General features: G+C 46.6%; 1 protein-coding gene across 1 annotated transcript; it reads left to right on the forward strand.

Annotated features, from left to right (window-relative positions):
- Window positions 1–12,773: 12,773 nt before the first annotated feature.
- Window positions 12,774–53,995, forward strand: LOC136573466 (vomeronasal type-2 receptor 26-like). The gene is made up of 3 exons (XM_066574757.1): window positions 12,774–13,730; window positions 13,853–13,976; window positions 53,091–53,995. The coding sequence occupies exons 1-3, from the start codon at window positions 12,774–12,776 to the stop codon at window positions 53,993–53,995; spliced, it is 1,986 nt and encodes a 661-aa protein (XP_066430854.1).
- The last annotated feature ends 18,094 nt before the right edge of the window (window positions 53,996–72,089 follow it).

Here is a 72,089-nt window from a genome sequence, read left to right on the forward strand (position 1 = left end):
GAAGAGGAAAGGGGTTCGAGAGTGATGCTATACCACAGGACCCTGGCGGACAAACTGATGGTAAAATTCCCATCCGACAGCGCTAGTGGCAGAAGGCGCAGTTCCGAGGGCCAGATAGCAGGGGAGGCGCAGAGATCAGGCAGCATGTACAGCGCAGGCAGGGGAACATTCTCCAAGGCCTTTGCCAGCTTTATGGCTCCCCAGCAAGACTGTGTCACCGCTCCCCAGTCAAGGCTGAGTTGGCGGGAGCACTGTAAAAGGATGGTGAGGGAGTACGTAGCCGATCGCACGACCGTCCTCGGTGACGCCTCTACCCCCTACAACTACTGGGTGTCAAAGCTGGACACGTGGCCTGAACTCGCGCTGTATGCCCTGGAGGTGCTTGCTTGTCCTGTGGCTAGCGTCTTGTCAGAGAGGGTGTTTAGTGCGGCTGGGGGAATCATCACGGATAAGCATACCGGCCTGTCAACCGACAGTGCCGACAGGCTTACACTCATCAAGATGAACAAAGCCTTCATTTCCCCAGACTTCTCTTCTTCACCAGCGGACAGCAGCGATACCTAAGCAATACATAGGCTGCACCCGCGGATGGAAGCATCGTTCGCTATCACCATCAAAAACAGGGACATTTTTGCTTCATCAATCTGTGTATAATATTCCTCCTCCTGCTCCTCCTCCTGAAACCTCACGTAATCACGCCGAACGGGCAATTTTTCTTAGGCCCACAAGGCTCAGTCATATAATATTTTTAAACAATTTTTATACGTTTCAATGCTCATTAAAGCGTTGAAACTTGCACCTGAACCAATTTTTATTTTAACTGGGCTGCCTCCCGGCCTAGTTACCAATTAAGCCACATTAACCAAAGCGATTAATGGGTTTCACCTGCCCTCTTGGTTGGGCATGGGCAATTTTTCTGAGGTACATTAGTACTGTTGGTACACCAATTTTTTGGGGCCCTCGCTTACAGTGTAATCCAATTAATTTTTTGCCCACCTGCATTACAGCTGACGTTACATCAGCTGTGCTGGGCACTGCAATGGGATACATTTATGTACCGTCGGTGGGTTCCAGGGAGCCACCCATGCTGTCGGTCCACACGGAGTTGTAACTGCATGTGTCCACTTCTAAAAAAACCCAGTCTGACTGGGGCATGCAGTGTGGGCCGAAGCCCACCTGCATTAAACATGACATTACCTCAGCTGTGATGGGCAATGCTAGGGGATATATTTATGTGCCGCCCGTGGCTTCCTGGCACCCACCCATGCTGTCGGTCCACAGGGACTTCACAATAGGGAGTTGTACCTGCCTGTGTCTATGAATTAAAAAGCCCGGTCAGGTTGGGGCATGCAGTGCGGGCCGAAGCCCACCTGCATTTAATCTGACGTTAGCTCTGCTGTCCAGGGCACTGCAATGGGATACATTTATGTACAGCCGGTGGGTTCCAGGGAGCCACCCATGCTGTGGGTGCACACAGAATTCCCATTGCGGAGTTGGGGATTCCCAGTTGTACCTGCCTGTGACTATTTATAAAAAAACGCGGTCTGTCTGGGGCATGCAGACACCTTGACAGAATGAATAGTGTGTGGCACATAGGTTCCCCATTGCTATGCCCACCTGTGCAGCTCCTGATGGCGGTGGCACAGGATTATATTTCTCATTGCTTCTGTACAGCATTGTGGGCTATCGCCCCGCCCCTTTTAAAGAGGGTCGCTGCCTAGCCGTGCCAACCCTCTGCAGTGTGTGCCTGCGGTTCCTCCTCATGGCAGACGCACATATAAATAGACATGAGTGTGGCGTGGCATGAGGGCAGCTGAATGCTGCGCAGGGACAATTTGGTGTGCGCTGTGGACACTGGGTCGTGCAGGGGGGGGGGATTGGGCAGCATGTAACCCAGGAGAAGTGGCAGCGGAGTGTCATGCAGGCAGTGATTGTGCTTTGTTGGAGGTAGTGTGGTGCTTAGCTAAGGTATGCATTGCTAATGAGGGCTTTTCAGAAGTTAAAATTGTTGGGAGGGGGGGCCCACTCTTGTCGCTATTGTGGCTTAATAGTGGGACCTGGGAACTTGAGATGCAGCCCAACATGTAGCCCCTTGCCTGCCCTATCCGTTGCTGTGTCGTTCCCATCACTTTCTTGAATTGCCCAGATTTTCACAAATGGAAACCTTAGCGAGCATCGGCGATATACAAAAATGCTCGGGTCGCCCATTGACTTCAATGGGGTTCGTTATTCGAAACGAACCCTCGAGCATCGCGAAATTTTCATCCCGAGTAACGAGCACCCGAGCATTTCGGTGCTCGCTCATCTCTAGTCTTTTATCAGGAAACCATAAATCTTCACGTAGGGCTTTCCCATGGGATTCTGCTGCTAAGGATTGTAGTAGGGTGTCTTTAAGAGTGGACACAAGTTCCATCCAATAGTTTAATTGTGTGGCCAGGTAAAAGTCGTGGACACATGGCAAGCCAATCCCCCCCTCTTCTTTCCTCCTCATCATGAGACTGTATGCCTAACATGGTTTACTCTGTCTCCAAACGTACCCCGAAAAAGCTGATCACAGTGATTTAAAGAAGGTCCGAGGGAGGGCAATCGGAAGCATTCTAAGTTTATATAAAATTTTGGACAAGACATAAGATTTTAGCACATTTTTTCTGCCGAACCATGAGATAAACGGCATATCGTATGTATGCAGGAGGTGTTTCACTTGAGTTAGTAGTGGGATGAAATTATATTTTTATAGTTCTTCAGTTTCTTTAGTGATTGCAATCCCTAGATACTCCACTGACATGTTGGACCATTTGAAGGGTGAACTGGAGCTTAGCACTTTATATTTATTCGAGGGGAGGGATATATTTAAAATAATGGATTTGGAGAAGTTTATTTTAAAATTAGAGATAGTGCCAAAGGTTTTCAGTAGTGTTAATAGGTTTGGAATGCTCGTTTCGGGATCTGAAATGATGAACATGACGTCATCTGTGAATGCGGCCGTATGTAGGGCTTTGGTTCCTATTTTAAAGGGGTTGTCCCGCGAAACAAAGTTGGGGTATACACTTCTGTATGGCCATATTAATGCACTTTGTAATGTACATTGTGCATTAATTATGAGCCATACAGAAGTTATTCACTTACCTGTTCCGTTGCTGGCGTCCCCGTCTCCATGGTGCCGTCTAATTTTCAGCGTCTAATCGCCCGATTAGACGCGCTTGCGCAGTCCGGTCTTCTTTCTGCTGAATGCGGCTCCTCGTAGCTCCGCCCCGTCACGTGTCCCGATTCCAGCCAATCAGGAGGCTGGAATCGGCAATGGACCGCACAGAAGACCTGCGGTCCACCGAGGGTGAAGATCCCGGCGGCCATCTTCGCAAGGTAAGTAAGAAGTCACCGGAGCGCGGGGATTCAGGTAAGCACTATCCGTTTTTTTTTTTTAAACCCCTGCATCGGGTTTGTCTCGCGCCGAACGGGGGGGCTATTGAAAAAAAAAAAAAAAACGTTTCGGCACGGGACAACTCCTTTAAGACCTTTTATATTAGGGTTTAATCTTACTCCCTGATGGAGGGGCTCCATGGATAGGATGAAGAGGGTCGGGGATAGGGGGCAACCCTGACGGGTACCATTTCTAATGTTAAATGGTGGGGATAGTAAGTTATTTATTTTAAGTCTGGCATAGGGTTCTTGGTATAGGGAAAAAATCGCTGAGATAAAGGCCGTAAAAAAATGAAACTGAAGCAGAGCTTTTTCTATATAGGTCCAGTCCACCCTGCCAAACGCCTTCTCGGCGTCAGTGCTTACCAAGACCAGGGGTATTTTATGGGTTTGTGCATATTTAGTAGCATGTAGTAGTCTATAGGAATTGTTTCTGCCTTCTCTGTCTTTAACAAAGCCCATTTGTTCGCTGTTTATTATAGAGGGGACTAAATTCTCTAACCTTTTTGCTAGCAGCTTTGCCCAAATTTTGATGTCCACATTAATCAGGGATATTGGCCTGTAACTGCTGCAGAGTTCGGGGTCCTTTTTTTCTTTATGTATGAGCGTAATATGCGCTTCTTGCGCTTGTTTAGTTAGTGGGTTCCCGGACATGAGTGCTTCAAACAGGTCTCTTAGTTTCGGTACTAAAATTTCTTTTGAAGGATTTATAGTATGTACTTGGGAGACCATCCGGTCCTAGGCTTTTTCTAGCAGGGCTTTGTGTCACTATATCCTCTACTTCTTGTAGAGATATGGGGCCAAGAAGAGATTTGGCCGCATTCTCGTCTAGTTTTGGTAGTTGTATGGTGCTTAAGAAATTGTCTATGTATTTCTCTTTGTTCTTTTGGTTTTTGAGAGGGTCATTTTCTTTGAGATTGTATAGGTTGGCGTAGAAACGTTGGAAGTTTTCTGCAATCTCCTGAGACGAGGAAGACAGTTTCCCTGTGTGGTCTCTAATTGTTGCAATATTATTTCTGGATTTTGCTTTTTTGATTAGGGACGTAAGGAATTTGCTCCCTCTATTGCCGTGAGAATATGCGATATGCTTAAGATAGAGATGTCTCTTGTTATGTTTGGTCTCCAGGAGGTTTTTAAGCGCATGTCTTTGCTTTATTAATTCCTCTTGATTATCTACAGCTTGTGATAATTTTGCGGCTTGTTCTAGTTTCGCTATTCTAATCAAGAGGTTATCAATTTCAGCTTGAGATATTTTTTCTATCCTAGTCCCCAGTGCAATAAATAAGCCTCTCATATACGCCTTATGCGCTTCCCAGATCACTGGGAATTTCAGGTCTTTTGAGTTGTTTAATGAGAAATATTCTACTAGGTGTTTAGATAGTTGTGCTTTCTCTGTGTCTGAGTCTAATAAGGAGATATTGAGCTTCCAGTTCCACTCCCTCGGACCATCTCCTTTGAATTTATTATCTGCATGGATAGGGGAGTGATCGGGTATTGTGATCGTCTCAATTTTTGTCTTTTTTCGACCCTTGTTAGTATGTCTTGGGACACCAGTATATAATCCAGCCTGTGGTAGGAGGAATGTAGTTGAGAGAAAATGGTGTAATCTTTTGATGCGGGATTTGCGGATCGCCATGTGTCCATGACTTCCAGTTCTTGTAAGGTTTTGTTTAGTTTTTTGATTTGTTTCTGTGGGATCCAGGACCTGCCTGTCGAGGAGTCTAGTACAGGGTTCAGAGTGATGTTTAAATCCCCTCCTAGAATAATGGGGCCCTCCGCAAATTCTTTTAGTACACTCAATTGGTCTATCAGCCAGCTGACCTGGTTGGAGTTGGGGGTATATAAATTTGCTATTGTTATTTTGACGTTGTTAATAGAGCCTTTTATAAACAATACTCTGCCAAGCTCATCCGAGTATTTGGCTTTAAGGTTAAATGTTAGGGATTTGTGGAAGAGGATGGATACTCCCTTGGAGGCAGATGTCGGATGAGGGTTATGATAGCATTGGGTGAATTGCTTACTCGGTAAGCTTGGGCAGTTAGTTAGTTTAAAATGAGTTTCTTGTAGTAGAAGTATTCTAGTTTTGTATTTTTTGATTAATTGAGAAATACTATACCTTTTTTGAGGTGTGTTGAGACCCCGGACGTTGAAAGACGAGAATCTTATCCCTTCCATATTCTTATTGCTGACACCACGTGTAGCTTTTCGTCTAGGTGGTTATCAGGCTGGGTAGAGGCGCCACCGGCGGAAGCAAACTTCTGGAAAAAGAAAATTGAACGGTCGACAGTGTTAGTGGTTTTTGACTATCTTTGTCGACCGGTGTTAGGCCCTGGTTGGCTGTGAGGACGGCAAGAGCTGGGTGGGTGGGTAGGGGTGGTGTTAGATGGGTTAGGGCAAGAGTGATATATAGTTATGCGTGATGAGAGAGAAGAAGGGGGAGGACAGTGGAGAATAGGAGAAAAAACAATAGACCCTGTTTATGAACAGTATAATTACTGAAAACTAGGTCTAGGGATGTTCCTCTTTTCAGAGGTACAGGCGGGTTGCCTCAAAAGGAGGAAAACCACCTGTGTGTGGGAGACTAACCGTCCTGGTTATTTAAGTAAACTAAAGCTGTATCTTAAGATAAGTTTTAACGGTTATTTGCCTAATCGGAGGGGCACGGTCAGGCTCCAACTTTTGAAGGAGGGAAATAACGTTACAGACATCCCAGTGTCTTAGAGATGTGAGAGTCTCTTTTCCGGATAAGTCCTTGGGAGTAAAATAGTGAACCGTAGGTATTCTTGAGGAGGTCCTGTTCGGATATCCTTGAAAGGCTGAGGTCATTTAGAAAGTTGGACTCTAGGGGAACTGAGTCTATGTATGAAAAGGTCATGATAAGTGACCTGCGAGTCAAGTCTCTTCCATAGTGATGTCTTCTCTATTTTTCTTCTTTTGCTTGCCCTTTAGGGATTTAGCGTAGTTTGCTGTGCGCCAGCTCTCAGGTGTCGGCAGAAATGGGAGGATCGGGAACTCTGGCATGGAGAGCCAGTTGGGAAGTTCAATAAGTTCCAGACCTAAATGTTGCCAGCACCCCTGAAGATCTTCAGGTGTTCGTATGTTCAGCCTTTTGCCCTTATGCGAGATCCCTAGGCCAAACGGGTAGAGCCAGGCGTATCTGATGTTTCTTGCTTTAAGAGCCTCTAGCAAAGGCCTGAGCATCCTGCGCTTAACCAGGGTGGAACGTGAGAGGTCCTGGAATAATTGTAGCGCTGCTCCATCATATATTATGCTTCTGGAGTTTCGGGCGGCGTTTAAAAAGGCTGCTGTGTCCGGAAAAGCTAGGAGTCTGCATATAATGTCTCGGGGGGGGGGGGGGGGGGTCATAAGATGCAGGCTGTGGTCTCAGGGCCCTGTGAATTCTCTCTATGACGATAGAGGTTGCTCTGTAATCTGTAAAGACCTCCAAGGCAATTTTTTCCAGAGTGTCGTGTGCCCATGATTCTGGTAGGCCCTTTATCCGGATATTATTCCGTCTGCTTCTATTTTCCATATCCTCTTGTATGAGGAGCATTTTATGCAGCTGGAGGTGCTGTTCTTTCACTACTGAGGCTAGTTCACTGGAGTGGGTGGTGATGTTAGCTGCTGAGTTTTCTAAGTCCTCTACTCTCCTCCCCATATGCCTCACCTCCTCCTTGATCTCTGTTAGCTCTGCTACGACTGGCTTCATCGTTTTGGTAAGTAACTCCTTCATGAAGCCCTTAGACAGAGGCTCATCTTCCTCTCCGTCCGAGGAGCTGTCTCCTTCCCGCTCTGTGGTCCGTGCTGCAGCTGCTGCCAGCGCCATCTTACTGGCTGCGTACGGGGAGCAAGCGCTCCTATCTTTTAGGAATCGCTGGAGATCGGACTGACCTCAGGCTGGTCGATGGGTCCCTAGCTGTTTGCCACCTCTTTCCTTTGTTATTTTCCCCGTTTTGGCTATAAATCGCTGCTGTCTGGAGCCAGATACCGTGCCTCAGTGATGGAGCGCTTCTCTCATGCAGCCATCACAGTCCGCGGCCAGGCTCCACTCCCATTTTCCCTTTTTTTCTGGTGATAGAGAATGCTTTTTTTCTCCTGTTGCAGCGAAAAGAATCATTAGGTTCCGCTGCTTTCCACCGGTTGAGAAGAAAAGTCTGGGGAAATCCAGCCTTTGTTCATCTTTATGAGTGTAAGCATGTCGGCACTGGCAGCTGATAGGTGGGTACGCTTATCCGTGATGACTCCCCCAGCTGCACTAAACACCCACTCTGACAAGACGCTAGCGGCAGGGCAGGCCAGCACCTCCATGGCATACAGCGCATGTTTGTGCCACGTATCCAGCTTTGACACCCAATAGTTGTATTGAGCAGAGGCATCACGGAGGACGACGGTACATTTGGCTACGTACTCCCTCACCATCTTTTTACAGTGCTCCCTCCGACTCAGCCTTGACTGAGGAGTGGTGACACAGTCTTGCTGGGGAGCCATAAAGCTGGCAAAGGCCTTGGAGAGTGTTCCCCTGCCTGCGCTGGACATGCCTGATCCCCGCTCCTTCCCTGCTACTTGGCTCTCGGAACTGCATCTTCTGCCACTAGCACTGTCAGATGGGAATTTTAGCATCACTTTTTTCATGAGGGCCCTGTGCTATTGCCCTGGGGAAAAAAGGTTCTCCTTATACCGTAGGTCGATAAGGGTGTACACCCAGTAATCCATGTTGAGCAGAATGCGTCTAACGCACGGGTCACGAGAAAGGCAGCCTAACATGAAGTCAGCCATGTGTGCCAGGGTACAAGCATGCAACACATCGCTGTCCTCACTAGGAAGATGACTTTCAGGATCCTCCTCCTCTACAGCCCATACACGCTGAAAAGATGAGAGGCAAGCAGCATGGGTACCCTCTGCAGTGTGCCCAGCTGTCTCTTCCCCCTCCTCCTCCTCCAAAAAAACACGCTGAGATATAGACATGAGGGTGGTCCGGCGGTCAAGCGACATACTGTCATTCCCCGTCTCCTGTTCCAACCGCAAAGCGTTGGCCTTTATGCTTTACAGCGAACTTCTCAGCAGGCAAAGCAGGCGGATGGTAACACTAATGATTGCCACATGTGTGTGAGGCTGCCGAGCTGCAGAGTCACCACCAGGTTATGGCCATTGTCACACACGACCATGCCCCTTTGGAGGCTCAGCGGCGAAAGCCAGAGGTCGGTCTGCTCTGTCAGACCCTGCAACAGCTCGGGGGCCTCAGCTGATTAATTTCAGCACGGCTTGCTGACGCTTGCCCACCACTGTGCTGCCGAGCCTCGCGCTACCGACTGCTGCCGACGTGCTCACACCTCTTAATTGAGAGGTAGAGGTGGAGGAGTAGGGGAGGGTTTAGAGGAGGTAGCATAAAACGCCACAGATACCAGCACCGATGCTATTCTGGGTGTGGGTAGTCCCAGGCTCTGACTCAGTCCCAGCCTCCACCAAATTCACCCAGTCAGGGTGATATAGTGGCCCTTCCCACCAGTACTTGTCCACGTGTCCGTGGTTAAGTGGACCTTCCCAGTAACCGCATTGGTGAGGGCATGATTTATGTTGCGGGAGACGTGCTGGTGTAGGGCTGGGATGGCACACCGGGAAAAATAGTGGCGACTGGGGACCGAGTAGCATGGGACCGCTGCCACCATCATGTTTTTGAAAGCCTCCATTTACACAAGCCTGTACGGCAACATCTCCAGCCTGATTAATTTGGCAATGTGCGCGTTTAAAGCTTGTCTGTGCGGGCGGGTGGTGGCGTATTTGCGCTTTCGCTCCAACACTTGTGTTAGCGACAGCTGAACGCTGCGCTGAGAGACATTGCTGGATGGAATGGAGGACAGTGGAGATGAGGGTGTGGGTGCAGGCTGGGAGGCACTCTTGCCTGTTTCCTGGGAGGGGATTGGATCTGTGTGGCAGGTTGGGCACAGGGGAAGAGGCAGTGGTGTGACCCGGAGGCGGTGAATGGCCTTCGTACCACCTTGTGGGGTGCTTGGCCATCAAATATGCCTGCATATGCTGGTGGTGGTGAGGCTGGTAGTGGTGGCTCCCCGGCTGATCTTGATGCGACACTGGTTGCACACCACTGATCGTTGGTCGTCCGCGCTCTCACTAAAAAACATCCACACCTTTGAACACCTAGCCCTCTGCACAGTGGCTTGCCGCTAGGTGGTGCTTTGGGAAACAGTTGGGGGATTTTTTGTTCTGTCCCTGCTTCTCCCCCTGGCCACCCCACTGCCTCTTCCAACCTGTCCTGCTGCTGCACTTGCCTCCCCCTCTGAAGTACTGTCCTTAGTAGGCTTAGGAAACCAGGTGGGGTCAGTCACCTCATCGTCCAACTGCTCTTCCTCCGAATCCTCTGTGCGCTCCTCCCTCGAACTTACTACCTCACTGACTGACAACTGTGTCTCATTATCCTCACGCAGAAAAAGCTCTTGAGACAGTTGTCGGAAGTCCCCAGCCTCATCACCCAGACTCCGGGAACTTTCCTAAGGTTGGCCATCGGTCACGACAAACTCCTCTGGTGAGAGAGGAACCAGTTTTTCCCTCTCTTGGCAGGGACCTGAGAACAGTTCCTGGGAGTCTGCCTGCTCAGAATATATCATTTTCATGGAGTGAGGAGGCTGAGAGGAAGGAGGAGCAGCAGCCAAAGGATTCAGAGTTGCAGTCCCTAGGCCGGGAGTAGTATACTGCGTAGAAGACTGGGTGGTCGAAACATTGCTGGATGCATTTTCTGCCATCCATGACAGGACCTGCTCACACTGCTCATTTTGTAATAAAGGTCTACCACGCGGACCCATAAATTGTGATATGAAGCTGGGGACCCAAGAAACTTGCCTCTCTCCGGATCCCACAGCAGCTGGCTGTGATTCACCACAACCAGGAACTCGGTCTGTGCCCACACCCTCACTTGGACGTCCGCGTCCACGTCCTCTTCCGCGACCCTTACCCCTACTCCTCATCATGGTGAATTAAGAATAGAGCAGGGCCCAAATAAATTACCCCATTGCGCTGATACCTAGGGGTAATTTACCGCTTGCAGAGACTTGTAGATAATAGGGGCTGTGTGGAGTGGGAGAAGACTCTAAAGCCAGTGGATTGTGCTGGTTGCTGTGGCTAAGCCCGACCAAGGAAAGGGTATTGTGATACTATCTGCACAGCGGCAGAGCTGAAATACTTTGCAGTGGCCCAGGAAATATTACAGTACTGTTTAGCGGTGAGACCACTTTCTAATGCACTGCAGACACAGAACGGTATAAATGAAGTCATTTGCAGTAGGCTAGGAGATATTAGAGTGCAGTTTCACGGTGAGAGCTGGTTGTGCGGCACTGCAGCCTGAGAACACTATTACTGAAAGGCTGGGAACAGGCCTAGATGCGTAATACAAAAATGGATGCACTACAACTCCCAGCAAGCCACAACTGTAATGCACATAGTTAGATGTAGCCCTAAGAAGGAGCTTTGGGGTTATTGCCCGAAGGATGAGGACTGTATAGTGTATAAAACTTTCCCTATAGAAGTGGCTGTGCCCCAACACTCTGCGTCTAATGCACTGCAGACACAGAACGGTATAAATGAAGTCGTTCACAGTAAGCTAGGAAATATCAGAGTGCAGTTTCACAGTGAGAGCTGGTTGTACGACAATGCAACCTGACAAAACTATTACAGAAAGGCTGGGATCAGGCCTAGATGCGTAATACAAAAATAGATGAACTACAATTCCCAGCAAGCCACAACTGTAATGCACACGGTCAGATGTAGCTCTAAGAAGGACCGTTGGGGTTCTTGAAGACTGGATCCTACACTAACACTTTCCCTATATCAGCAGCAGCACTTTCCCTAACCTCTGCCAGCATGCGTCTGAAGCGAGCCGCGAGCAGGACCACTTTAAGTCTTTGGCGATCACCTGATCGGCCCAGCCACTCACTACTGTGGGGTGGGATAGGGCTGGCACGTCACAGCAGGAAGTGGTAATGCCTTCCCCGCATGTCTATTGGCTAGAAAATGGCGCTTAACATGCGGGAAAGGAAATGCAATAGACTCGAGTATCGCGTGGTGTTCGACTCGAGTAACGAGCATCTCGAGTACCCTAATGCTCGAACGATCATCAAGCTCGGACGAGTGTGCTCGCTCATCTCTAATCAAAACTAAATTCTGATTACATCGTCTTTTTCTGTCCCCTGATTTCCTGAGTAAGTAACCCTGCAGAAGAGCATAAGTGCAATGTATTTGTGCAGTAAAGGAGTCTTTTTGCATCCATTCCTGCTCAAAACATGTGCGTATTTGTGCAGGCATTGGTCATTCAAACAGGTGGACGAATCACCCTTATCCTGATTTAAAAGGCTAATTAGCCTAATGAGGTGTGGTGTTCGCGGGTATGCACAGTGTTTTGTACAAACCGGAGAGTAAATATGTGCATATTTGCCCACCTCATAGGCTGCTATGAGCACCTTTGGTGTGCAAATGCATACCAAAATTGAGCAGGTTGTGTTTTTCTGCAGGCACAAAATGCATTTGCACAAAAGAGCCATGAGAATCAGCAAATTGATATCAATGGGTTCTATTTGCTGCGTATTGCAGTGAATTATGCCATTACACCCTGTGTACGGCCACCCTAAGGCCATATTTGCATGGACAATATTTTCACAAAAGTTCTCCCAATGACCGACATGGACAGATCTCACATGGAAAATGAACCCATTCACTTAACTGAGCTCATTAACATAAGCAATTTGCTTTGAGCAAAAAAAAGTCTCAGTTGGAAAATCACTGCATGTCCTATTTTCATGTGAATTCATGTATTGTGCAGTTTCTCCCACCTCACACAGCACACAGACAGGGTGTCCATGTGCCGTGTGATGTGATCTGCAGCTGAGACTACCGAGCACATCATTCTGTAACACATCTAAATAAGGCCTAAGAGAATATGTTTTGCATGTGGTGTTTTGAATTACCGAGGACGTCCTATTAACTGATTTACTGAGAACCAAGGATTTCTGTTGAAAAATCGCTGCATGTCCTGTGAATCTCGCTAGACAATGGGACATGTAATATGAGGTTTCCGGGACGTCACACAGCACACAGACGGAGGGGTCCATGTGCCGTGTGATGTGATCTGCATCCAAGATGCTTGAGCACAACTTTCTGTAGCACATTTAAATATAGCCTAACAGAATGGGCTTTGCATGTGAAGTTTTGGATTACAGAGGACGTTGTATTAACTAATTTATTGAGAACAGTCTGTACAAAATGATTTTAGTTTCCTCTGTGTTTTGCAGATCAGCTATGGCGCCTCCGACCCCTCATTATCTGATAGACTCCTCTATCCTCATATTTTCCAAATGGTAGAAAATAACCACATCTACAATATGGCAATCACCGAACTGTTGGAGCACTTTGGTTGGACCTGGGTTGGGATTTTAGTATCGGATGATGAAACTGGAGAGAATGAGCTGCTTATACTAACAAAGTACATGAGAGAGCGCGGGATCTGTGCCGCCTTCACCGAAACACTTAGAGAGGAAAATTATAATATGATTTCACAAGCTCTAAACAATCCCAAAGTCACCATCATTATAATGTGCGGGGCCTTCTCTATTTATTTAGTTGGTTTAATAGAAGATTATATGTTCATACTTTCAGAGAAAACCCTCATACTTTCCCAATCCTGGATCTCTAGTACTCTCAAAAGTATAATTGGAATGCAATCGATATATAATGGAAGTCTAGCAGTGCAGTTTATACCATCTTTACCAGGTCTAGAGGAATTTATAAAAATATACAGGAAACATGATGATCTGTACCTAAAAGAGTCTTACTGGAGATTGTTATATGATATAGAAAATACTGATGATATAGATTCCTTCCTATCATACTATGACATCTATAAAAAGGATAACTACAGTCACAACTATACTCTACCAAATCTGAGGGATGTCCTCTCATCAGGGGTCGCCCCAAGACTGTATTCTTCAGTAGAAGTTCTGGCAAAAGTTCTACATGAAATGTTCTTATTTATAAAGGACAAATATGAAGAAAACTCAATGACGGAATTTTTAGACTACAGACGGAGGTCACAGCGCTACATACAAATGATGAAGTCCTCACCGGATCCAATGAGGCCTTCATATAACTTTAATGAGCGGGGGAAAGCTATACAACCATATAAGATCATAAACCGATTATATACTGATGAGGCCTTACGTGAGGTTGAAGTAGGAAATTTTACTCCGTGGTCCGTCAGTGGGGAAAGGCTTCACATAAATCCACAGTCTATAACATGGAAACACACAAAGGAGGTGAGAAGAGTTATATTATGTAGGTGATTATGTAAATCTTTAACATCATTATATAGTTTACATCCTCTTATCATACATGTGTGTTTTATCTTTATAGTAGAGGTTCTTGTCTTTTCCTACAGATCCCAGTATCCCGCTGCTCCGACCAATGTTCACCTGGAAGCAGGAAAAAGACAGGAGACACAATCCATGCCTGCTGCTATGACTGCGTCCCGTGTCCAGAAGGGGAGATATCTAATATAACCGGTATATGGTAGTATGAGCAGTAGGTGATGATGACAATGATGTATCAAAAGGATGTATATATGAAAGAAAAAATAAGTGAACCCTTTGGAATTACAGGTATTTCTGCTATCACTACAAATAAAATGTGTCAGTCCATCACAATTATAGACAAATAGACAGACATCATCAAACTAAACTCAAAACAAAGACAGTCTACCATTCATACATTTCATTGAACACAATAAATAATCATCCAGAAAACTTGGAGAAAAGGTATTTGAACCTACAAATTTAAACCAAACCTGTCACTTCCCTACAACACCATAAAGTAAGTCCTGGTCCTGTTAGGAAAGTGACAGGGATCTGGGTAATATATTTTTATACTCACCTGCTCCAGGGTTCCCACGTTGCTCGCCACTGAAGTCAAACAGTGAACTGAAATCTCTTTTCAGACTGCCATGAGTATGCTCTACTATAGACGTCTATGAGAGAGTGCACGGACAGCAATCTGAAAAGAGTCTGATTTTTGTGTGGGAAATGACGTCAGTGGCAGGAACCAGGGAGCGGGTGTGTATAAAAATACATCATCCGGCTCTGTGTAGCATCCTCTAAAGCACCATAACATAATACATGATGTTGTAGGGAGGCGACAGGTTCCCTTTAATAACATAGATCATCCTATAGCAGCAATCACCACTAAACATGTCCTGGAGGCACAAATAAGATTTTCACATCACTGAGCTGGAACTTTGGATCATTCCATCCTGTAAATGTATTGCAATTCATTAATATTTCTCAAATGTCTGGCATGCACAGCCCTGTCCATGTCATGCCACATTATCCCAAAAGGGTTAAAGTCATGACTCTGATTTGGCAATTGCAAAATATAAATCTTCTTATTCTTCATTCTTTAAATGTTTCATTGTGTGCTTTATTTCATTGTCTTGTTACATCACCCAGCATCTACATAGTAACATACTATGTTAGGCTGAATGAAGACAATGTCCATCTGGTTCAGTCTGTTTTAACCTCCACCTCCCTGACACTATAATCGCAGCCAGAGTAATCCCTGGATCAACATTTGAGATAAACAACCCCACTGGTCAACTAATGTCTGTACAGATAGTCCCCGACTTGCGAACATTTGACTTACGAATTTCGCTAGATACGAACTATCTGTACAGCACAGTATGATGTAATGCTATGGCATTACATCATACTGTGCAGGGACCGGACAGGCTTCTATCAAGCCTGATAGAAGCCTGTCCGGTCACATCGCGGTTGCTGGGCAGCCGTGGGCCTTCTGAAAGGCCCTAGGGCTGTCTATGCAGAGCGCCTAGCAAGCCGTGCGCTTTTTGGGCACTCTGCATAGGCAGCCCTGGGGCCTTTCAGGAGGTCCCCGGCTGCCTAGCAACCACACAGCGTCCCGCGATCTCATTGTGGGACGCTGTACGGGCCCCCTGAACGTCGGGTGCAGGCTGTTTCTTACAGCGGGCACCCGGCGGCAGCAGTTCCGACGAGCCGCGCCGCTCGTCAGAACTGTTAACACTTTAAATACCGCTGTCAGAGCGGTATTTAAAGTGTTAACAGTTCCGACAAGCGCCACGGCTCGTCGGAACTGCTGCCGCCGGGTGCCCGCTGTAAGAACAGCCGGCACCCGACGTTGTATGGAGCGGGATCCACCCACGATCCCGCTCCATACAACCATTTGTTCGACTTGCGAACAAAACGGACTTGCGAACGGGCTCCCGGAACGGAACCTGTTCGCAAGTCGGGGACTAACTGTATCCTGTAACATCATGGCACTCTAGAAAGACATGTTGTCCCCTAGACATCCCCATGTCCTCAGGCAGAGCGGTCTCACTGCTCTTACAGTAAAGAACCCTCTTTTATGTTGGTAATGAAACCTGCTTTCTTCTAGACGTAGGAGATGCCCTCTTATTACTATTGCAGTCCTGGGTATAAACAGATCATGGAAGAGATTCTTGTATTGTCCCCTAATGTATTTATACGTAGTTATTTGACCCCTCTTAGCCGTCTTTTTTCCAGGTTAAATAATCCCAATTTTGAAAGCCCATCTGGCTATTCCAGCCCTCCCAGTTCATTTATTCATTTAGTTGCCCTTCTTTGAATTCCCCCAAGCACTGTAACATCTTTCCTGAGTAACAGTATCCAGAACTGTACACAATATTCCACGTGAGGCCTGACAAGTGCCTTATATAGTGGAAGAATAATGTTCTTGTCCGTCGCCCCTATACCTCATTTAATGCACCCCAATACTTTATTTGCTTTTGCAGCAGCTGATTGGTATTGATTGCTCCAGTTAAGTTTATAGTCAGAGAGCAGCGGAACCTAAAGAATCTTTTCGCTGCAACCGCAGATAAAAGCACTCTTCTGTATCACCGGGAAAACGGGGCATTTATCTTTGTCAATCTGTCTCTGACATTAGTCCTCCTCCTGCTACTCCTCCTCCAGAAACAACATGTCATGTTTCAAAAGTATTGTTACATGAACCAATTTTTTCAACAGGGCTGCCTACAGTCTCTGTTACAGATTAAGCAACAGTGAGCTGTATCTTTAAAAAAATGTTTATGGGTTTCACCTGTCCTCTCAGTTGATACATTTTTCAGAGGTACACTTGTACTCTTAGTACACTAATTTTTCAGGCCCACGCCTACACTCTTATCCAACTAATTTTTCTGGCCTACGCTCATGGTATCCCAATGTTTCAGAGGTTGGCCTATACTATTACTACAAAAATTTTACTGGGGTCTGCCTGCCTATACTTCTGCTACGAGAAAGTTACAGGGGTCTGCCTATACTCTTCCACTTACATGTTACAGGGGTCTGCCTAAACTGCTGCCACTTGAATGTTACAGAGGTCTGCCTATACTTCTGCTACAGAAATGTTACTGGGATCTGTCAATAGTCTTACTACTGAAATGATACAGGGGTCTGCGTATACTTCTGCTACAAAAATGTTACTTGGGTTTGCCTATACTTCTGCCACATAAATGTTACAGGGGTCTGCCTTTAGTGCTGCTACAGAAATAATACTGGGATCTGCCTATACTGCTGCTACATAACTATTACTGGGGTCTGCCTATACTTCTGCGACATAAATTTTACAGGGGTCTGCCTATACTGCTGCCACTGAAATGTTACAGGAGTCTGCCTATACTTCTGCTACAATAATGGTACAGGGGTCTGCCTATACTTCTGCTACAGAAATGTTACAGGGGTCTGCATATATTGCGGTGACAGACATGTTACTGGGGTCTGCCTATACCGCTGCTACAGAAACGTTACTTGGGTCTGCCTATACTGTTACTACAGAAATGTTACTCGGCTCTGTCCTTTACTTCTTCAGAAATGGTACTGGGGTCTGCCTATACTGCTGCTACAAAAATGTTACAGGGGTCTGCCTATGCTTCTGCTACATAAATGTTTCAGGGGTCTGCTTATACTGCTGCTACAGAAATGTTACAGGGGTCTGCCTATACCGCTGCTACAGAAACGTTAATTGGGTCTGCCTATACTGTTACTACAGAAATGTTACTGGGGTCTGTCTGTACTGTTACTACGGAAATGTTACAAATACTGGGCTCTGCCTGTACTGCTGCTACTGAAATGTTACAGGGGTCTGCATATTCTGCTGCTACATTAATGTTTCAGGGGTCTGCTTATACTGCTGCTACAGAAATGTTACAGGGGTCTGCCTATACTGCTGCTACAGAAACGTTACTGGGGTCTGCCTATACTGTTACTACAGAAATGTTACTCAGCTCTGTCTATACTGTTACAACAGAAATGTTACTGGGGTCTGTCTGTAATGTTACTACTGAAATGTTACAAATACTGGGCTCTGCCTGTACTGCTGCTACTGAAATGTTACAGGGGTCTGCCTATACTGCTGCTACAGAAACGTTACTGGGGTCTGTGTTACTACAGAATTGTTACTCAGCTCTGTCTGTACTGTTACTACAGAAATGTTACTGGGGTCTCCCTAGACTTCTGCAACATAACTTTTACTGGGGCAGCTTACACCTTTGCTAAAGGAATATTACAGGCGTCTGTGTATGCTATGGGTGCACTAAGTCTTCCCATTGTGGTGTTCTACCTATCTGGCTAAAAAAAAAACCAAAAAACAGACTGACTAGGACACCGTCTGTGTGTACCTGCTAGCCACCCATGCTGCGGGTGCACACAGACTTGCCATAGCGGAGTTGTACCTGCCTGGCACTTAAAAAAAACAAACAGAATGTTTAGGGCATGGAGTGTGGGCCGCAGCCAACATGTATTACCTCTCACGTAACCTCAGCTATCCGGGGCACTGCAATGGGATTTCTTTCTGTACCGTCTGTGTGTACCTGCTAGCCCACCCATGCTGCGAGTGCACACAGACTTGTCGCTTGGTTGGAGGTAGTGTGGTGCTTAGCTAAGGTGTGCCTTGCTAATGATGGTTTGTCCTAAGTTCCTAAGTAAAAATTGTTAGGGGGGGGGGGGGGGTTGCCTACTCTTGCCGCTATTGTGGCTTCATAGTGAGACCTGGGAACCTGAGATGCAGCCCTGCATGTTGTCCCTCGCCTGCCCTATCTGTTTCCGTGTCGTTTCCATCACTTTCGTAGGTTTTGCAGATTTGCACAGATGAAAACCTTAGCGAGCATCGGCCATATACAAAAATGCTCAAGTCGCCCATTGACTTTAATGGGGTTCGTTACTCGAAACGAACTCTCGAGCATCGTGGAAAGCTCGTCTCGAGCAAAGAGCACCTGAGCATTTTGATGCTCGCTCATCTCTATTATTTGGACAAATTTTCCTGCTCAATTTCTCTTTGAACTCTTTCCACTTCCTGCTTACTTTCAGCTTGAAGCTTTTCTTGCTCTTCTGTGTCCGAGTAAAATTCTTGCTGGTCCAACTTCATTCTCTTGCATCTTGGCTTGTATTTTCTGCCTTACTTCTTCATTCAGATGTTAAATATTTTTTTAACTTTTATCTCTGAGTCATCCTCGGTGAGGGTTCTTTCTGGCTTTTCGTTAACTGTAAATTTTGCTCTATTAGTTTTTCATGAACATTTATGGTCTCTTCCAGGATTTGCATCTGGTTGGATATGAGCATGTCATAGTTTCTTTCATTGAGGCATGTCTGAATTTCTTTAGTTACATGAAGCATTGTGATATCCCTGGATTTCTTCTTCAGGTCTTCCATCTCCATTTGATTTTTTTATGTTCCCACCCAAGCTGGTATATTCCTTCTAGGAAGTCTTTTCTTTCCACCATGCTTTCTATTTTCTGTACTCCTAAACCCTGAATATTGCTGTTTAGGTCTTCTATGATATTCTGTGAAGAAGTATGGCATCTGTATAACTGGGAAGTAAGTCAGTGTTATCCATGTCCACCTGGTTTTGTTTACGTATGAACTGGACATTCAGATTCTAGCTGAAACTTCATTTTCTCATTTCGCAATATATTGAGTTCTTGCAAAATGTCCTCAATGCCCTGCTGTGTTCTTTCATCTTCTTTAATTATTTTATGTAGGAATTCCTGCATCTCAGCGAGTACCGTACTTCATTTTTGACCTCCTTGCCAGACCTTGCTACATTTGGAGAAAGGGGAGGGGGGGGGGGAGTGTGAATATTCATGTGTTATTTTTTTTTCCCTCTCACCTTGATACATATGACTAGGCACTAGCTAATGGCCTAGGAGACAGGGGATTCAGTCATTAATAGAGATGAGCGAGCATCCAAATGCTCAGGTCTCCGTTATTCGAGTTGAGCTTTTTGTAAAATTCGAGAGCTCTACTCGAGTAACAAACCCCATTGGCTACAACAGGAGACTCGAGCATTTTTGTATGTGAGACGCCGGGTCCCAAGCTTTTTTTTTTTCTTGGTTCGTCTCTCTCTATCTCTCCCCCCCCCCCCCCCCCCCCCCACACACACCTGCCTGCCAGACCCAAAATTTGCCATTGATGTGTGCGCTGCATCGCGGCAGAGAGGGGCCAAAACAGGCATGTCACAGCGGGGAGGAGCCAAAAACTGGGGCGGGGTTGAAAATGGCATGTTGCTCGTTCGAGTAATGAGCACCATCGAGTACGCTAATACTTGAAGGAGCATCAAGCTCGACAGAGTACGTTCACTCAACTCTAGTCATTAGATAATCCTGATTTTCCACTCTTTGTGAATAGATCAAGGTATGGTCAAGAAGGCAGGTTCTATACAGGTTATGTTGTGCTCTCCTTGCATAATGTAGTCAAAGCCGAACCTCATGCTCATGACAATGTAGACAATCATCTACACATTCTCCTGCTATGCCTATGGAATTGCTCATGAATACCGACACATCTGGCGATCAAGGTAATTCTTGAAAAAAAAGCAATTAAAAACAGAAAAGGTGTATCAGCACTGATGGAAGCCCTCTTGCCACCTAAGAGAGTGGCCTGAAAATGCAACAAAAGGCCACTCCAAGGATGGCACAAAAGAGTCAACTGTAAATTACCGGGCTGATCAGGCTGTGAAGACAGTCACACAAAAACCCAGACTTGATCCTTCAGGGGTTGGAGTGGTACAAGTACCCCCTCAGACATCACCCCCTGTGGATTATGACCTGTTGATTCAGTTACAATAGCAGGCAACCAAAGGGGGTAATAAGGAACACTGGGAACCAGCAAGAGGGGTAGAGAGACGTGGAGATAAATGTATAATATACCAAAAGCTCTGTCTCCCACAGGCCCCTATTCCATCATGGCTCCGGCCTCCCATGGGACCCCTTAGAGTAGGATGTCAATTTCAGCCGCAATTTTGTTTTTTCCATGTCTTTGTATATTTTAGTTTCAGTCTTCACTGAAACTATACTTTTATTAATGCAGAATAAGCAATGCTAAACAGTGCCTTTCCTGACATTTTAGACTGGATGGCTGGCAACAGCCCCCAGCCTCCAATAGAAATACATGTACAATTATAAGGGGGATAGATGGGGCATTCTGCCATAAAGACCGGGTTTGTCGAATGGTGTGTTGTCTTCCTCGAGTTCAACACATTGTGGATCGGATTGACAGATTGCTGGGAGGGACTGGTGAGGATCCAGCAGTCATGGTGCACATTGGCACCAACGTACAAATTAGAGGTCAATGGAGGGCCCTCAAAAATTATTTCACCATCCAAGCTTAGGACGAAGACCTCAAGGGTAATTTTCTTGGAAATGCTACCTGTATCATGAGCCACACGAGAAAGGCAGCAGGATCTTAGGGAAGTAAACAAGTGGCTCCAGAGTTGGTGTAAGAAGGAGGTGTTTAGGTACCTGGAGAACTGGGCTGACTTTGCTGTTGGCTACAGGCTCTACCGTAGGGATGGGCTGCAGCTCAATGGGGAGGGTACAGCTGTTCTGGGGAGAAGATGGCTAGAAGGTTGGAGGAGTGTTTAAACTAGGGACTGGGGGAGATCAATAAGAAAAACAAGGGGATAGACAGTGTAGATAGTGAGCTGGGACCAAGTAATGGGAATGGGGGTCGAGCAGGGAGTGGGGTTAGTACAGTTAGAACTGACAGAACAGCCAATAGTACCATAAGTAGCAAAATGAATATAAAGAACAAGAACAACTGTATAAATTGTATGACAATGAATGCAAGAGGTCAGATTGGTAAAGTGGGTGAGCTTGAAGCGAGAAACAGATGAAAATTACAATATAGTTGGAGTAAGTGAACCATAGCTTGATGATAAGTGCAATTTAGTGGTGAATTTACAGGGTTACAATTTCTTCAGAAGAGACCATGGGAAACAGAAAGGTGGAGGGGTATGTCTACATGCTATATCCTACTTAATGCCAAAGCTATGAGAAGATATAGGTGCAGAAAAATGAACACGTGGAATCTCTGTGGGTAAAAATACTGGGAGAAAACAAAAACAACATACTGTTAGGGGTTTTCGATAGGCCACCAAAAATAATGGAAGAAACTGAAATCTTATTATTAAGGAAAATAGAAGAGGTGTCAGACCCCAACAAAGTAATTATTATGGGGGACTTTAATTATCTGGATATAATATGGCATAACGAGACCTGAAAATCTCACCAGGGAGATAAGTTCTTGAGAACAATTAAAGATAACTACCTTACCCAACTTGTGCGGGAGACAATCAGAGGGAGAGCAACTCTGGAATTATTATTAACCAACAACCTGAACCAAATAATGGAGTTACAGGTTGAGGGACACTTGGGAAATAGTGGCCACAGTATAATTAATTTCTAGCTGTCATTCAATAAGAAACCTTATTAGGGAGCAACGCAAAAAAGTAAAGCAAAATTTGATCAGCTGAGAACTACTATCGATAACATTAATTGGGACAACATCCTCAGAAATATCAGTACAGACAACAAACATTGGAATGGAATGGAAAACATTTATAAACATTCTGGCAGCGACTAACAGAATGGTATTTAACAAGGAGAAATGCAAAGTCCTACATCTGGGCAAGAAAAATGAAAAAAGCACATACAGAATGGGAGGAATTGAGCTAAGCAGCAGCACATGTGAAAAAGACTTGGGTATACTAATAGATCATAGACTGAATATGAGTCAACAATGTGATGCAGCAGTCAAAAAGACAAACAGAATTCTGGGATGTATTAAGAGAATCATAGAGTCTAGATCACATGAGTTCATTATCCCCCTCTACTCTTCCTTAGTCAGACCTCATCTGGAATACTGTGTCCAGTTCTGGGCACCCCACTTTAAAAAAAAAAGACAGACAAACTGGAGCAAGTTCAGAGAAAAGTTACCAAGATAGTGAGCAGTCTGCAAATCGTGTCCTATAAAGAACGGTTAAAGGATCTGGGAATGTTTAGCTTGCAAAAAAGAAGGCTGAGAGAAGACTTAATAGCGGTCTACAAATATCTGAAGGGTTGTCACACTGCAGATGGATCAGCCCTATTCTCATTTGCACAGGGGAAGACTAGAAGCAATGGGATGAAACTAAAAGGGAGTGGACACAAATTAGATATTAGAAAAAACTTTCTGACAGTGAGGGTCATCAATGAGTGGAACAGGTTACAACGGGAGGTGGAGAGTTCTCCTTCAATGGAAATGTTCAAACAAAGGCTGGACAAATATCTGTCTGGAATTATTCAGTTAATCCTGCACTGAGCAGGGGGTTGGACCCGATGACTCTGGAGGTCCCTTCCAACCATACCATTCTATGAGATGCAGCCTGTCCCTATGGTAGAGCTTGTGGCCAACAGAAAAGTCAGAACAGATTTCTAGGAACCCAAACTGCTGCTACCTACACCAACTCTGGAGCTATATGTTTACCTCCCTAATTTTACTGCTGCCTTTCTTGTGTTGTTCGTGGTAAGGTAGTATTTCTGAGAAAACTACCTTAGAGGTCCTCACCCTAAGCTTGGATCCTAGGTCCCTGAAATCGTTTTTGAAGGTCCTCCATTGACCTCTAACTTTGTCATTGGTGTCAATGTCCACCATGACAACTGGATCCTCTCCAGCCCCTCCCAGTAATCTGTCAACCCAATCAACAATGTGTTGAAATTGAGTGCCAGGAAGATAACACACCATTTGATGATCCTGGTCTTTGTGGCAGATTGCCCTGTCTGTCCTCCTTATAATTGAGTCCCCCACCACTAGTACCAGTCAAGCCTTTCCTGCGCTCACCTTCACTTACTCACTGGAGCAGTCATCTCTCTGGCATTCAGAGAGCATGTCGTTCTGCAGAATTGCTAACCCTGTAATGGCATCTGCCTCATGCGTCAACTTTGCAAACTTGTTGGGGTGTGCCAGTTCAGGTCGAGCCTCCCTGGTTCTCTTTCCTCTACCCCTTCTAACTGTTAATTAGCTAGCTGCCTGCTCATTCTGGTCTCCTGAACTACCATCTACCCCCACATCTACTCCACCGAGTGCCTGCTCATTAAGCAGCAAACTCATGGTGTCAATGTATCTAACTGTTGCCAGTCGTTCCTTTAGATCCAGGATAGAACCTGGATAATTTTGACATAGAACCTTTGTCTAAATCTAAGTATATTTAATAGGTAGAAGCAAATAGAGATTTTGCTACTTTTATATTCAGAAAATTCTTTAGTTTGTTCCAAGTTTTTCTCAATTCCTTTAGATCTTTGGGATTTTGTGAAAATGTATGTGTTGATTTTAGGCTAGATTTTTGGGCCAATAGCGAGTTAATCTCTTTTTCTCTTTGCTTCTTAACACTTCTGCCCAAGGCTTTTAATTCACTTGTAGGCCTCATGTTGACAGGAAAGCATGGATTCTTCATGGGTAATCCTGCATGGAATCCACCCATGCATGTGGTCGGTGACCCTGAGTACCTGTCCGTGTCTTCTTAATCCTATACTATGGATGTGTGTGGATGTGCCAGCCATCATGCTGGCACACAAGCACAGCACAGATTTTTTTTTATTTCTTGCTCATCCCGTAGAATGCTTGTTAATTGCTGACAGGATGTTTGTCAGACAGCTTCCATTGACTTCAATGAAATCCGCTGTGTGAGAAACACAGTAAAATGGAGCATGCTGCGACTTTTCATACAAGAATCACAGAGGCAGAGAGAACTAATTTACATAAAAGCCCAAATCACAGAAGATCCCTTAAAAAATAAATGTTATTATATTATCCTAAAAAACATACACACAATGGGCTTAATCATCAACCGATGAAAGGACAAAGACAAGACAACGAATAGAAACACATATAGATGTGCTCGTGTGGGACTTGGTGCAACTTATCCAGGGAGATTTCAGATCGCAGTCATATACGATTGAGGTAGGGCTGCATAGGTCTCCAATTGCAAAAAGTAGATGTTTTCCACATACGTGGAAAACCACCTGGTGGTAAGACACAACGTCAAACAATCGTATTTAAGCCACCCTAGTCACGTATGTGGAAAACATCTACTTTTTGCAATTGGAGACCTATGCAGCCCTACCTCAATCATATATGACTGCGATCTGAAATCTCCCTGGATAGGTTGCACCAAGTCCCACACGAGCACATCTATATGTGTTTCTATTCATTGTCTTGTCTTTGTCCTTTCATCGGTTGATGATTAAGCCCATTGTGTGTATGTTTTTTAGGATAATATAATAAAATTTATTTTTTAAGGGATCTTCTGTGATTTCGACTTTTCATACACAAGCGGAATCCACAATTGGTTTCCGCTAGTGTGCATAAAGAATCATTTTTCCATAGAATGCTATGGAGGGTTATTACTGCGGAGTATAGAAGAGGACGCCCACTACAGATTACGCAGCAAAAATCCACCCATGGACATAGGGCCTTAATGAAAGCTCTATGTGTTTCCCAGAGAATCAGATGTGAAGTTCCTGGGATATCACTAAATTTAAAGAATTCTTTAAGTTTACTTGATAATAAGTTGGAATATTCTTTATGTTCAATTAATGTAGGATTGCCAGCATGTAGACCCTCTGACCGGGAGATTGACAAGGAGAGTTTCATAGAGATCAGGTCATCGTCTGAAATTGAAATAGATACAATATCAACTGTTTTAATAGCTTGGATGTGTTTTCCTGAAACAAATAAGTAATCTAGTCTGTGCTATGTGGAATGAACTTGGGAGAAATATGTGTAATCCTTTGTCTCAGATTATGTTAATCTCGAGGAATCCTGTAAATTTAAATGGAAGTGACGTCAGACGCCAGTAGCAGCGCGCCGAGGCAGAGGCACGAGCGGGGGTCTGAGGGAGACATCGGACCAGCGGAGGAGCCGATACCGGCGCCCGAAGGTGACAGGAGCCGGCAGGAGGAGTGCAGAAGCGGTGCGGGTCCCGGAGCAGCAGCAGCAGCAGGAGGGCAGAGTGACAGGTGGAGTGAGCGGCCGCCGGAGCAGAAGCAGGTGCGGGGGCAGCAAACAGAGACCAGCAGTAGCGGAGGGGACCAGCGGAGGGGACCAGAACGGAGCAGCTGAGACAGGAGGGCAGAGTGAGCTGATAAGTATCTACCTCTACCTCTGTGTGTGTTTGTGAGCTGTGTGTCTTCTGTGTATCTGGTTAATTGTGTCTTCTGTGTGTCTGGGGGTCTAAGTGTTTGTGAGGGGATAAAAAAAAAAAAAATTTTGTGAGCGCGTGTCAGCGGGTAAGCGTTTGCGCGAGAGCGGCAGCGAGTGAGCGGTTGCAGCAGCGTGTGAGCAGTTGAGTGGTCGCAGCAGCGGGTGAGGGGTCGCAGCAGCGGGTGCAGCGGGTGAGGGGTCGCAGCAGCGGGTGAGGGGTCGCAGCAGCGGGTCAGCGGTTGCAGCAGCGGGTCAGCGGTCGCTGCAGCGGGTCAGCGGTTGCTGCAGGGGTTGAAGCAGCGGCTGAGCGGTTATAGCAGGGTGTGAGCGGTTGCAGCAGCGGGTGAGGGGTCGCAGCAGCGGGTCAGCGGTCGCAGCAGCGGGTCAGCGGTCGCTGCAGCGGGTCAGCGGTTGCTGCAGGGGTTGAAGCAGCGGCTGAGCGGTTATAGCAGGGTGTGAGCGGTTGCAGCAGCGGGTCAGCGGTTGCAGCAGCGGTTATAGCAGGGTGTGAGAGATTGCAGCAGCGGGTCAGCGGTTGCAGCAGCGGGTCAGCGGTTGAGCGGTTGCGGCAGCGCGTGAAGCAGAGTGTGAACAAGTCTATCTTCACTACTTCCACAAGTAAATTGTAGATCCCCATTAGGATGAGCTCCATGCCTGGCAATGTCACCCAGTGTGCTACTTGTGCAATGTATGCGGTCCTTGATCAGCCGATCGAGGGTGCATACTGTTGCGCAAGATGCATGCACGTCGCACATTTAGAAGCCCAAATTCTGGATCTAAATGGGCAACTGGCAACACTGAGATCCATTGGCATCATGGAAAGGAGTTTGCTGCTCACTGAGCAGGCACTCGCTGGGATAGAGGCGGGGGCGGACGGTAGTACGGAAGAGCAGGGGGAGCAGGCAGTCAGCTGGGTGACAGAAAAAAGGAGGGATAGAGGGAAGAGAACCAGGGAGGCTAGTCCTGAACTGGCACAACCCAACAAATTTGCAAGATTGGCAGATGAGGGGGATGCCATTACAGAGCCAGCACCGCTGCAGCACGACACGCCCTCTGAACACCAGGGGGATGACTGCTCCAGTGAGACGGGGACGGGGAGCGCAGGGCAGGCTAGACAGGTTCTAGTGGTGGGGGACTCAATTATTAGGGGGACAGAGAGGGCAATCTGCCATAAAGACCGGGATCGTCGAACAGTGTGTTGTCTTCCTGGCGCTCGAATTCGACACATCGCGGATCGGATTGACAGATTACTGGGAGGGGCTGGTGAGGATCCAGCAGTCATGGTGCACGTTGGCACCAATGAACAAGTTAGAGGTCAATGGAGGGCCCTCAAAAATGATTTCAGGGACTTAGGGTCCAAGCTCAGGGCGAGGACCTCCAGGGTAGTTTTCTCGGAAATACTACCTGTACCTAAAGCCACACTAGAAAGGCAGCAGGACCTTAGGGAGGTAAACAAGTGGCTTCGGAGTTGGTGTAAGAAGGAGGGATTTGGGTTCCTGGAGAACTGGGCTGACTTTGCGGTCGGCTACAGGCTCTACCGTAGGGACGGGCTGCATCTAAATGGGGAGGGTGCAGCTGTGCTGGGGGAAAAGATGGCTAGAAGGCTGGAGGAGTGTTTAAACTAGGGACTGGGGGGGAGGGCAAAATGAGAAATAGTGGGGTAGCCAGTGTAATTAGCGATCTGGGTCCAAGCAAAGGGAATGGGGGACGAGCAGGGGGTGGGGTTAGTACAGTTAGAACTGATAGATCAGCCATTAGTACGAATAGCAACAAAACAAATTTAAAAAACAAAAAAAATGATATAAATTGTATGATCACGAATGCAAGAAGTCTGATCGGTAAAGTGGGCGAGCTTGAAGCAAGAATGACTGATGAAAGTTATGATATAGTCGGAATTACTGAAACATGGCTTGATGATAAGTGCGATTGGGCGGTGAATTTGCAGGGGTACAATCTCTTCAGAAGAGACCGAAGGAACCAGAAAGGGGGAGGGGAGGGGTATGTCTGTACGTCAAATCGAACTTGAAGACGAGGCTACGGGAGGATATAGGGGTAGGAGACGAACAGGTGGAATCTCTGTGGGTAGAAATACAGGGAGGAAAAAATAACAAAATCCTGATAGGGGTCTTCTATCGACCACCAAAAGCAACAGAAGAAACTGAAGACTTACTACTAAGGCAGATAGATGAGGTGTCAAAACGAAACGAAGTAATTATCATGGGGGACTTTAATTACCCAGATATAACATGGGAGAACGAAACCTGCAAATCTCACAGGGGTGATAAGTTCTTGAGAGTAATTAAAGACAATTACCTGAACCAACTTGTGCAGGAACCAACAAGAGGGAGAGCCATTCTGGACCTAGTGCTAACTAACAAACCGGAACGTATAAAGGGGGTGCAGGTTGAGGGGCACTTGGGGAACAGCGACCACAATATAATCAACTTCCAGCTGTCAATCATTAGGAAGCCTTATCAGGGAGTGACAAAGAGACTAAACTTTAGTAAGGCAAAATTTGATGAGCTTAGAACTACTCTCGGTAACATTAATTGGGACAACATCCTCAAAAATATCAGTACGGAGGAAAAATGGGAAAAGTTCAAAAGGATCCTAATCACCTCATGTGAGCAGTTCATTCCCTTTAAAAATAAAAGAAACTCAGCTAAAAGGAAACCAATGTGGCTCGACAAGACGGTACGAGGGGCAATAAACGAAAAGAAGAAAGCGTTCAAACTACTAAAGCAACAAGGCAGCGAAGAAGCGCTAAAATCATACAGGGAAAAAAACAAAATATGCAAAGATACGATCAAAACTGCCAAGGAGGAAGCAGAAAGACGGATCGCAAAAGAGAGCAGAAACAACCCGAAGTTATTTTTCAACTACATAAACAGCAAAAGGATTTGCAGGGAGAGCGCTGGCCCTTTAAAAAACAATGCAGGAGAAATCATTGATGATGACGAAGGGAAAGCAAATCTACTAAACAGCTTCTTCTCAAGTGTGTTCACCAAAGAAAAGGAAATGCCACACGAGATGCAGGGGAATAAAACGAACCCCTCACAAAATATCTCATACCTAACGCAGGAGGAGGTGCGAAAGCGTCTAAAGAAAACTAAAATTGATAAATCACCGGGCCCAGATGGATTACACCCAAGGATACTAAAGGAACTAAGTGACGAGATAGCTAGGCCGCTATACCTAATATTTCTAGACACTATCAAGACCGGAGTAGTACCATTGGACTGGCGCATTGCCAACGTGGTTCCAATTTACAAAAAAGGGAGCAAAAGTGAGCCTGGTAACTACAGGCCAGTAAGTCTCACTTCAGTAACGGGAAAAATTTTCGAGGGGATTCTGAGAGACGCCATCGATGAGTACCTCAAGGAGATTAAGGGAATAACTCCTCACCAGCATGGATTCATGAAGGGTCGCTCATGTCAGACAAATCTGATCAGTTTCTACGATGAAGTAAGCTCTAAGCTGGACCAGGGAGAATCTATTGATCTTGTATATCTGGACTTCTCTAAAGCCTTTGACACCGTGCCACATAATAGGCTAATATACAAAAGGAGGCAGCTCGGACTGGGCGAAAACGTGTGTAAGTGGGTAAAAAATTGGCTCAACGAAAGAAAGCAGAGGGTGGTAATAAATGGTTCGTACTCTGATTGGACCACAGTCGCTAGCGGGGTGCCACAGGGTTCAGTATTAGGCCCCACTCTGTTCAACATATTTATTAATGACCTGATAGAGGGGCTGCACAGCAAAATATCAATATTTGCAGATGACACAAAATTATACAATATAATTAATGCAACGGAAGACAATGTGCGGCTACAAACGGACCTGGATAAGATGGGGGCTTGGGCAGAAAAATGGCAAATGAAGTTCAATGTTGAAAAATGTAAGACTATGCACATGGGCAGGAGGAACGGATGTCACAAATATTCACTTAATGGGGTACCACTAGGGAAAAGTGATATGGAAAAGGATCTGGGGGTATTAGTGGATAATAGACTAAACTGGAGTAACCAATGCCAGTCAGCTGCTGCAAAGGCAAATAAAGTCTTGGGTGCATTAAAAGAGGTATAGGGGCGAAGGACGAGAACATTATCCTTTCACTATATAAGGCACTTGTCAGGCCTCACATGGAATACTGCGTACAATTCTGGACACCGGTGCTCAGGAAAGATGTTACAGTGCTTGAAGGGGTTCAAAGAAGGGCAACTAAACTAATACATGGAATGACGGGACTGGAATACCCAGAGAGGCTATCCAAATTGGGACTATTTACGCTAGAAAAAAGAAGGTTAAGAGGCGACCAAATAACCATGTATAAGTACATGAGGGGACAACACATGGATCTCTCCCGTGATCTGTTTACACCCAGGACCACAAAGGTAACAAGAGGACATCCGCTACCATTAGAGGAAAGTAGGTTTCATCACCAACACAGAAAGGGGTTCTTTACTGTAAGAGCAGTTAGACTGTGGAACTCTCTACCGGAGGAAGTGGTGATGGCAAAATCGATAGAGGAGTTTAAAAGGGGACTTGATGTCTTTCTGGAGAAGAAGTATATTACAGGATATAAATATTAGGTTAAGTGTCAATCCTGGTATACAGGCAGGTAGGAGCTATTAGGGGTTGATCCAGGGAACAGTCTGATTGCCATTAGGGAGTCGGGAAGGAATTTTTCCCCCAAAAGGGCTAATTGGCTTCTGGCCTTGGGGTTTTTTGCCTTCCTCTGGATCAACACAGTAGGATAGACAGGCTGGACTAGATGGACAATGTCTTCATTCGGCCTTACATACTATGTTACTATGTTACTATGTTAAATCAAAGAGAGTGCTTTTATGTTTACTAGAGATGAGCAAGCGTACTCGTCCGAGCTTGATGCTCGTTCGAGTATTAGGGTGCTCGAGATGTCCGTTACTCGAAATGAACACCACGCGGTACTCGAGTCAATTGCATTTCCCTTTCCCGCATGTTTAGCGCCATTTTCTAGCCAATAAACATGCGGGGAAGGCATTACCACTTCCTGCTGTGACATGCCAGCCCTCTACCCCCCATAGTAGTGAGTGGATGGCGAGATTAGGTGACCACCGAGTACTTAAACTGGTCCCACCCACGGCTCGCCTCAGACGCATGCTGGCAGAGGTTAGGGAAAGTGCTGCTGCTGATATAGGGAAAGTGTTAGAGTAGGATCTTGTCTTCAAAAACCCCAACAGTCCTTCTTAGGGCTACTCCTCATACTGTGAATTACAGTTGTGGCTGGCTGGGAGCAGTAGTGTACCATTTTTTAAAAATATATATCTCCTGCCCCACTGCAGATCATTGCAGCTATACCGTTCTATGTGTGCAGTGTCTGTGTGTTCTATGTGTGCCGGCTGCTGAGAGATTAGGAGAGCATCAAGTCCCTATGCTTCCCAGCTTCCTATCACAATTTGCGGGTCCGTGTGGTAGACCTTTATTACAAGAAGAGCAGTGCAAGCAGGTCCTGTCGTGGAAGGCAGATAACGCGTCCAGCAATGTATCAAACACAGTCTTCTACGCAGTCCACGACTCCCAGCATAGGGACTGCAACTCTGAATCCTCTGGCTGCTGCTCCTCCTTCTCCCAGCCTTCTCACTCCATGAAAATGACATATTCTGAACAGGCAGACTCCCAGGAACTGTTCTCAGGTGCCTGCCATGAGTGGGAAACAATGGTTTCTCTCTCACTTGAGGAGTTTGTCGTGACCAATGCCCAACCTTTGGAAAGTTCCCGGAGTCCGGGTGATGAGGCTGGGGACGTCCGGCAACTCTCTCAAGAGCTTTTTTTGGATGAGGATGATGAGACATAATTGTCTGTCAGTGAGGCAATAGTAGGGGCAGTAAGTCCAAGGGAGGAGCGCACAGAGGATTCGGAAGAAGAGCTGCTGGACGATGAGGTGAGTGACCTCACCTGGCTTGCTAAGCCTACTGAAGGCAGAGCTTCAGAGGGGGAGGCAAGTGCAGCAGCAGGACAGGTTGGAATAAGCAGTGGGGTGGCTATGGGGAGAAGCAGGGCCAGATCAAAGAATCCCACAACTGTTTCCCACAGCACCCATTTGCGGCAAGCTTCCATGCAGAGGTCTAGATGTTCAAAGGTGTGGATGTTGTTCAGTGAGAGCGCGGATGACCGACGAACAGTGGTGTGCAACCTGTGCCACACTAAAGTCAGCCGGGGAGCATCCACTACCAGCCTCACCACCACTAGCATGCGCAGGCATATGATGGCCAAGCACCCCACAAGGTGGGACGAAGGCCATTCACCACCTCCGGGTCGCACCACTGCCTCTTCCCCTGTGCCGCAGATACAATACCCCTCCCAGGACACAGGCACGAGCGCCTCCCGGCCTGCACCCACACTCTCACCTCACTGTCCTCCACTCCATCCAGCAATGTCTCCCAGCGCAACGTTCAGCTGTCGCTAACACAAGCATCGGAGTGAAAGTGCAAATTAGGCCACCAACCACCCGCATGCACAAGCTTTAAATGTGCACATTGCCAAATTAATTAGTCTGGAGATGCTGCCATGCTGGCTTGTGGAAACGGAGGCTTTCAAAAACATGATGGTGGCAGCGGTCCCACGCTACTCGGTCCCCAGTTGCCACTATTTTTCCCGGTGTGCTGACCCCGCCATACACCAGCACATCCCCCACAACATTACCCGTGCCCTCAACAACACAGTTACTAGGAAGGTCCACTTAACGTCAAACATGTGGACAAATACTGGCAGGCAGGGCCACTATATCTCCCTGACAACACATTGGGTGAACTTGGTGGAGGCTGGGACCAAGTCAGAGCCTGGGACCGCTCACGTGCTACCCATGCCAAGAATAGCGGGTCCTACCTCGGTGCTGGTATCTGTGGTGTATTATGCCACCTCCTCCAAACCCCCCCCCCTCCTCCTCCTCTGCCATCTCCACCTCTCAATCACAAAATGTGAGCACGTCCCAGCAGTCGGTAGCGCACGGCAGCATAACAGTAGGCAAGCGTCAGCAAGCTGTGTTGAAACTAATCAGCTTTGGTGACAAGAGGCACACGGCCCCTCAGCTGTTACAGGGTCTGACGGAGCAGACCAACCACTGGCTTTCGCCGCTGAGCCTCCAACCGGTGATGGTCATGAGTGACAACAGCCTTAACCTGGTGGTGGCTCTGCAGCTTGGTGGTTTAGCGGTTTCTGAAAAACTACCCCCACTTGTCTGACCTGCTAGGCAAGGTGCTCAACGTGTGCGCACATTTCTGCAAGTCCACCACGGATTCTGCCACCTTCAGGACACTGCAACGTCAGTTTCAGCTGCCAGCGCACCGACTGCTGTGCGACGTGCTCAGGCACTGGAATACTAGGCTGCACATGTTGGTCAGGCTGTACGAGCAGCATAGAACAATTGTGGAATACCAGCTTCAACATGGGCGGCGGAGTGGTAGTTAACCTCCACAATTCTTTACAGAGGAGTGGGCATGGATGGCCATCATCTGCCAGGTCCTCAGAAACTTTGAGGAATCTACTCAAATGGTGAGCGGCAATGCGGCCATCATTAGCATTACCATCCCACTGCTTTGCCTGCTTAGAAGTTCGCTGCTAAGCATAAAGGCCGACGCTTTGCGGTTAGAAGAGGAGATGGGGGATGACAGTATGTCGCTTGATAGCCAGAGCACCCTCATGTCTATATCTCAGCGGGTTTTGGAGAAAGAGGAAGAGGGGGAGGGCAAGGAAGAGGAGGGGGAAGAGACAGCTGGCCACACTGCAGAGGCTACACATGCTGCTTGTCTGTCATCTGTTCAGCGTGTATGGGCTGAAGAGGAGGAGGAGGAGCATGCTCCTATTGAGGACAGCGATGTGTTGCATACATGGCTGACTTCATGTTAGGCTGCTTTTCCCATGACCCACGCGTTAGACGCATACTTGGTGTACACCCTTCTCGACCCACGATATAAGGAAAACCTTTCCACTCCTATTCCCGAAGAGGAAAGGGGTATGAAAGTGATGCAATACCACAGGGCCCTGGTGGAAAAAGTGATGCTAAAGTTCCCATCTGACAGCGCTAGTGGTAGAAGAGGCAGTTCAGAGGGCCAACTAGCAGGGGAGGCATGGGGATCAGGTAGCATGTCCAGCGCAGACAGGGGAATACTCTCCAAGGCCTTTGCCAGTTTTATGGCTCCCCAGCAAGACTGTGTTCCCACTCCCCGGTAAAGACTGAGTTGGAGGGAGCACTGTAAAAAGATGGTGAGGGAGTACATAGCCGACTGTACCACCGTCCTCCGTGATGCCTTTGCTCCATACAGCTATTGGGTGTCAAAGCTGGACACGTGGCATGAACTTGCGCAGTACACCCTGGAGGTGCTAGCATGCCCTGCCGCTAGCGTCTTGTCAAAGAGGGTGTTTAGTGCTGCTGGGGGGATCATCATAGATAAGCGTACCTGCCTGTCAACTGATAGCACAACCATGCTTACCCTCATAAAGATGAACAAAGGATGGATTTCCCCAGACTTCTCTTCAACGGCGGAAAGCAGTGAATCATAAAGAATCTTTTCGCTGCAACAGGAGAAAAAAATGCATCCTCTATCACCCCAAAAAAGGGGAGAATTAAATTTGTATATCCCTCTCGGATATTATTACTCATCCTCCTCCTAAAACAGCATGTCATCACAGTGAACTGCCAATTTCTATGCAGCCCAAAAGGCTCTCTCTCTAAAAGTTTTAAAAGCTCTATAAGTTTTTAAAGTTTTAAAAGTTAAACTTAAACCAATTTTTAAGGAGGGCTGCCTCCAGGCTCTGTTACAAATTAACCAATAACGAGCCGTATCTTCAAAAAATGTTTATGGGTTTCACCTGCCCTCGGCGTTCAGCAATTTTTCACAGGTACATTTGTACTCTTGGTACACCAATTTTTCAGGCCATTGCCAATACTGTTAGCAAACTAATTTTTCCGGGCTTTGCCTATACTCTTGGTAAACAAATTTTTACAGGTGTTCACCTATACTATTGGTACACTAATGTTTCAGGGGTTCGCCTATACTCTTGCTACAGAAATGTTACTGGGGTCCACCTATACAGTTGCTACTAAAAGGTTTGAGGGGTTCGCCTATACTCTTCCTACTGAAATATTACTGGGGCCTGCCTATACAATTGCTACTGAAAGGTTTTTTAGGGGTTTGCCTATACTCTTGCTATAGAAATGTCACTGGGGTCTGCCTATACTTTTGCTACAGAAATGTTACTGGGGTCCACCCATACTCTTGCTACAGAAATGTTACTGGTGTCCGCCTATACTCTTGCTACAGAAATGTTACTGGGGTCCGCCTATGCTGTGGGTGCACAAAGACTTCCCATCGCTGTGTTTTACCTGTCTAGCACAAATACACTGACTGACTATGCCTGAAATGTGGGCCGAGGCCCTTGGCGGGGTGCAACTCTGCCATGTTTGGGCACTTTGTTTTCCTTATGTGTAATACCATCTTTTAGTTCCTTGGACTCACCTATGCTGTAGGTGCACAAAGACTTCCCATAGCGGTGTTTAACCTGTCTGGCACAAATACACTGACTGACTAGGGCAAAAATGTGGTCCGAGGCTAAGGCCTTTGGCGGGGTGAAACTCTGCCTTGTTTGGGCACTCTGATTTCTTCCTGCGTAATACCATCTTTGTGCACCCACAGCATAGGCGGGCCCAACGAACTCAAAGACTTCTTATTGCGGTGTTGATCTATCTGGGGTTGAGGCATCTTGGGTCACACAGGGTGGAGGCTGGGACCGAACCTGACCCTGGGCCCGCTCACGTGCTTCCCACACAGTATTGCTGCATTGTGGAGATGTGTAGAAGTGCTGGCACCTGAGTCCCCTTTATGCCCAAGTTTGCAGCTGCTGACAATTTTGTGACGGAGGTGTCACGGGATTGGAATGATGACCGTACGTCAATTTATCATCAATTCTTAATAGCATTGTGGGCTATCGCCCACACTTTCAAAGAGGGTCGCTGCCTGGCCCTGCCAACCCTCTGCAGTGTGTGTCTCCGGTTCCTCCTCATCCAGAACGCACTTATAAATACACATGAGGGTGGTGTGGCTATGAAGCAAGCGTGTAGCATGAGGCCAGCTGAACGCTGCGCAGGAAAACTTTTGTGTGCGCTGTGGATGCAGGGTCGTGCAGGGGGTTGGACAGCAATGTCAGCATGTAACCCAGGAGAAGAGGAAGCGGTGTCACCCGCAGACAGCGGTTGTCCTTGGTTGCAGGTAGGGTGGTGCTTAGCTAAGATGTACCAGCGCGTGTGCCTTGCTAATGAGTGTTTGTCCGAAGTAAATTGTTAGGGGGGTGACGCCAGACTCTTGCCCCCATTTTGACTTAATAGTGGGACCAGGGAGCCTCAGATGCAGCCATGCATGCTGCCCCTGTCATTCCCTATCTGTTTCTGTGGCGTTTTCATGATTTTCAGATGTTTGACAAGTCATGACCCATGCTCCCCATGGGTCCCATATAAAAATGCTCGAGTCCCCCATTGACTTTAATGGGGTTCATTACTTGAAATGAGCTCTCGAACATTACGAAAAGTTTGACTCGAGCAAAGAGCACCTGAGCATTTTGGTGCTCGCTCATCTCTAATGTTTGCACAGTTATCTATAGGAGGCTAGATTGGAATCACCTGATATTATGACTAGAGATGAGTGAGCACCAAAATGCTCGGGTGCTCGTTACTCGAGTTGAACTTTAAGTGATGCTCGAGAGTTCGTTTCGAGTAACGAACCCCATTGAAGTCAATGGGCGACTTGAGCATTTTTGTATATCGCCGATGCTCGCTAAGGTTTTCATTTGTGAAAACCTGGGATATTCAAGAAAGTGATGGGAACGACACAGAAACGGATAGGGCAGGCGAGGGGCTACATGTTGGGCTGCATCTCAAGTTCCCAGGTCCCACTATTAAGCCACAATAGTGGCAAGAGTGAGACCCTCCCCCCCCCCCCGCACTGTCAGCATAAAGATCGTTCTCCTCTGCCAGAGGAGAACGATGTAAGCCCATTGAATTCAATGGAGCCGGCAATACAGCCGGTTCCATTGAAAGCAATGGGGTGCTGGCGATCGCGGGATGAATTGTCGGGAAGGGCTTAAATATATAAGCCCGTCCCTGCAATTCATCCAGAAATGTGTAAAAATAACAAAAAAATATATACTCACCTGGTCCCGGCAGACGGAGCTCAGCGCGGCCAATGAGAGGCAGATCTCACACACCCATTCATGAATTTATGAATGGGTGAGTGACTGCTGCCTCTCATTGGCTCAGCGGGACCAGTCAGATTGGTCCCTGCACTGAGCCAATGAGAGGCAGCAGTCACTCACCCATTCATGAATTCATGAATGGGTGTGTGAGCGAGATCTGCCTCTGATTGGTCAGGCTGTGACCAATTAGAGGCAGCTCATTCAGCAGGCGGGGATTTTAAATCCCCAGCTGCTGAATACTACTCACAGCTGTTCAGAGCAGTTCGGGAGAACTGCAGCCGGCCGCGCTGAACTCCGTCTGCCGGGACCAGGTGAGTATATATATTTTTTTTATTTTTACACATTTCTGGATGAATTGCAGGGAAGGGATTATATATTTAAGCCCTTCCCGACAATTTATCCCGCGATCGCCGGCAGACCATTGCTTTCAATGAAGCCGGCTGTATTGCCGGCTCTATTGAATTCAATGGGCTAACATTGTTCTGCTGGGACAAGGTGAGTATATATATATTTTTTTATTTTTACACATTTCTGGATGAATTGCAGGGAAGGGCTTATATATTTAATTCATCCCGCGATTGCCGGCAGCCCATTGCTTTCAATGGAGCCAGCTGTATTGCCGGCTTCATTGAATTCAATGGTCAGTGCTCGTTTAATCGAGACAAGTACCGCGTGGTGTTCATCTCGAGTAACGAGCATCTCGAGCACCCTAATACTCGAACAAGCATCAAGCTCGGACGAGTATGCTCACTCATCTCTAATTATGACTATACCTCCTGCAAAATCAGAAAATTCATTTAATGTACAAATTAGCTGGTGAATTTGGCTCTGATTAGGGTTGTATACATTTGCAAAGTAAATTTTGTTGTGGGCTATTGTGCACTTTAAAAATAGAGATCTTCCATAAGAATTTCCTGTCAAAAGGGTTAAGGTAAAGAGGGTGTTTTTGCTTATTGCTATGCATACTCCACATGAGGCCGAAGAGTGAGTACTATGAAACCATATGAAAAGATAAGAAGTTTGGGTATATGATTATGTCTAAGGTGAGTTTTTTAGAGAAGCACCACTTCTGAATTTAGTTTTTAAATAAGGGGAAGATTTTGCTTCATTTTTGAGGGGTATTCATCCCTCTGACATTGAAAGACTTACATTTATTGTCTGCCATGGTGTGTGTAAGGGCAGTTACCAGCATCTAATAAGGTGTCTAATAATAACTAATTGAAGGTGTCGCTTCAATTAGTTGGTAAGTCATCTTGCCATAATAAAACATACAGCTTGCCGCATTAGGCAAAAATTTGGGGGAGAGCCAAAAGAAAAATCAAGTTGCCCCAGGCCACTATGTTGGACAAGAGAAAGAAGGAGTGGCCCCGTCTCTGACACAACCATACATGTGGGGAAGTTACGCAGAAATGCTCAAAAGAAATTGGATGAGATGCCAAGACCTTGGAATAATGAATATATAGGGGTTAATTATGTCAGGCAATTAAAAATGGCATTAATAGACAAGGTATAAAAACTGCATCTTATTACGGGGCTCTGACAGAATCAGGTTAACATAGTTTAGTGTAATACCACAGAGAATCGAAAACATTAAAACATCAGGAACCAAATGTATTCCACTGTTGCACCGCCCCGTCCCACCATCCCTGAGGGGCATTGGATAAAGGGATACATAACGGCAGGAGGCGATGCACCTGGTACACTCTGTGTGCAATCAACACAACAGTTTACCTCTAGAGCAGGATCAGACCCACCAGTGTCAAGCTTGCTTACCATCTATAGGCTCCCTAAAAAGTGATGTATTCAAGTCATTTATCTATAGGAAATTATGAAGAGATAAGGCAAAGGCTTACAAAATATTCTGGATGTTACCATACAGTGCGGCATGGGGTCCCGCGGTCGGCGCGCGTCGCTCCGGCGTCGGCTCCAGCAGCCTGGAGCCCTGTGTCAAGGTCATCCCAGCAGCTTGGGTTGGCCAGTGGGCGGCGGCGTGGGCGTGCCCGCCCGTAGGGTGCCGCCCGCACTCCTCTGTGCTTCTTATACAGCAGTGGGTGGAGTTGCCTCCTCCCACTCTCCGCCCCTGGGCGGAACCTTGTGGTTAAAAGACTGGCAGTGAACTGAGCTCATTGCCAGTTATTGGTTCTGCATGCACCTAGCCAGTCTGTCTGCGGTTCCCCTCAGTCAGTCCCTAGTTGTCGGTCAGCTCCCTCTGGTCCCCTGTTACTCAGTCTGTTTTAGTTGGTTCTGTTTGCCTCTAATCTAGTCTGGCCCAGTCAGCACTAGTTGCTATCCAGCACCCTGCCAGTTTGCCTGTGGGTTCCAGCTCCAGCCTTGTCAGTTTTGTTGGTCTGATTCATCTGCCTCCCCTGTCGGCACTCTGTTCCCCGCATTAGGTAGGTTCCTGCTTGTCAGTCGCCAGGTCCCTAGCCAGGGCAGGGACCGCCGTCCAGTTGTCCGCCTGGGGTTAGCCAGGGCCGAGGCAAGTAGGCAGGGACAGTGGGGGTGCGGGAGATCAGGGCACCCCAACTGGCGCTCGGGGGGCAGAGTGCCGTAACATAATAACTGGCCCTTAAAATACTGTTTTTCTTTTCATGGCGGCGATCAGCGCCCTCGCAAACCAGCTGCAAGACCTGGTGCCGGTGATCCGGGATTTGTCAGCTCGCATGGTGGCCCAGGAGCAGTGGGCATTGTCGCAGGAGCAGAATGCCGTTACCAGTCCCGAACCCAAGTGCCCTCTTCCCGAGGTGTTCTCTGGGGAGAGGAACAAGTTTTTTGTTTTTCAACAGGCGTGTCGCCTGTTTTTTCGGATGCGTCCCCGCTCTTCCGGCTCGGAGGTCCAGAGGGTCGGGCTCATAATGTCCCTGCTGCGGGGCTCTGCCCAGACTTGGGCCTTTTCCATTCCCGAGGGTTCCCCCTCCCTGCATTCGGTGGACTCCTTTTTTCAGGAACTTGGGGGCATCTTCGATGAACCGGACAGAGTGGGGTTGGCGGTTTCTCGGTTGCTGGCGCTGCATCAGGGGTCGCTTTGTGTGGAGGATTATTGCTCCAATTTCAGACGCTATGCGGGTGATACTGCATGGAACGATAGTGCCCTGAAAGACGTTTTTATGCAAGGTCTCTCAGACGCGGTCAAAGAACTGTTGATCTCCCATCCCGTTCCCGGGTCCTTAAAGGAGGCTATGGAGTTAGCAGTGAAGGCAGATAGGAGGCTCAGGGCTGGGAAGCAAGATAGACCGACCCATAGAGTCAGGGAGGTCATTTGTCCTGTTCCCTCCCCGTCCGTACCAGTCTCTGTTCCCGAACCTATGGAACTGGACCCGCTGGACCCCAAGGAGCGACGCCGGATTCGGTTATTATATAATCTCTGTCTCTACTGCGGGAAAGCTGGACATCGGGTGATAACTTGCCCCTGGAGGCCTCAGCGTCCACAGTCTGAATCGGCAGAAAGACTTCCAGTCCTAGGCGATTGCAGGGAGGGTCGCCTAGGACCTCAGGTACGTCCTAGACTTCTGATACCCTGCCAGGTTAGATTCCGGAACTTCTCCCGCCTAGGGCAGGCGTTTATTGATTCCGGAGCAGCTGCTAACCTGATAAGCATGCGTCTCGTTGAGCCCCTGAGGGCTGAATTTGTGGCGCTGAAGACGCCAATTCGTTTTGCTAGCATTGATGCTACTCCTCTTGCTTCGGGCTTGGTTCGATGGAGGACCCCAGTGTTACAACTCATGGTGGGGGGTCGCCATTCGGAAGGTCTATCATTCCTGGTGATGGAGAAAATGTCGGTAGACATGGTACTAGGGATGCCGTGGCTGGCGTTGCACAACCCCCAATTCGATTGGGCCACTGGGGAGCTAACCCAGTGGGGGCCATCCTGCCATAGCCATCGCGCTCCCCCTCCCCCCTGCTCAGTCGAACAGAAGGGGTACCGGTCCTCTGGAAATCGCAAAAGGAGGGGTCGCACGGGTTGCCATAAGTCTTTGTCGAAACCTGTTGTCTCTTCGGTGATGCCCACCTCCGGTCCCCCGCCGCCCACCCTGGTCTGTGATGAAGTTGAACACAAGGCCCAGGAGGTCCTGGATTCTTGCCGGGGTCCAGGAACCGTACAATATTTGGGGGCCCGGAAGAGTTTTTTGGAGTATGATAGCTCAGATGACAGTGATTTTAAAGTTAGAGATGCCTCAGATTTTGAAGGCAGCGTCATTGGTAGCGAGGATGGGTCAAAAGACAGTGGCGAATGGTTGGACATTGACTCGGAAGACGACCTGAAACAGGACGGTATGTCAATGGTTGGCCCTGAAGGAAATGGGGCAGCCACAGACTACTGAAGTCATGGACCTGAGGATCAGTCCATGGTGTCCGCTCAGGAGGGTCACATTCTCGGGTTGGTACAGCGTTTTCACAGCCTTTGCCTGGATAAGCCTGGTCGAGTTTCCGGGGGCCCGGAGGTCCCCCGTCAGAGGGGGGGTAATGTTACCATACAGTGCGGCATGGGGTCCCGCGGTCGGCGCGCGTCGCTCCGGCGTCGGCTCCAGCAGCCTGGAGCCCTGTGTCGAGGTCATCCCAGCAGCTTGGGTTGGCCAGTGGGCGGCGGCGTGGGCGTGCCCGCCCGTAGGGTGCCGCCCGCACTCCTCTGTGCTTCTTATACAGCAGTGGGTGGAGTTGCCTCCTCCCACTCTCCGCCCCTGGGCGGAACCTTGTGGTTAAAAGACTGGCAGTGAACTGAGCTCATTGCCAGTTATTGGTTCTGCATGCACCTAGCCAGTCTGTCTGCGGTTCCCCTCAGTCAGTCCCTAGTTGTCGGTCAGCTCCCTCTGGTCCCCTGTTACTCAGTCTGTTTTAGTTGGTTCTGTTTGCCTCTAATCTAGTCTGGCCCAGTCAGCACTAGTTGCTATCCAGCACCCTGCCAGTTTGCCTGTGGGTTCCAGCTCCAGCCTTGTCAGTTTTGTTGGTCTGATTCATCTGCCTCCCCTGTCGGCACTCTGTTCCCCGCATTAGGTAGGTTCCTGCTTGTCAGTCGCCAGGTCCCTAGCCAGGGCAGGGACCGCCGTCCAGTTGTCCGCCTGGGGTTAGCCAGGGCCGAGGCAAGTAGGCAGGGACAGTGGGGGTGCGGGAGATCAGGGCACCCCAACTGGCGCTCGGGGGGCAGAGTGCCGTAACACTGGAGCTCCACCAAGGGTCGCTTCCCAAGCATCAGTAAAATAATAACATTAACAGAAGGGAGACCGCTGGGGACTGAGCCCATCCTGCTGCCACACCACCCTAGCCCATCAGCCCCTTAGGGGATGACAGACAAGAGACCGTGCATTGGCAGGAGTCATCGTACCTTCAGGCTGAGAACCCAAACAAGTAAAATTGACATAGTAGAGATTATTTGGTGAGAGCCATCAACTCACAAATTTTGAGCAGGTGATATCACCAGCAGTTTCTGTCAATTGAAGTCCCAAGGTAGTTTGTCTCTATGCTCAAAAAGAGAAGAAGAAGAAACCACAACATTAGCCAAAATGCATTCTTAGGAATAAGCGATCTCCTATTTTTGGATGCTTTGTGTTTAATGTTAAGCTTCCAATTTTCCAGCATCACAAGCTGCAGCATTGCTTGTTGAAGCTGGATTGGTAGCCACCAGGGAATTTCTAGTGGAGGAATTATCAGCTTTGTCCATACCCCTTTATGGTCTTCTGGCAATCTGATGGTGACTTGTTGACCGTCTTTAAAGGTAGCGAGACTAAAGGGAAGAGACATTTTATTGGGAATTTCTTAGCCCTCAAGGCATCTGTTAAGCGCTTCAAGATCCATCTTCTAGCCAGTGTACTTAAGGCTAAGTGCTGCAATATTAGAATTTTGAAGTTTGCCAAGACGATGTCTTAAACTTTTAATGCTTTTAAGAGAGTGTCTGAAGTGCACACGTATCTGAGGAGGCCACAAATGACCTGCACAAATAACATGATAGGCAGGTCTGAAGAGGAGGGTTTAAGGTAATGCGCGTCGTGTTTGCAATTTTTATGTCCTCTGCTCTTTCTTTGCCAAATAGGGTCTAGAGGATTTGAAAGATCTTTGACGCTGCAGATTTTAGGGCTTCCATAGCAGTGGACTCAGGTATACCCTTAAGACGGATGTTTTTGAGTCTGCTATGGCTCTCCTGGTACTCCCTTAGTAGCATGGCTTGCATTAACTGGTTTTGTTGTGCTGTTAAATTGGTTTGTAATGCATAGCTATGAAGCAGTAGATCTTCTTGGGTATTTCAAGCTCTTTGACTCTATGACCTACATGCTTTGCATTGGATTTAATGTCTGCTAGTTTTTTTTAAGATGGGCAAAATGCACTGAGTCAGGAATTTTTTAAGAAGAATTTTGTGATTATGCCTCAATCTTAATTGTCATTATGTTCAGAGTTGATGGGGGCACATTCTGATCTGATTGTATATCAGTTGAGGCTTTACTTTTCTGCGCAGCAAGTGAACTGTGCTTTCTCTTTAAATATTTGACCCCCTCTTTCTGACTTTTAACCAAAAGAACAAGAAAAATATGTGTTCCTGCGCTTCTTACTAGATGGGGTATGTGGACAATTTAAGAGTGAAGCACTTACTTCATGGGGAAGTCCCCTCCCTGGAGACCCCATTTTATGGATGAATAAAGCCTTAGAAATTCTCCTCCAAAACGATGTCCAGATTCGCAATCTTCCAAGGACTAGTTTATCAAACAAACAAGAAAAACATACCAAAAAATAAAACAAAGATCCTACCATGGTGCAACGCGTTTCAGGACAACAGTGCCCCTTTTTCAAGCATCCTTGTGTGTGTAAATCCCTTCTTTATGCACACTTCGAATCTCTTTTGCGTCTCATGTTACCAACGTGGTAAGGCCACGAGGCGACATGAAAACGTAACGCCACGGAGGATGTCACCAACGTAATGATGAAATGACGCACAACCAACGTGGTGGCATCCCACTGAGCCGGACGTCACTGACATAAGGACGAAACAATGCATGTAGCGTCCCACGTGATGACGCTTCACGTTTTTGCATTCCAAATGACTAGCTGGGACGTGGACATTACATTTTACCACTTTTGAAACTAATGAGATTTATACTCTAACATGATAAATAGATTCTTAGAACAAATATAATAGTAATATTTCATAAAAGACTATAAATTATAAATAACCTTTTATGAAAGGTAACCTTTCATAAAACCATTTCATATGATTTACTTATAGAAAAAGATTTTTTATATCATATATGTTACTCCTAAATCACATTTCCCATAAAAAATATGTTAATCTTCTAAAATCCTAATTAAATTTTCTCTAAAACCTTGTTTAGTCCTCCAGGCATCAAACTATTCATTCTATGGATCCAATGCATTTCCCTCTATATCTTTTCTAGTGGCATTATTTTCAATCCTATTATTTCTTTATTATGAACCATAGTAAAATGATGAGATATTTTTTGAAAAAAACTCTAGATACATTATAATGATGTTGGTTCATCCTAGTTCTCAGACTATTTGTTGTCCTTCCTGCATAACGGAGATGACAAGGACATTCAATTAAGTACACCACATACTCTGAACTGCATGTCATATAACTTTTCAATTTAAAGGGGGGGTGGGCTTTATTACCAATAGAGACCTCCACTATACCATTTTGTATATTTTCACGCTTCTTAAGAATGGACTTTATTTTTCCATGTTGTAAATTAAATTTAGTGATAAAAGCCAAATTACTTTGTGTTTTGTTTTCTTAAGACTACTTTATCATTCTGATCAAGAGAATCACAATTTTCCAAGGTCTTTTTATAAGCTTTTTCCACTAAAATCTGTGGATAGTTCTTTTCTTTAAAACGTTTCTTTAAAATCTTTGCCTGTGCATTAAACATTTTGACATTTAAACAATTTATTGTGAATTCCCCAAACACTGTACAGCTAGCCCTGATCCTGGCTTATTCAGCATTACAACCACTACTCACTTGCTATCTGTACTCAAACCAATGACTGAGAAAGAAGACTCTAAACTGCCATCCATTGCCCAACCCATCACCTACACCAGCAACTCTCTCCTCTCACACCTCCTCTGGTCCCTTTCTCTGGCTGTCATTAACCACCTCACCACCATCTTCAACCTTTCCCTGTCATCTGGTATTTTCCCCTTGCTTTTCAAATATTTGACCATATCCCTTCTTCTAAAGAACCTGACCCTTGACCCGACTGATGCTGCCAACTACAGACCCATCTCTAACCTCCCTTTCATCTCCAAACTACTTGAATGCCTGGTCTACTACTGTCTTACATGCTTTTTCTCTGACAGCTGTCTTCTTGATCCCCTCTAGTCCAGTTTCCACCTCCTCCACTTGACCGAAGCCGCCCTCACAAAAGTGTCTAACGACCTAATAACAGCCAAGTTGGAGGGCGAGGGGGGCAACTACTCCTACTAATCCTTCTTGACCTGTCTGCTTCAATTCATACTGTTGACCATAACCTCCTCCTTTCTATGCTCCACTTTATCACATGCCTAAATCAATCAGATCCCTGGCCTCTTCATTTTCCATACCCCAGAGAAAACTCCTCTAATTGATAAGAGCTAAGGTAAGACCCCTATATTTCTCAGACTTCAGACTAGACCTCTGTATATACTTACCCTAGTGACTCCTCTTTAGCTCTGGGCACAGCTGTACTAAGCCATCCAGCATCTGGACATAAAATTCACCACTACGTACATGTAAGGGCTTTTACCCACTGGCGTTTTCTTTTAATGCTGTATTTTTTTTTCAATGGGCTTTCTAATGTTAAAATCGCATAGCACAAAGTTTGTGCTTTTGCGATTTTTGCCTGATGCGATTTTTTTTTTTTAAATCACTTTTTATTCAAGTTTTTATCATACAAAACAAACAGGGTATCAAAGGCAGATTGCATTTCCACAATATACAGAAAAAAAATATCCACTTAGTTCGTAGGATAAGCTTAGGTTTAAAGGAGGACTACGTGCTTACAATTTGGAGTAAGTAGACAGCTTGATCTGCCTGGTTGTCTGCACATCATAAAACAAACCCTGAAGCGGGGACAGTGAAATAAACAGGAAATTCCCAACTATGCAACTAAGGGTGGGCTAGTTGGTAGGGGGGAGGATCAGCAGGGGGGGGCAAGTGGGAGGGAGGGTGAGGGAGGGTGTCTCAGTGAGAAAAGATGTCCAAGAGCCTCAAGCCGTGCCCTGGAGACAATATCTTAATAAATCTGTCATGGGTGCCTTTGTTCCAACTCGACAGCTCCTCAAGATTGAAGAGCCTATCTACTCTCTCTTTCCATTGTTTCAAGGAGGGGGGTGCCTCGCGTTGCCAGTGCAGCGGTATCAAAGGTTTTGATGAGTCTATCAGGAAGGCCATCAGTTTATGCCTTCGGGGATGGAACATTGAGGTAGGTTTCCAGAGGAGCATTATCTCAGGTGAGAGTGAAAAATGTGGCTTGATTCTCCTCAGGATCTACTCTACCCCCTTCCAAAAGGGTATCCGAGGAGTGCAATTCCACCATAGGTGGAGATAGGACCCTACCTCTCTGTTGCATCTCCAGCATTTATCTTGAGGTGCTAGTTTGTAAGCATGGAGCCACTGCGGGGTTTTATACCACCTTACAAGTAGTTTATAGTGTGATTCCTGTGCCGTGATACAGGGGGAGATTCCAAACGATGTTCCCAATAGCAAATTGATATCTTCCTGGGATAAGGAAACGCCAAGCTCCCTCTCCCAGGAGGTAGTAAAGGATGGTTTAGTGATGTTTTGGGGTACAATGAAGCGTTTACGCAAAAGGACAATTTTCCTTGTTTTGGGGTCCTTATTGTTCACAGTACTCTCGAAGGGGAGCAGGGGTCTAGCCGCTCTAAACTTTTTAATGAAGTCTCCTATCACCCTGGGCGCTGATGCCTGGTGTAGAAAAGACAGGTTGTGCGAGGGTAGGAGAGTTTGAAGGATCTCTTTGGGTGATAGGTGAGCTAAGGATAGCAGGTCCCCAATCTTATAAGTTCCAAGTTTATTCCAGATCGATTCAGTAACTGGGTCTGTCCTAAGGCCTAGTAGTTTGGGGATTGTGTTCAGCGGGAGGATTGGTAAGGGTGACGGAGCCAACCTCTCTCTCTCTCTCTCTGTCCCAGACTTCGCACGGGCCTCTTAGTAAGGGGTTGAAATTTTTCGCTCTGTAATGACTTTTTTCTGGTAACCATAGGTCACCCACTGAGGTGAGGTATCCTTATTATAGTGCAGGGCCATAGTTGGTAGTAACTTATCCCTAGTTGGATTTACCAAGCTTATCCAATAGCTTAATTGAGATGCTTGATAATAGTCAGGAATGTTGGGTAGGTCAATGCCTCCCTCAGGACCCCTCTTTATCATCAAGCTATAGGACAGTCTCGGTCTCCGAGATCTCCATACAAAGCTAGAAAAGGTAGTGCGCAGGGTCTTGAAAAAGCTTGATGGAAAGGTGGATAGGAAGCATCCTTATTCTATATAGCCCTATGGGGAGGATATAAGACTTCAGGATGTTCTTCCTGCCGAACCATGATATAACTGGTATATCATATGTTCGCAGAAGGTTTTTAATTTTGTTTACTAATGGTAAAAAGTTAGCCATAAACAGGTCTTCCGCTATCTTTGTTATTATTACTCCTAAATAGTCCAGTGAGATCTCTGACCACGTAAAAGGGGAAGAAATTGAGAGGGTATCGGAAAGAGCGCGGGGGATGGAGATATTTAGCACGGTGGATTTGTGGAAATTAATTTTGAAATTTGAAATCTCCCCAAAGAGGTTCAGCAGTCCCACAAGTCCGAGGAGGCCCTCGCTAGGGTTGGTATCCAGAAAAACTATGTCATCAGCAAATGCTGCTGTGGACAATAACTTATCACCTATGGTTAAGCCCTTTATATTTGGGTCCTGTCTCACATTCACCAGCAGAGGCTCCAAAGCTAATATAAACAGTGTGGGGGAGAGAGGGCAACCCTGGCGAGTTCCATAATTTATCTCAAAGGGAGGTGACATAATCTCATTTATTTTTAATCTCACATAGGGTTTGTCATAAAGTGAGAAGATAGCAGATACAAAATCAGGGGGTAGATTATAGTGAAGCAGTACGCTTTTCATGTACGCCCAATTCACCGTATCAAACGCCTTCTCTGCATCGGTGCCAACAAAGGCTAGAGGGATATGATGACTTTGGGCATAGCGAGCTGCATGTAGTAGTCTATGACAATTGTCTTTGCCCTCTCTCCCTCTCACAAAACCGGCCTGCTCCTCGTTAATCAGGGAGGGGATGAAGGTTTCGAGCCTTTTCGCTAAAAGTTTTGCCCATAGTTTTACGTCAAAATTAATAAGCGAGATAGGTCTATAATTACTACAGAGTATGGGATCCTTATTGTCTTTAGGAATGAGCGTAATATGGGCCTCCTGCGCTTGTCTGGGAAGTTCGCTGCCAACGAGTAGAGCATTAAAAAGGTCCGTTAATTTTGGAGTTAAAGGGGTTGTCCCGCGAAACAAAGTGGGGTTCAGCACTTCTGTATGGCCATATTAATGCACTTTGTAATATACATTGTGCATTAATTATGAGCCATACAGAAGTTATTCACTTACCTGTTCCATTGCTGGCGTCCCCGTCTCCATGGTGCCGTCTAATCTTCAGCGTCTAATCGCCCGATTAGACGCGCTTGTGCAGTCCTGTCTTCTGTCTTCTGAATGGGGCCGCTCGTGCCAGAGAGCGGCTCCTCGTAGCTCCGCCCCGTCACGTGTGCCGATTCCAGCGAATCAGGAGGCTGGAATCGGCAATGGACCGCACAGAAGACCTGCGGTCCACCGAGGGTGAAGATCCCGGCGGCCATCTTCACAAGGTAAGTAAGAAGTCACCGGAGCGCAGGGATTCGGGTAAGTACTATCTGTTTTTTCTTTTTTATCCCTGCATCGGGTTTGTCTCGCGCCGAACGGGGGGGCTATTGAAAAAAAAAAAAAAACCTGTTTCGGCGTGGGACAACCCCTTTAAGACTGTTTGGAAGGTCTTGTAATAGGCCCTAGTGAGTCCGTCAGGACCCGGGCTTTTGTTAGGTGGACAAGAAGCTAACAGGTCTTTCACTTCCTCCTGGGTAACTGGTGTCATAAGAGAGTTCGCCTCTTCCTGATCCAGTTTAGGCATCTTTAGATTCTGAAGGAACAGGTTTATTTGTTCTTTTATTTTGGGTGTATCTTCCCTCGTAGGAAGACTTTGTATATCATATAATTCTTTGTAAAACAACTGGAACTCCTTGGCAATTTCCTCGGAAGAGGTGACCAACTTTCCAGAGGAGGTTTTAATGGTTCTGATTATATTTTTGGCCCGTGCTTTTTTAATTAGCGATGTCATAAATTTTCAACCCCTATTCCCCTGCGCGTATACTACCTGTCTCATATAGAGATTCTTTTTATAGAACTTCGATTCGAGGCAGAGTTTTAATTATTTTCTTAAGTCTTCTAGTTTCTCAAGGTTACTAAGAGTTTTTGAAAGTTTGACAGATTGTTCGAGTTTAGCTATTTGTGAGAGCCTGTCATCTATTTCTTTTTGTAATTTTTTCCTAACTCTGGACCCTAAGGCTATCAATAAGGCACTTACATAGGCTTTATGAGCCTCCCAGACTGTGGGAGTGCCAACCTCTCCATTTGAATTCAATAGGAAATATTTTTCAATTGCTTTAGAGAGAGTTATATTTTCTTCCTCCGAGTCCAATAATGAAGGATTGAGCCTCCATCGCCACTCTCTATAGGATGCCTGATGCGATTTTAACATTAGAAAGCCCATTGAAAAAGATGCAGCGATATCGCAGCTTAAAAAAAAAAAAAAAAAAACGCTACTGGGTAAAAACCCTAAAACTGAGGGATATGGCTGGTAATATAGGAGTCTTGCACCGTAACACTAACTCACATGGGCCTATTTTGTCTGTGTATTAAGAATATAATTAGGTACACAGAGCTAAAAGTGCATAAAATACGCAGTAAACACGTTACATGTGTAATTGCTGCATACTGCATATCACCCCTGCTGCACAGGTTTCCTTAGGCACTCCAGGTGGCTCAGCCACACTTGTCTGCTCAGATACACTGCACTTCTCATGACGCTCCTGCCTTACATTAATCTTTGTCCCCTTCCCATGATTTACAAATCTCTCCTTGCAGGAACCAACTTTCTTCATATAGTGTCCTCTAGTGCAGACAATATTATGATATGTTGTTGGACATCATCAGGAATGAACCTGGGGAAGCCAAAAGCTGAAGGATGCCAGAAGGGTTAATGCTTGTTCACATCAGCCTTAAGGGGTTCAATTTTCTGCTCTGCTTGGGGATGAAATAAAAAAGGTAACCCATTGTGGAAGAGAACCGTCAAATGACAGAACAGAGTAGCACCAAAGGACTCCATTGACTACAATGAGGTTTATTCCATTTCCCTTTGCTTGGTATTTTGCAGCATACATTAAGATGAAATAACACTATTATTTCATGTTTTGTAGCAGAAATCAGCAACATAGGAGCCAAACAGAACTTCCAATGCTGATGTGAATGTACCACTAGTGTACTGCTAGGGGTTTCAGGGGACAAAGTTGCGACATCTCTCTGTTTATCGTGATATGGACCATGCTAGTATTTTAGTGGGATTCCAAGAAACCAAGGCATATTTTTTCAGGAAAGATAGCTTCTTTATGCGTATTGATACAAACCATCAGGAGATTTGGCCTCCAATACCACCTCTTTTCTGATGACACCCAGCTATACACCTCTTCATATGACATCTCTGCACTTTTCCTCCAAAACATCACCAACTGTCTGTCCACTGTCTCTAACATGGTGTCCTCTCCACCTAAAATTAAACCTCTCTAAAACGGACCTACTGGTGTTTTCGCCCTCTACTAACCACTTCCATAACTGCCAGACAGCACACCCGCTACTTTGGGGTCATATTCAACGTCAATCTCTCCTTTACCCCCTACATCCAATCTCTGGCCCGAGCATGTCAGCTGCACCTCAAGAACTTTGCAAGAATCTGCTCTTTTCTCACTGTGGACATGCTAAAAACACTCACTGTTGCCCTCATTCACTCTTAACTCAAATATTGCAACTCATTGCTGATCGGCCTCAATTGCTCCATACTCAACCCTCTCTAATCAATTCTGAATGCAGCAGCCAGGCTCATCTTCTTGTCCAGTCGCTACTTGGATGCCTCTGCCCTGTGCCGGTCATTGTACTGGCTACCTGTTAAATACAGAATTCAATTTAAACTCATTACCTTCATCCATAGAGCCCTCCACTTGTAGTATGTAAACTCGTTGGAGCAGGACCCTCACCCCTACTGTTTCCATCAACTGATTACTATGTAACCGTGGTTCTGTAATTTTTGTGCTTTTGTCTTTCTGTATTCCTCCTGTCTTTGTAAGCGCTGCGGGATATGTTGACGCTATAAAAATAAAGATTATTTATTATATTCTATTCTATATATACAATTTACACAATAGAAATTTTTATATATATATATATATATATATACACACACACATGCTGATTGGTCACATTTTGCTGCATTGCTAGACAGGCATCGAAACCTTTTCTACATAGAAACTGCTGTCTCACTTCCTGGCCCTTAAATAGACAAACTTTTATCCTCCATTGTATGGTAACTGACATTTTACTTGTATCCTGTATACAGTGATATTCTGATATAACCTGGATATCCCCTGTATTTAATATGTACAGCTGGTATACGTTTTACAGTCTTCCTGCATGCGGTAAAATGCATGCTGTTTAAATCCACATGCATTTTTTATAGTGTATTGTTTCTTAAAAATGCAAGTAGTTTTTGAATACCACATGCAGTTTTTTGCATGTTTTTTTTTTTTATTTTGGTTCAAAAATTCAACAAAAACTATGAAAACAGCCTAAAGTGCTACAAATAACTTTTCTCACTGACCAGGAAATGAGTCATGTTGCGAAAGCTTATGCCAAATGAATAGATCATGTATTTAAATTTGTTTTGCAGCTGTATGCAGCACAGTTGCTGTAGGTATGGGTACAAGAGGAGGGGGGCCCAAGCTAAACTTTTACTCCTGAGCCCCTTAGACTTTAGCTACACCCCTGATATATATCATGCATATGTTGGTGCCCCTTGTCACTGTTGATAATCTGCTAGCTTCCACTCAAGGACAGGTAGCTAACAGCAGAATCAAATCAAAGAGGTAAAAGAAAAAATGTAAAAAGCCATAACTCTCAGTACGAGAAGCTAAACTTGCATCACTTGATAAACTGCAGGGTAAGCAAATCACCATACTCCCTAGTAGCATGCAGTAACCTAGATTGCAATAGGGAGAAGTTCAATATTCAGGTGCAGACTAATGTTCAGCCACTCAACTCAACCCAGATTGGGGAAGGGGTGAATGCTGACAGGCATAGTCTGCAAATATGAACTGATACCAAGGATGTCAGCCATAGAAAAGTGTGCTACACCACACAGGAATACACTCCCTATTGACAAAGTAGTGGATTTCCCTGTATCACCATGATTTGATATACTGGCATAACATCCTGGGCTACCCCAGCAAATCTAGCATGCTGCTTGGAAAAAAAAAAAACACTGATAAATGTGGGTGTTAATCTGCATTTTGGCCAAAACACATGAAGCTGACGGGCTACATTGTGGTGATACAGGGCAATACACTGTTGCCAGTAGAGAGCAGCTAAAAGCAGAAACAAGTTTTAGTGTTAATAGGGTCCACACCCTCACTGAAGGAGTCAGTACCCCAAAGCAGTTGTACCCATGCCCAGTGGTAGTTTCAGACTGCTAGATGGATCAATATGATAGATAGACAGAGAGACAGACAGATATAAAATTTAATATTTTATTAAATATTCCTACAGATGCTGAGAACTGTATTAAATGCCAAGGTGATGAATGGTCAAATGAGAAGAGAGACCGATGCCTGCCCAAAGTCCTGGAATTCATCTCTTACCAGAATGATACAATGGCTTCTGTATTTTCCGGAGTCTCAGTCTTTGGATGTCTTGTGACTGGCTTCATATTTGGAATATTTATCTTCCACCGGGACACTCCTATTGTTAAAGCTAATAACCGGAACCTGAGTTATCTCCTCCTGGTCTCCATCATCCTCAGCTTCCTCTCTGTCTTCTTGTTTCTTGGTCGTCCCAGTGATGTAACTTGTAGATTACGGGAAACCAGTTTTGGAATTTTTTTCTCAGTAGCGATCTCTTCACTTCTTGCCAAGACTGTTATGGTTTGTGTTGCTTTTAAGTCCACCAAGCCTGGAAGCCCCTGGAGAAAATGGTTGAATGTGAAGTTGCCCTATACCATAGTGCTGATGTGCTCATCTATACAAGTTGTCATCTGTGTTATCTGGTTGTCTATTTCTCCCCCATTCCAGGACCTGGATACTCAGTCTTATCCTGAGAAAATCATCATTCAGTGTAATGAAGGCTCAGATATCTGCTTCTACTCTATGTTGGGTTATATGGGGCTCCTGGCAGTGGTGAGCTTTATTCTGGCTTTCATGGTGAGGAGATTACCGGACAGTTTTAATGAGGCCAAGTACATTACCTTCAGCATGCTGCTGTTCTGCAGTGTCTGGATCTCCATGATCCCGGCTTATCTGAGCACCAGAGGGAAATACATGGTGGCGGTGGAGATATTTGCAGTAATGGCATCCAGCGCTGGACTTTTAGGTTGTGTGTTTTTCCCAAAATGTTTTATCATTTTGTTCAAATCTGAAATGAATAGAAAAACTGATTTGCTGGGGAAAAGGAAGTAATGTTGGCAAAATGTTACCCCATGATAATAGAGATCAGCTCATCAACCCACCCCCTCCCTGTAGTAGTGCAGGTGACCCCACCCTTAAGTTCAGCTCATCAACCCAATCCCATCCCTGGAATATTGATGGCACCTTACTATGACTTATCAAGATTCTCCGGTCACAGGAGTGTTTTCCCATACTGAAAATGTTATTATAGTAGCTGCAGTATGACACACAATTAGGCTGGATTCACACGAACGTATATTGGTTCAGTTTTCACGCCGAGCCGATATACGTTGTCTCTCTCTGCAGGGGGGGGGAGGATGGAAGAGCCAGGAGCAGAAACTGAGCTCCCGCCCCCTCTCTGCCTCCTCTCCGCCCCTCTGCACTATTTGCAATGAAAGGAGGTGGGATAGGGGTGGGGCTAAGATCCGAGAATTAGCCCCCCTGCAGAGAGAGATGACGTATATCAGCTCGGGGTGAAAACCAAGCCGATATACGTTCGTGTGAATCCAGCCTAAGACGTGTTTTCTTTTGAGTGATAGGGTGGCAGGAATTTATTCGCAAACATCAGGCATTATTCTTATATATATTTTTGTCCTGACTGTGGCTCTGAGTTGTATTTTGTACCGAGTTCAGCATACTAGATCTGGGAATAACAGCACCCTTGTAAATAAAATTGCTTTAATCATTCCATGTTGTATTATTTCTGCTCTGCAACAGTCTGTTTTCTGAAACAGTGTGGTAAGTTTATATGCTGTAAAACAACACTGATTTCATCCCCATACAGTGCTATCCATATTCTTAGATGCTGTCATTCCTTTACACTCTTTCTAGCTCAATACTCATTAAGTTTACACAGGTGCTAGCAAAATCGCTGTAACAAATTTGCAGCAATATTGCATCTGTGTTCTGTGCGATATTGCTGTATTTTCTTATGGTAATATCAGAGTTTTGTGTTGCTACAAAGTCGCATGCTGCTTGAAATGCAAGCCTTACCCCGAAAATAAGCCATGGTTGTATAAAAAAAGAAAAAAAACAATATGTCACGTAACAGCTGCTGTCCTCTTTGCTGCACGTCTTCTCTGCAGCTTCAGCATACTTGTTTGTAGTTTTCAGTCAGCACTTCTTGAATTGGAGGTTTAAAAACCAATCCTCTGGGAAGCATTTACTCTGATTGCTTATCGAGTGCTGCGGCTCAACGAATTACTGTAGCACTTGGTGAACCAATCACAGCCATTCAATGCAATAGCAGCTCAATGGCAGGTTCTCCAGTAATCTACATAAGCCAGCACTGAGCTCTGGACTGTTATCTGGACTGGGACAAAGGCTGCCTGCACATGGGCAGGTCAGATTCTGCATGTGGAATCTGACCCTGTGCCCAGCCGGCATCCACACGTACCTTTTATTTGGCTCAATGTACAAAAGTGCATCTGATTTGCGGAATCTGAGCAAACGATCCACAATTCAAGCTGCCCATACGAATATGTGGGTATGCACACCTGAATTAAAGCATGCAGATTTGTTTTGCGGACCTTTTGGTCTGCAAAACAAATCACTGTATGCTCCATTTAAGTGTGGTTCCTCCACGGATGGCTTCCATTGAAGTCAATGGATGCTGTCCGATCCCAGCCCATCTGCAATTAACAATGCGTATGGGCCACAGATTCTGCGAGAAAGCAGTAGTTTTGAAAAGAAAAAACTTCATTGCACATGTGCAGCTGCACATCACAACACTTCGGCAATGAAGAAAATAGAAGACCCAGACAGGCACACAGTATTCTCAGCCATGGCAAGGGCCAGATTCCACTGTGGGTTCCCACATACGGAATCTAACTCCCAAGTGGACATTTGGGTCTTTCTTTACTTCTATACTGAGAATGGTTCGCATTGCAAGCTGCAGGATTTTTAGATTTTTTTAATACATCCGCATTTCCAGTGTCACAACCTAGCAATTATGCTGAATCTGTGACCTTTCTACAATGTCATTGCAGAAGGGCCGCAGTTCTGACAGCTTCAATTTGAAAAGAAAAAACTTCATTGCACATGTGCAGCCGCACATCACAACACTTCCGCAATGAAGAAAATAGAAGACCCAGACAGGCACACAGTATCCTCAGCCATGGCAAGGGCCAGATTCCGCTGTGGGTTCCCACATACGGAATCTAACTCCCAAGTGGACATTTGGGTCTTTCTTTACTTCTATACTGAGAATGGTTCGCATTGCAAGCTGCAGGATTTTTAGATTTTTTTAATACATCCGCATTTCCAGTGTCACAACCTAGCAATTATGCTGAATCTGTGACCTTTCCACAATGTCATTGCAGAAGGGCCGCAGTTCTGACAGCTTCAATTGACTTCAATGCAAGCCGTCCACGCTAAAATAGAACATGTTGCGATTTTTGCTCTGAAAGCCGAAAATCGCAATTGATTTCCACTCGTGAACAGCAATAAGTGATATTCAATATCATGTTTGTGGGCATTATTTGCTGCGGAATCCAGAGGTGGTTGCCCACTCTGGATTTCACAATGCAAATACACCCATGTGCAGCCAGCCTAAGGCTTAGCACTCGCTATGACACACCAAGATTGTCCATCTGCCATGGTATTAATCTGATGGACCCCTCCTCTTCCACGACATGAGTGTCCAATAATCACTCTGCACCCATGACCTGGGCACAATCTGCCTTCTGTGACCCAGTGCCAGAACACTCTACGGGATGCAAATATACAATATGTTTGGATAAATGGCCATAGAGCCCAATTCTTGAGCATGATCGGCACTCTATGTACTGTCACCTGTTACAATGGCACTAATCTAATTCTTACCGCCTTAATCTTGTTCCGCTTCTATTTGACATCATGGTCAGCAATCGCCCACCTCTCTGAAGGGCTCTCTGAAGGGCCGGGGTTGAGCCTACCTGCAACAATCACCCTGCCCTCCGCCCGCAGTCTGTCCTCCTCATGGATCTTCCCCTTGATCTGCTCATGTGGTCAGTTCAGTATGTCCTTGGCTTCCCGCAGCATTCTCTCATGTTTCTCCTTGATCCGGGTCAGGTGACCCCCATCCTCCTCTTCAGCAGTTCTGGTCCGAATAAGTTATGCTGCAGAGGGAGCTGCTGGAAGTGGCTTGGGAAGTTTGGACAAGAAAAAGATGGCCCCAAAGCACAAGTTGATTAAGCTGATAAAGCCGCTAAAAACCAGGAGGACAAAATTCTCAGGCAGCCGAAATCTGGAAAGTATACTAACTGCAGGCCCAAACAGTGCAGCCTGGACACCCCACCTCCGGGGTTTCCGGATCAACCCCAGCAGGGACAATGCAAAAGGCAGCAAACTGCTGCTTGGCATGACCGTTGGACATATCGATGCAGAAACTGTGCTGCCTCAGGTGAAGAAGCACACGAAGTTGAGCAAACAGTCCTGAAGCACTTCTGTGTCCTGAGTTTCTCTGCCACCTCCCGGGGCTATTTGTCAGAGTTTTTGGAGGGGAGGAGCAAGTAAAGGGTGGTAGGGGGCGCTGGGGCCACTTACCCAGTGATGGCACCGAGGGCAGCCCACACCTCCCTTCTATGCCTCTGCCTGCTGGGACCCCCAGTGATCAACTGCAATCTGTGGGGAAACTTTGCAGTGAGTGTTTAATTTCTCTGTGGCGCCAACATACAGAAAATGAAGTATTACACCAGTAACCATTTATATCAATGGGCTATCTGTGTTTTTTTTCCTGAACAGAAAATGTCAGACTATCATTAAGGCCCTTTTATACTGAATGATATAATTCAGATTCTCACTGGATCTCCAGAAGCTGAACAAAAATTGTTCATTGCAAATGCCTGCAGAATCTGAACTACGAAAGATAATTTGTTACTGGTTCAGATCATACAGCCATCAAAAAATCAAATGACAATCTGTGTGCCTAAACTAGCAATTGTTCATCTATAATTGACTGCCTGACTTAGTGATCATCACTGTGACGAATATTGGGTACATTTGCAGCTGGCAGTCGACTCTTCTAAAAGGGTCCTTAGTAGAGATGAGCAAGCACCAAAATGCTCGAGTGCTCGTTACTCGAGTCGAACTTTCAGTGATGCTCGAGAGTTTGTTTCGAGTAACGACCCCCATTGAAGTCAATGGGCAACTTGAGCATTTTTGTATATGACCAATGCTCCGTTTAGGTTTTCACTTGTGAAAATCTGGAAAACATACGAAATTCATGGAAACGCCACAGAAATGGATAGGGCAGGGGCAGCATGCAGGGCTGCATCTCAGGCTCCCAGGACACACTATTAAGCCACAATAGCGGCAAGAGTGCCCCTCCCCCTTCCCTAACAATTTTTACTTCGGACAAACCCTCATTAGCAAGGCACACCTTAGCTAAGCACCACACTACCTCCAACCAAGCACAATCACTGCCTGCGGGTCACACCGCTTCCTCTTCTCCAGGGTTACATGCTGCCCAACCCCCCTGCATGACCCTGCGTCCGCAGCGCACACAAAAGTGTCCCTGCACAGCCTTCAGCTGCCCTTATGCCACACGCTGGCCTCATAGCCACACCACCCTCATGTCTATTTATAAGTGCGTCTGCCATGAGGAGGAACCAGAGGCACACACTGCAGAGGGTTGGCAGGGCCAGGTAGCGACCCTATTTAAAAGCCCACAATGCAGTTGAGAATCAATGAGAAATTGACGTTTGATCTTCATTCCAATAAAGTGCCAACCTCCGTCAGGAGCTGCAAACGTGGGCATGAGTTACATAGCTATGGAGAATCTATGTGCTCATTCTGTCTAGGTGTCGGATAGCTCAATCGACACTGCAAGGGGAAAGCCATCTGCACTCTGCCCCCTACCCAAGTCAGTCAGTGTCTTTGTGCCAGACAGGTCAAACACCGTGATGGGAAGTCTGTGTGCACCCACAGCATAGGCGAGCAGAAGGAGCCAAAAGAAAGTAATAAACATGAAGAAATTACAGTGCCCAAACATGGCAGACTTACACTGCGCCGAGGACATAGGCCTCGGCAAACAGCTTCAGCAATCGTAGGCATGAAGCGGACTTCGATGCTAGTTCATCTGCGACGGGGTTCATTAAATCAGTTACATTTTCTTTCACCGCTGCAATGACTGGATTAGCCAGGAAAAAGTTTCACAGGCCCAACCTGGCGCAGTTGCAGTTCCTCCAAGACCTTGGCCTCGGCCAACAGCTTCAGCAATTGTAGGCATGAAGCGGACTTCGATGCTAGTTCATCTGCGACGGGCTCATTAAATCAGTTACGTTTTCTTTCACCACTCCAATGACTGAATTAGCAGGAAAAAGTTCCACAGACCCCACATGGCGAAGTTGCAGTTCCCCCGGGACATAGGCCTCGGCCAACAGCTTCAGCAATCATAGGCATGAAGCAGACTTCGATGCTAGCACAGCACTGAATGTCTCATTAATGCAGTAATGCTCCTCTTCTTTTGCCCAAACCAGTGTATCAGATAACTAGTAACACGACAGCAAATACATGATGCCCAGTGCTGATCCCCTGACCCCAAGCAGGAGGAGGAGGTGGCCTTACAAGGCCAAGAAACCATGACCAGGACCCGCTGTAGCCTGTATGGGAAGTATGTGAGCAGGCCCTTGGTCAGGCTCGGTCCCAGCAAACACACTGTGTGACCCAAGGTGCCGCGAGTGACATAGCAATGGGCAGTCCGGGTCCCCTCACACTATTCATTCTGTGTTGGTGTCGGATAGCTCAATCAACACCGCAAGGGGAAAGCCATCTGCACTCTGCACCCTACCCAAGTCAGTCAGTGACTTTGTGCAAGACAGGTAAAACATAGCAATGGGAAGTCTTTGTGCACCCACAGCATAGGCTAGCAGAAGAAACTGTTATGGAATATAAAGTGTTAAGTTTCAGAATGCAAAAAGTGTATGTTTCTTACCTTGTATTGGACTATTGACCCTTAAATAGAAGACTAAAACCTATGCTTTGTAGTGCCGGGAAAAAATTAAATAAGGTTAAGCTATGTTAACAGAGAAGACACACAACTAGAGTAGAACTATTGTCTAATGCAACAGCAATTTCCTGACTTAGGTAATTCTGTGTTTGAGACGGGCATTAAGAGCTTTGAGACTACTTGGTAGATGACAATAAGTCTTGTGATCAATAAGTATTTTCACCTTTGTAACAGTAAGCTACGTAACACTAATCTTTGTACCAGGCAACATTTGGATACACCCATTCTTTCTGTATAAGAGTTGGCAATGTTCATAATAAAGTAGAATTCATTGAGTTCTCATGGAGGTCTTGACATAACATGGAGTGATTTCATGCTATTGATAGATAATTGCTAGCAAAATCTCCTCATCACCGGCTTCCATATCTACCAATTTGGCACCTGGCAACGAGATCATCAGATCGGTACCGGTGTGGTCCGATAACAGAACCCAAAGAAAGTAATAAACATGAAGAAATTACAGTGCCCAAACATGGCAGACTATCACTCCGCCGAGGACATAGATCACTGCACACACCCTCAGCAAACGCGGGCATAGAGCGGACTCCGATGCTAGTACAGCTGTGAACCTCTCATTAAGCCAGTAACGCTCCTCTTCAGTGGCCCATAGGAGTTTCACAGATAACTGTGGTAACACGAGAGAAAATACATATTGGCCTCGGCCCACAATTCATGCCCTAGTCAGTGAGTGTTTTTGGGCCAGATAGGTAAAACACCCCGATGGGAAGTCTGTGTGCACCCATAGTATAAAAAGACCCCTGTAATATTCCAGTAGGAAAGGTATAAGCAGACCCCTGTAACATTTCGGTTGCAGTAGTATAGGCAGACCCCAGTACCATTTCTTTAATAGAAGTATAGGCAGACCCCTGTAACATTTGGTAGCAGGAGTATAGGCAGACCCCTCTAACAGTTCGGTAGCAGGAGTAAAGGCAGACCCCAGTATCAGTTCTGTAGCAGCAGTATAGGCAGACCCCAGCACCATTTCTGTAGTAGAGATATAGGCGGACCCCTGTAACATTTACGTGGCAGAAGTATAGACTGACCCCTGTAATACTTAAGTGGCAGCAGTATAGGCAGAACCCAGTAACATTCTTGTAGCAGAAGTATAGGCAGACCCCTGTAACACTTACGTGGCTGCAGTATAGGCAGACCCCAGTAACATTCTTGTAGCAACAGTATAGGCAGACCCCTGTAACATTTACGTGGCAGAAGTATAGGCTGACCCCTGTAACATTTAAGTGGCAGCAGTATAGGCAGACCTCTGTAACATTCTTGTAAATGAAGTATAGGCAGACCCCTGTAACATTTTTGTAGCAGCAGTATAGGCAGACCCCTGTAACATTTACGTGGCAGAAGAATAGGCTGACCCCTGTAACATTTAAGTGGCAGCAGTATAGGCAGACCCCAGTAACATTCTTGTTCCAGCAGTATAGGCAGACCCCTGTAACATTTACGTGGCAAAAGTGTAGGCAGACCTCTGTTACATTTAAGTGGCAGCAGTATAGGCAGACCCCTGTAACATTCTTGTAGCAGAAGTATAGGCAGACACCTTGTAACATTTTTGTAGCAGCAGTATAGGCAGACCCCTGTAACACTTAAGTGGCAGCAGTATAGGCAGACCCCTGTAACATTCTTGTAGCAGCAGTATAGGCAGACCCCTGTAAAATTTATGCGGCAGAAGTATAGGCAGACCCCTGTAACATTTAAGTGGCAGCAGTATAGGCAGACCCCTGTAACATTTAAGTAGCAGCAGTATAGGCAGACCCCTGTAACATTCTTGTAGCAGAAGTATAGGCAGACAAACCCCAGTAAAATTTTTGTAGTAATAGTATAGGCCAACCTCTGAAACATTGGGGTACCATGAGCGTAGGCGAAGGCTGGAAAATTAGTTGGATAAGAGTGTAGGCGTGGGCCCGAAAAATAAGTGTACCAAGAGTAAAATTGTACCTCTGAAAAATTTATTAACAGAGAGGGCAGGTGAAACCCATAAATATTTTTTGAAATATACAGCTCACTGTTGCTTAATTTGTAACAGAGCCTGTAGGCGGCCCGGTTGAAAAAAATTGGTTCATGTTAAAGTATCAATACTTATTAAACTTTGAAAAATTGTAAAAACATTGGTAGATGAGCCTTTTGGGCCGCAGAAAAACTGTCCGTTCAGCGCGATGACATGTTGTTTCTGGAGGAGGAGTAGCAGGAGGAGGACTAATGTCAGAGACAGATTGACAAAGCTAAATGCTTTGTTTTTCCGGTGATAGAGAAGGTTGCAGCAAAAAGAATCTTTAGGTTCCACCGGTGGAGAAGAGAAGTCTGGGGAAATCCAGGCTTTGTTCATCTTTATGAGTGTAAGCATGTCGGCACTGGCAGTTGACAGGCAGGTACGCTTGTCCGTGATGATTCCCCCAGCTGCACTAAATACACTCTCTGACAAGACGCTAGCGGCAGGGCAAGCCAGCACCTCCAGGGCATACAGCGCAAGTTCGTGCCACGTGTCCAGCTTTGACACCCAATACTTGTATGGAGCAGAGGCATCATGGAGGATGGTGGTTCGATCGGCTACGTACTCCCTCACCATCTTTTTACAGTGCTCCCTCCGACTCAGCCTTGACTGGGGAGTGGTGACGCAGTCTTGCTGGGAAGCCATAAAGCTGGCAAAGGCCTTGGAGAGTGTTCTCCTGCCTGTGCTGAAGATGCTGCCTGATCTCCGCGCCTCCTCTGCTACTTGGCCCTCTGAACTGCGCCTTCTGCCGCTAGCACTGTCAGATGGGAAGCGTAGCATCACTTTGTCCACCAGGGCCCTGTGGTATTGCATCACTCTCATAGCCGTTTCCTGTTCGGGAATGGGAGTGGAAAGGTTTTCCTTGTAACGTGGGTCGAGAAGGGTGTACACCCAGTAATCAGTACTGGCCAGAATACGTCTAACGTGAGGGTCACGAGAAAGGCAGCCCAACATGAAGTCAGCCATGTGTGCCAGGGTGCAAGTATGCAAGACATGGCTGTCCTCGCTAGCAAGATGACTTTCAGGATCCTCCTCCTCCACAGGCCATACACGCTGAACAGATGAGAGGCAAGCAGCAGTGTGCCCAGCTGTCTCTTCCCCCTCCTCCTGCTCCTCCCTCTCCTCCTCCTCCTCCAAAACGCGCTGAGATATAGACACAAGGGTGGTCTGGCTATCAAGCGACATATTGTCATCCCCCATCGGCCTTTATGCCTTGCTGCGAACTTCTCAGAAGGCATAGCAGCGGGATGGTAACGATAAGGATTGCAGCAACGCCGCTCACCATCTGGGTAGACTCCTCAAAGTTTTCGAGGACCTGGCAGATGTCTGCCATCCAGGCCCACTGCTCGGTAAAGAATTGGGGGGGGGGGGGATACCACTATGCTGCCCATGTTGGAGTTGGTATTCCACTATTGCTCTACGCTGCTCATAGAGCCTGTCCAACATGTGCAGCGTAGAATTACACCGTGTGGGCACGTCGCACAGCAGTCGGTGCTCTGGCAGAATAAACCGATGTTGCAGGGTCCTCAGGGTGGCAGCATCCGTCGTGGACTTGCGGAAATGTGCACAGACGCGGCGCACCTAGCTGAGCAGGTCAAATAAGTGCGGGTAGTTTTTCAGAAACCGCTGAACCACCAGATTGAAGACGGGGTCCAGGCATGGCACGTGTGTTAGGCTGCCGAGCTGCAGAGCCACCACACACGGCCATGCCCGGTTGGAGGCTCAGCGGCGAAAGCCAGAGGTCGGTCTGCTCTGTCAGACCCTGCAACAGTTCGGGGGCCGTGTGCCTCTTGTCACCTAGGCTGACCAGTTTCAGCACTGCCTGCGAACCCTTGCTCACCGCTGTGCTGCCGCGCCACACCGACTGCTTGTCAACATGCTGCTCACATTTCTTAATTGAGAGGTAGAGGTTGCGTAGGAGGGGGAGGGTTTAAAGGAGGTGGCATAGACCGCCGCGGATACCAGAAATGAAGAAGAACCCGCTACTCTGGGTCTGGGTAGGACGTGTGTGGTCCCAGGCTCTGACTCGGTCCCAGCCTCCACCAAATTCCCCCAATGTGCCGTCAGAAAGATATAGTGGCCTTGACCGCCAGTACTTGTCCACGTGTCCGTGGTTAAGTTGACCTTCCCAGTAACCGCGTTGGTGAGGGCACGATTGATGTTGCGGGAGACGTGTAGGTTTAGGGCTGGGACGGCACACCGGGAAAAGTAGTAGCGACTGGGGACCGAGTAGCGTGGGACCGCCGCCGCCATCATGTTTTTGAAAGGCTCCATTTCCACAAGCCTGTACGGCAGCATCTCCAGGCTGATCAATTTGGCAATGTGCACATTAAAAGCTTGAGCATGCGGGTGCATGGCGACGTATTTGCGCTTTCGCTCCAACGCTTGCGCTAGGGACAGCTGGACGCTGCGCTGTGAGACAATGCTGGATGGGGCCGAGGACAGCGGAGATGAGGGTGTGGGTGCAGGCCAGGAGGCACTCGTGCCTGTGTCCAGAGAGAGGGGTTGGATCTGAGTGGCATGTTTGGGCACAGGGGGAGAGGTTGTGGTGTGACCCGGAGGCAGTGAATGGCCTTCGTCCTACCTTGTGGGGTGCTAGGCCATCATATGCCTGTGCATGCTGGTGGTGGTGAGGCTGGTACTGGTGGCTCCCTGGCTGATCTTGGCGCGACACAGGTTGCACACCACTGTTCGTCGGTCGTCCGCGCTCTCACTGAAAAACATGCACACCTTTGAGACCTAGGCCTCTGCAGGGTGGCTTGGCGCGAGGGGTTGCTTTGGGAAACAGTTGGGGGATTCTACACTCTGGCCCTGCCTCTACCCCTGGCCACCCCACTGCCTCTTCCAACCTGTCCTGCTGCTGCACTTGCCTCCCCATCTGAAGACCTCTGCTCAGTTGGCTTAGTGAACCAGGTGGGGTCAGTCACCTCATCGTCCAGCGGCTCTTCCTCCGAATCCTCTGTGCGATCCTCCCTCGGACTTACTGCCCTTACTACTACCTCACAGATAGACAACTGTGTCTCATCTTAATCGACCTCTTCACCCACTAAAAGCTCTTGAGACAGTTGCCGGAAGTCCCCAACCTCATCACCCGAACCCCGGGAACTTTTCAAAGGTTGGGCATCGGTTACGACCAACTCCTCAGGTGGGAGAGGAACCATTTTTTCCCAATCAAGGCAGGGGCCCGAGAACAGTTCCTGGGAGTCTGCCTACTCATCAGAATGTGTCATTTTCATGGAGTGAGGAGGCAGGGAGGAAGGAGGAGCAGCAGCGAGAGGATTCAGAGTTGCAGCAGTGGACGACGTAGAAGACTGGGTAGTCGATACATTGCTGGATGCATTTTCTGCCATCCATGACAGGACCTGCTCACACTGCTCTGTTTGTAATAAAGGTCTACCACGTGACCCAAAAATTGTGATATGAAGCTGGGGACCCCAGAAACTTGCCTCTCTCCTAATCCCGCATCAGCCGGCTGCATCTCACCTGGACCAGGAACTCGGCCTGTGCCCACACCGTCATTTGGGCCTCTGCGTCCTCTTCCGCGTCCACGGCCACGTGCTCTAGGCATACCCCTACCCCTCAACATGGTGTATTATGAATAGAGCAGACACAGAGCGGTCTGAATAATTATGCAAACAGCCTAGATAGCATGTATATGTCTTTCCCTCTATCAGCGGCTGTGCCCGTACGCTGTGCGTGAAGTTGATGGGATGCACAGAGCTGTATAAAAAATTAGGCAATTATTGCCTGCACTTGGAGGATCACAGTGGTTATGTAACGCACACTGTAGGCCGAAAAAATTATACGCTGGGCTGCAGAAAGCCCTAGCTGGCTAATAGTGAGCAACTACAACTCCCAGCAGCCACAACAGTAATGCACAAGGTCACAGGTCGCCCTAAGAAGGAGCTTTTTTGGGGTACTTGTTGACAGGATTCTACACTAGCACTGTTCCTGCCTCACCACTACTGCCCCTATACTCTGATTAATTGGCTGCAGACTGAGAACGCAATAGTCTGCAGAGCCCAAGATGAAAAAAAAATTGGTGCAAAACTGCTCCCAGCAGCCACAACAGTAATGCACATGGTCACAAGTAGCCATAAGAAGGAGCTTTTTTGGGGTACTTATTGACAGGATTCTACACTACCACTGTCCCTGCCTCACCAGTACTGCTCCTATATTCTGTATAATTGGCTGCAGACTGAGAATGCAATAGTCTGCACAGCCCAAGATGAAAAAAATTGTGCAAAACTGCTCCCAGCAGCCACAACAGTAATGCACACGGTTACAGGTAGCCCTAAGAAGTAGCTTTTTTGGGGTACTTGTTGACAGGATTCTACACTACCACTGTCCCTGCCTCACCAGTACTGCCCCTATACTCTGTATAATTGGCTGCAGACTGAGAACGCAATAGTCTGCACAGCCCAAGATGAAAAAATAAAAATAAATTGTGCAAAACTGCTCCCAGCAGCCACAACAGTAATGCACACGGTAAGATGTGGCCCTAAGAAGGACCGTTGGGGTTCTTGAAGAGGCCAACACTCTAAATATAGCACAAGGAGCACCATCCCTAATCTCTGCCAGTGGGTGTCTGAGGCGAGCAGCGGGCGGGATTGCTTTGAATACTCGGCGGTCACTTGATCTCACCAGCCACTCACTGCAAGGGGGTGGGATAGGGCTGGCACGTCACAGGAGGAAGTTGTAAAGCCTTCCCTGCATGTCTTTTGGTCAGAAAATGGCGCAAAACATGCAGGGAAGGAAATGGAATTGACTCAAGTACCGCGTGGTGCTCGTCTCGGGTAACGAGCATCTCGAGTACCCTAATACTCGAGTGAGCATCAAGCTCGGACAAGTACGTTCGCTCATCTCTATTAAGCAACAGCGAGCTGTATCTTTAAAAAATGTTTATGGGTTTCACCTGCACTTGCTGTTGAGCAATTTTTCAGGGGTCACTTGTACTCTTGGTAAACCAAATTTTCTGGCCCTCGCCTATACTGTTATCTAAATAATTTTTCCGGCCTTCGCCTACACTCATGGTACACCAATGTTTCAGGGGTTCGCTTATACTCTTGCTACACAAATGTTACAGGGGTCTGCCTATACTTTTGCTACAGAAATTTTACTGGGGTCCGCCTATACGTTTACTTCAGGAATATTACTGGGGTCTGCCTATACTTCTGCTACAGAAATGTTACAGGGGTCTGCCTATACCTCTGCTAAAGAAATGTTACTAGGGTCTGCCTAAACCTTTGCTACAGGAATGTTACATGGGGTATGCCTATACGTCTGCTACAGAAATGTTACAGGGGTCTGCCTATACTTTTGCTACTGAAATTTTACTGGGGTCTGCCTATACTGTGGGTGCACAAAGACTTCCCATCGCGGTGTTTTACCTATCTGGCACAAATACACTGATTGACTAGGGCAGAAATACGCGTTGAGGCCTAGGTCCTTGGCGGGATGAAACTCTCCCATGTTTTGGCACTCTGATCTCTTCCTGTGTAATACCATCTTTGTGCACTGACAGCTCAGGCGAGCCCAAGGAACTCAAAGACTTCCCCTTGCGGTGTTGAGCTATTTGACACCTGAGTGAAGCTCTGTCTTGTTTGGGCACTGTAATTGTTTCATGTTTAATACTTTCCTTGGGTTACTTTGGCTCACCTATGCTGTGGGTGCACAAAGACTTCCCAAAACGGTGTTTTACCTGTCTGGCATAAATACACTGACTGACTTGGGTAGGGTGCCGAGTGCAGATGGGTTTCCCTTGCGGTATTCAGCTATCTGAGACCTACACAGAATGAATAGTGTGTGGATGCATGGATTTCGCATTGCTATGTAACTCATGGCACCTTGGGTCACACAAGGTGGAGGCCAGAACTGAGCTTGCCCTTGGGCCCGCTCACATACTTCCCACACAGACTATTGCGTGTCCTACCTCGGTCACGTTTTTTTTGGCCTTGTTACGCCACCTCCTCCTCCTGCTTGGGGTCAGGGGATCAGCACTGGGCAACATCTATTTTCTCTCGTGTTACCACAGTTATCTGAGACACTGGTTTGGGCCAAACAAAAGGAACGTTACTGCATTAACCCCTTAACGACCACCCCATCGGGAAACTACGTCCTGCTGTTGCAGGACGTGTATGGAGGGAGGTAGCGCCGCTATCTCCCTCCATACAGCGCGGGCATCAGCTGTTTATTACAGCTGACACCCGCGGGCAATAGCTGCGGGTGTCAGCTACTGACAGCGGCATTTAAATCCCCCGAATGCTGTTTGGGGGTCCCGCACGCCCCCCCCCCCCCCCCGTGGTGAGATCGGGGGATCCGTGCAGGTGTCACGGCAGCCGGGGGCCTAATGAATGGCCCCAGGGCTGCCTTAGCAGACTGTCTATCAAGCCATCCACACAGGGTGGCTTCATAGACTGCCTGTAAAAAAGCAGTATGACGTAATGCTATAGCATTACGTCATACTGCAGGAGCGATCAAAGCATCGCATGTTAAAGTCCCCCAGGGGGACTTCAAAGTAAAGTAAAAAAAAAATCTATAAAGTTTTTTTAATTGTTAAAAAAAAAAAGTTATAAAAGTTTAAATCACCCCCCTTTTGCCATATCCATTATTAAAAAATCAAAATCATAAAATAAAAATATGTATTTGATATCGCCGCGTCCGTAAAAGTCCGATCTATCAAAGTAGCGCATTATTTTTCCCGCACGGTGAACGTCGTGTGGAAAAAAAATTAAAGAACGCCAGAAATACACTTTTTTAGTTACCCTGTCTCCCAGAAAAAACGCAATAAAAAGTGATAAAAAGTCATATGTATTCCAAATTGATACTTTCGGAAACTTCAGGACATCCCGCAAAAAATGAGCTCTTGCTCAACTACGTCGACGAAAAAATAAAAAAGGTATTGCGCGCACAAAATGACCGCAGAAAATAATTGAAAAAAATTAAATATCTTTAAAAAAAAATAAAAGTACTACAGCAAAAAAAATACTATACAAGTTTGGTATCGCAGCAATCGTACTGACCCATAGAATAAAAATATCAGGTCGTTTTTGTTGCAATTTGTGTGCTGTAGAAACAGGACGCACCGAAATATGGTGGAATGTCGTTTTTTTTCCATTTCTCTCCGCTAAGAATTTTTTAAAAGTTTTTCAGTAAATTATATGGTACAATAAATAGTGCCATTGAAAAATACAACTCATCCCGCAAAAAACAAGCCCACATACAGCGACGTCGATGGATAAATAAAGCAGCTACGATTTTTAAAAAGGGAGTAGGAAAAAACAAAAATGGAAAAAAGCAAAAAAGCTCCGTCACTAAGGGGTTAATGAGACGTTCACAGTTGTACTAGCATCGGAGTCCGCTTTATGCCCACGATTGCTGAGGGTGTGGGCAGAAGCCGAAGTCCAGGGGGAAACGCAACTGCTCCAGGTTTGGCCCGTGGAACTTCTTCCTGGTTCATCCAGTCTTTGGAGCGATGAATGCAACCACAACTAATTAAATGAGACATTCACAGCTGTACTAGCATCAGAGTCAGCCTTATGCCCACGATTGCTGAGGGTGTGTACAGAGGCCGCGGTCCTTGGCGGAGTGAAAGTCTGCCATGTTTGGGCACTGTAATTGCTTCATGTTTAATACTTTCCTTGGGTTCCTTTGGCTCGCCTATGCTTTGAGTGCACAAAGACCTTCCATAGCGGTGTTTTACCTGTCTGACACAAATACACTGACTGACTAACTTAGAAATGTGGGCCGAGGTCCTTGGTGGGGTGAAACTCTGCCATGTTTGGGCGCTCTGATTTCTTCTTGTGTAATGCCATTTTTGTGCACCGACAGCATAGGCAAGCGCAAGGAACTCAAAGACTTTCCATTGCGGTGTTGAGCTATCTAACAGCTACACAGAATGAATTGTGTGGGGACATATGGATTTCCCATTGCTATGTAACTCAGGGCACCTTGAGTCACACAAGGTGGAGGCTGGAACCAAGCCTGACCTTGGGCTCGCTCACGTGCTTCCCACACAGAGTATTGCTGCATTGTGGAGATGTGTAGAAGTGCTGGCACCTGAGTCCCCTTTATGCCCACGTTTGCCGCTCCTGACAATTTTGTGACGGAGGTGGCAGGGGATTGGAATGATGATCGTGCATCAATTTATCATCAATTCTCAACACCATTGTGGGCCATCGCCTAGCCCTACCAACCCTCTGCAGTATGTGCCTCCGGTTCCTCCTCATCCAGTACGCGCTTATAAATAGACATGAGGGTGGTGTGGCTATGAAGCGAGCATGTGGCATGAGGGCAGCTGAACGCTGCATAGGGAAACTTTTGTGTGCGCTGTGGACACAGGATCGTGCGGGGGGGGGGGGGGGGGGGGTGGACAGCAATGCCAGCATGTAACCCAGGAGAAGAGGCAGCGGTGTCACCCGCAGGCACTGATTGTCCTTGGTTGCAGGTAGCGTGGTGCTTAGCTAATGTGTGCCTTGCTAATGAGGGTTTGTCCAAAGTAAAAATTGTTATGGGGGTGACGCCAGACTCTTGCCCCCATTTTGGCCTAATAGTGGGACCTGGGAGCCTCAGATGCAGCCATGCATGCTGACCCAGCCCTTCCCTATCTGTTTCTTTGGTGTTTCCATGACTTTCAGTAGTTTTCTGGTGTTTGACAAGTCATCAGCTATGCAGAGCATCAGTCCCATACAAAAATGCTCTAGTCGCCCATTGACTTCAAAGGGGTTTGTTATTCGAACGAGATCTCGAGTATTACAAAAATTTCAACTCGAGCAACGAGCACCAGAGCATTTTGGTGCTCGCTCATCACTAGTGACTACCCTTATGGCATGTTAGCGTTTTATAGTCTGCATTTACCCCAGATAGCGCATGCCAAATTATAATCATCATGTGGTTTTTTTTCTTCCTTTCTTATTTCCATATGTTGTTCACGAGCACTGGATTTATGCGATTTTTATTGATAGCATTATTTAAAACTAGAGATGAGCGAGTATACTCGCTAAAGGCAATTGCTCGAGTGAGCATTGCCTTTAGCCAGTATCTCCCTGCTCGAGACGAAAGGTTCGGGTGCCGGCGCGGGGGAGCGGTGAGTAGCGGCAGTCAGCAGGAGGGAGCGAGAGGGAGAGAGAGATCTCCCCTCCGTTCCGCCCCACTCTCCCCCGCAGCTCCCTGCCCGCTGCCGGCACCCAAACCTTCCATCTTGAGCAGGGGAGATACTCGCTAAAGGCAATGCTCGCTCGAGCAATTGCCTTTAGCGAGTATGCTCACTCATCTCTATTTAAAACCAATAAAATACTTGTTTATAAAAAATACGTAATAACATGGATGTTTATTAAAAAAATACCCATTTTTTTCTTAAATATTATTTGTCATTTAAAACTATTAACAAAAGCTTTTGAAGATGCAATCCCTATAACACAGAGTTCACTTACTTTCTTTCCAACACTAAGGAAAGAGCTTAATAAAAGACATGAACAGCACAACTGTTTCAGTGTTATCAGTTAAATTGTGCTTGTCTATAACTGTTATGTAGATAACAATTAGAATACATTTTATAAGTAATGGATTCAGAAATTCAGGATAAATGCGTAAAAAAAGACCCCACATGGCTCATGCCTACTGCTAAAAAGGCAATAAAAGATGTAAAAAGTAGAGATGAGCGAGCACCAAAATGCTCAGGTGCTCGTTGCTCAATTCAAACTTTTGTAATGTTCGAGAGCTCGTTTCGAGTAACGAACCCCATTGAAGTCAATAAGGGACTCGAACATTTTTGTATGGGACCAATGCTCTGCATAGGGGATGATTTGTGAAACACCTCAAAACCTCAGAAAGTCATGGAAACACCACAGAAACGGATAGGGAATGGCAGGGGCAGCATGCATGGCTGCATCTGAGGCTCCCAGGTCCCACTATTAAGACAAAATGGGGGCAAGAGCCTGGCGTCACCCCCCTAACTATTTACTTGGGACAAACACTCATTAGCAAAGCACACGCGCTGGCACATCTTAGCTAAGCACAACACTAGCTGCAACCAAGGAAAATTACTGCCTGCAGGTGACACCACTGCCTCTTCTCCTGGGTTACATGCTGGCATTGCTGTCCAACCCCCTGCACGACTC

This window comes from Eleutherodactylus coqui, chromosome 7 (assembly GCF_035609145.1).
Source record: "Eleutherodactylus coqui strain aEleCoq1 chromosome 7, aEleCoq1.hap1, whole genome shotgun sequence".
NCBI classification, from domain to species: domain Eukaryota; kingdom Metazoa; phylum Chordata; class Amphibia; order Anura; family Eleutherodactylidae; genus Eleutherodactylus; species Eleutherodactylus coqui.

Coding starts and splice junctions, on each gene's coding strand:
- LOC136573466 (XM_066574757.1), top strand. CDS start 12,774: ATGGTAGAAAATAACCACATCTACAATATGGCAATCACCGAACTGTTG. Junction 13,731..13,852: donor CATGGAAACACACAAAGGAG/GTGAGAAGAGTT, acceptor CTTTTCCTACAG/ATCCCAGTATCCCGCTGCTC. Junction 13,977..53,090: donor GGAGATATCTAATATAACCG/GTATATGGTAGT, acceptor ATATTCCTACAG/ATGCTGAGAACTGTATTAAA.